This window comes from Nymphalis io, chromosome 4 (assembly GCF_905147045.1).
Source record: "Nymphalis io chromosome 4, ilAglIoxx1.1, whole genome shotgun sequence".
Lineage (NCBI taxonomy): Eukaryota > Metazoa > Arthropoda > Insecta > Lepidoptera > Nymphalidae > Nymphalis > Nymphalis io.
Window position 1 is genome coordinate 10,469,239 of NC_065891.1, and position 72,089 is coordinate 10,541,327.

General features: G+C 31.0%; 1 protein-coding gene across 2 annotated transcripts; it reads left to right on the forward strand.

Moving 5' to 3' along the window:
* The first annotated feature begins 10,181 nt into the window (after window positions 1–10,181).
* Window positions 10,182–52,867, forward strand: LOC126781829 (venom dipeptidyl peptidase 4). 2 transcript variants are annotated; one of them, XM_050506905.1, is made up of 18 exons: window positions 10,182–10,448; window positions 37,255–37,327; window positions 38,447–38,768; window positions 39,305–39,399; window positions 40,198–40,275; window positions 42,271–42,532; window positions 42,896–43,065; window positions 45,557–45,648; window positions 46,368–46,488; window positions 46,837–46,929; window positions 47,317–47,450; window positions 48,348–48,555; window positions 49,306–49,490; window positions 49,832–50,026; window positions 50,609–50,766; window positions 51,157–51,242; window positions 51,523–51,648; window positions 51,932–52,867. In XM_050506905.1, the coding sequence occupies exons 2-18, from the start codon at window positions 37,277–37,279 to the stop codon at window positions 52,019–52,021; spliced, it is 2,466 nt and encodes an 821-aa protein (XP_050362862.1). In that variant the 5' UTR covers window positions 10,182–10,448; window positions 37,255–37,276; the 3' UTR covers window positions 52,022–52,867. The 2 variants fall into 2 exon arrangements, with proteins under 2 accessions (XP_050362862.1, XP_050362863.1); XM_050506906.1 differs by lacking the exons at window positions 10,182–10,448; window positions 37,255–37,327 and adding an exon at window positions 37,973–38,233.
* The last annotated feature ends 19,222 nt before the right edge of the window (window positions 52,868–72,089 follow it).

Genomic DNA, 72,089 nt, shown 5'->3' on the forward strand with positions numbered 1-72,089 from the left:
TAATGAATACCATAGATTATATATTATAGATTGATTGATCAATGATTTTATGTCGCAATTCTCTTCAGTCTTTACATCTCCTGCTATTGGATTAGGCCAAACAAGCCCTCTTCTACCTTAACATAATTGAAAAATGGCAATAATATGTACTTCTGTATCCATCAGAATTTATTATTATTAATAATTAAATTTGCACACTATGCTCTCTAATGAGTTTGTTTTTAATTGTCTTAGCATTTAACCTATTTTATTACTGTGAAATATAAATTTATAATAAAAGAAAAAGTTATATATTGTACAATTTTTATTAATTACACATATGACAATTATATAGTCTACAACAATATAATCTACAATATTTACAGATACTATTATTTTAATTGATTTTAAATATCTCTCAATTTTTTGACGCAATATTGTACCAGGTCATGTAAACCCAAAATCAAGTAGGTATATTAAAATTAAGTTTATTTAGTAAAGGTCTTTTTTACAAACTTTGCTTAGTGACTGTTTTGTTAAACACTGTTTTCTCTCTTTCTATCATTATTGGTTTAATAGAAAGACAAAGACAGTTAAGCAATGCAAAGTAGCAATGCTAACTTGCATTAAGCACCCGTATCAGGCTATACGTTAGTAAGTGCTTACATATTATAGGTATGTTGAATGCCTCATTTGGACGAGTGGTTTGTTATAAGGCTGCAGACCCAGAGATCTTGGGTTCAATTCCCAGGTCCGGCCAATATAAAATTATAATTCTTCAAATGTATCTCAGAATAATACAGTGACCCAGTTGACCAGGTTTATAATATTATTTTTGTTATTGTAAATTGTTAAAATAAACATCAATATAAATATTTGCATAAACTATGTAACTTCACAATTTTGCAGAATCTTCGTAAAGACTATGATGTTTCTAGGACTCATTAAATCTTAAATTTATTAAATTGCTACATATATTGCAGTTGACACTCCTTAGGTCTGTTTTCATGACTTTTGAACATGCTTATTGAAAGGGTATTGCTGCTTGTACCTTTGTACTCCAAGGGTTACAAACGCTGAAACAAAACATATCAATGAAATTGCTATAATCATGTAATTAATAAATATAATGAAAGTATCTTTAGCCTCAAATATCCTGGAATAATGTTTATAGAAAGGTATTTAACTTAAATCATGTTTTAAGTAGAGAAGATGTGGATAATAGGTTAATAATAAAGGTGACTATTAGCCTAAAGATTACACAATATTTTTTTTGTTCCAACGATAACATATAATCACTTCGATATAATAAAAGGAATATTAAAGTAGAATTTACCAAACGAAATTGTTGATATAACCATTTTTCCAGGAAGCGTCTTATTCTTCCAAGCAGCGTTAGCAAGGTACGCACCAATTCCAACGAGACCTATTGAACTAACTATCCTGCACGCATCACAGTCTTGAGGACGTTTTTCAACGGCAGTGGTCATATTTAACTATAAGTGTATTTGTTATTTCCATGAAAAAGAAAATTATCCAGTAGTCAGTACCCGGCTATTTTTGCCTTCGGTTGACAACCTGACAAGTATTTTGTATGACGTATGTCATTCGCTTTTGACAGTTGACAAAGTAAACATGTTATATTTACAGGTGCTGTGTCTGTTATCCGAGTTGATTTATAATTCAAATTATTTAGACGAAAGGATTTAATAAATTCATTTATTCACATACAATGTATTAAAATAAATGAAAAAAAAGTTTAGCCATATATTAGATATTAACATTAAAAATTTCGACATGATCAAATCAGTGCTTAACTAAACACCCTTAAATAACCTTTATAAGACGTAAGGCCATAAATTGGTAAAAAGTTCTTTAGTAAAATAGTATTGTTCCGATTTGACTGCCTCGTTGTGGCTGTCGTGTCTTGTGGCTTGACGTAAGGCCGCAGATCCGGAGGTCCTGGGTTCAATCCCAAGTCGGGCCAATAAAAAAAGTTATTGGGTTTTTCTCTCAGAAAATTCTCCCGGAAAAGCCCGGAGTCTGGAAGTTGGAAGTGTGTACACTCCCGTGCCTCGAAAAGCACGTAAAGCCGTTGGTTCTGCGCCTGAACTCTTTCCGGTCATATCGGATTGCCGTCCCATCGGATTATGAGAGTTAGGGAATAGAGAGTGCACCTGTGTTTGCGCACACACTTGTGCACTATAATATCTCCTACGTACTTGGCTAATCACTTTTGAGATTGGCCGCCGTGGCTGAAGTCGGTTTGGAGGACATTATTATTATTATTGTTCTAATTTATATAATTGTGTTATAAGATATAATTTTATAATAAAGTGCCTAAGGGAGTTACCGGAAGTTAAATTAATAATTATTTTATTGAAATCATAAAAAAAGATAAAGCAAGTATATTACATACGTTGTACCTGTGCAGACGTAGCTTTCTTGTTTTATTTATTATAAACATTACTGTACTAGTTGATTTTGAACTTCGCCGGTTTTTTTTTATTTAAAAGTAAGAGCTCTTTGCAGATGGAGCTCTAGATAAATAACTACCAAGACTGTACCCTCCACGTTATTGTTTTCTGGTTGAGTCTTGACCTAGTTAACTAAGTCATTCGGCGTGAAGTACTCGTGAGTCTAGACAATAAACAGAACGTCTCATTTGATCTTGTTCACTAACTAACATCTGTACTTACAATTAAATTTTAAAGATCGGGGGACGATTTCCGAAGATATAATAGATTAAGTAATATAGGAGAGCTATTCATGTGACCTATAGTTTTTTTCGGAATTTATGTTCACAGTTATTTAATGGTGATAACTCAAAAATATATAACCTACTTAAATTAAACATTAAAAAAAAGTTTGATGCGATATCAATGTTGATATTATTAACCGTTATTTTGTATATTTGTATCGTCACTCATATTCCTTGTAGAGTAAGTAAATAAATTATAATAATAAAATAATCATAGACTGCCTCGTTTTTCTGTCAGAAAATTTTCAATAGCAGCCCAGTCTCTGGGAGTGGGAAGTATGTACACTCCCGTGCCTCGAAAAACACGTAAAGCTGTTTGTTTTGCAACTGAGAACTCTTTTTGCTCGTGTCGGATGGCCGTCCCATCTAGTCCGGTAGATAGCGTTGCAAATACAAAAGTCATAGTTGATCTTATATGGCTAATAAGCAAATCGACCGTCAGTTGCCCAAGTAGCAGTTGGTTTGGCTGTGGGAGGTTGCGAAAGTGGTAAAAACTCCCAGACTATCGAAATAGAGAGTGCACCTGTTTTTGCGCACTATTATATGTCCTGCGCAGTTGGTTAATATCTCTTGAGAATGGCCGCCGTGGGTAAATCTCCCTAGAGGACATTATTATAAATCATAGTAAAACAGTAAATCGTATGCAACATTCATACTTTATCCTACTATTATTATATAACTAAATATAATAAATATAATTAAAGCATTTAAAGTTTACGTTCATAATATTGCCATTGTCAATAGACATGTCTCTCAAAAGTTATAAATCGTTTTTAGTTTTTAGTCATTGTTTATTTTTTTAATAATGACAAAGCTTCGTTCAGCTGTTAATTACACTATAATATGTATATACATAACATCTCCGCGTTTAATTGTTATCTAATTAACCTCTGTAGTGATTATTGTTCTTAGCATTTGTTGTGCCCTTCGATCACTAATAATAGTAATAATATTCATAATTAATAGTTCTTATTAGCGATCGAAGGTTGTGCTTGTCTTTTTCTTATTTAATCTTAATCCACATTAATTTTTCTCGTGTAATTTTTCTAATCTTTGAAACTATAGGTATATGCATCATAATTACTATATAATTTTATACTAAGTCTTATGACATTTATTAAATGTTTTTTTCTCTGTAACGTCCAATTAAGTGTTTTGTTTTAAATCTAAATAGCTTGTGTCCAATAATGTAATACTTCTCTCTGTATTAACAATTGTATGTTTTATAATTTTTTCATATTATTGATAGTCATTCAAAGTACGTACGTACGTAATTATTTTTATAATCTAAAGCGCATCTTGAGAGGTATCCCATTAACCCAACCGATAATCGATTTGACTATAAGACGGATAAATTTGCATAATATTTAATGATTAATATCATGTTGCTTAAAAAAATATCGTTTAATACAAATTGTCACCCATTGCTTGTGTCTATGTTGTTGATGGTATACCAAAATTAGTAAATATTTCCAAAAGTTTGTGTATACAATATCAGTTTGTAATTTTGTTTTCGGTACAATAATAATATAAACCTGTATAATCTATACTCCTTATCCGCTTTGAATAAGTGTCAACAAGAATAAATAAAATGTACTTATTTTATTAAACCTTCTGTGTGAATATTTTTCCGGACAATGTCGATGATTCCCATGGTCTGTGGTTACTTTCGCCGTTTCATTTTATTTCAAGTGCCATGTATTTCACACATTTATACTAAACAATAGATGTTTGTCTATGTTTTTCCAGAATAAATAGCTCCGTTTTTATAATTTTACTTTTGTTATTCATTGATATGTTGTCTGTTATTTGTCTAAAATATACTTGTAAATTTATACTTTGAACATATTATGTCGATTAATTTAAAAAAAAATCTTTAACGTTTAGTCAGACACCGGCTGCGACGCTGTCTGACCGAACCATTAATGCGTGCAGACGTTAGTCTATAATGTTGATTTTTTATCAACCATAACCATATTTAAGCAGGCTTGACTTTTCAGCGACAATATTATAATTATAGGCACTGGGTTTTTTTCCTTTTATAATTTTATTAAATATAGCTATGCTTAGTTTCATAACAGTACAGTTACTGGGATACTGTTGGTTAAATATAAGAGTGCCAGTTAATCATGAACTTTGACAAATTAAATTCTATTCAAAAACTTTTAAAGTATTGTTTACTGGTAGGTATGTTGTCACGTTGTTGAGAAATAAAATAAAATCCGTAGAAGCACACATTGGTAAGATTAGAATTTTATACCTCAATATGAACGTTAAAAGCATAAACATCGAACATAATGTAAAATAAACCGATTTCTCAGTCAGTTATATAGGAAATTCCCGATGCTCTTTGTAGAAATGTTTTATCTATGAGTCACAAAACCGCAAACATTGATAGAATATCACCACATAACAAACGCGAACGTGTACCTTAACGGTCGCTGGGGAATTACCAAACATAGCTCTCAATTTCACAGTTACTTTTTTAGTCAACTACAACTTTACCACTGACGATAGCAATTATTTACATTTTATGAAGCAATCTAATTTGAATAAATACATGTATGTATCTGCGAATTATATCTGTCTACTATTTACTATTAATCTATGAACAGTTTTTATTTTCTCAAAATCGGTTGAGCTAGTACGCTGTTCATTCAATTATATTTAGATAATGATTTATTCTATCTCAGAGATAGAATACATCATTATCTGAAGACTGAAGTCGATTTAAGAGCACTAGGTATATTTATAGGATAGGTATGTGATAATAAAAATACTAAAGCGTGATAAAATATACACATGACGGAAGTGAATCATTTTCGCGTTGAGTTGCGTTGCGTTAAAATGTAGGACTTGAACAGATCTTTAATGTTTAGTCTCTTAAACAACAACAACAATTTCAAGTCGAACTAGTAAGCATAACGAGCGAATTGTTTATATTGGGAATACGATCTTGACATGAAAGTTCATCACTACAGCATAGCAATTTGAACTGCTTATATAGCAAATCGTATAAAAATTTATAAGTGTTTTTGTAACGAAGATCTTTATGGAATTAAACTCCATACAATTGGCTAAGGAGAGAAGCTAGGCTGAAATATTTACAGTACAGTATAATAACAGGCCTCTTATACCTTTTTTTTTTGACGATAAGGTTTGAAGCTTATTCCACCACGCTGCTCCAATGCGGGTTGGTGGAATACACATTTCAGAAAGGCAGAATTTCAGTGAAATTTGACGTATGCAGGTTATCAATCGATGTTTTCTGTGGCTTGAACCCACGATCATCGGTTAAGATTTACGCGCTCTCACCACTAGGCCATCTCGGCTGTATTTGTTTGTAAACGTTAAATATGTTGACATTATTTTCACGTTATTATTTTAAGTAATTACAATTTTATTACCATACATTCATTTTCATTTGTTTTATTTTCATTAAATTATTCTTAAACGTTATTAATATATTTCATTTTGATTATTTTTAATACATTATATGGAAAATGATTAATATGAAAATGTATAAATAATGTATACATTACATAAATACAAATAATTTTATTATTAGCCTGAACCACTTTGTCATAAGCCGGTTTTAAAAATATCGTACATCATTTATAAATGTAAGTTATGTCAACTTTTTAAATTATCATTTAAACTTAGGTGTGAGGGTACAGAAAAAAATGTTTTGATCGTTGTATCGAACATAAAAACAAAGACATAATCGCGTATATATAGTTTCATTATGTATATAGTGAGCAGCACTGTGCCTTTTCATTGTGAGTTATAGTTATATAAGTAAGTTATTTTCGTGTTAAGCAAGTGGGTTCGCCTTGTAAGAACGAGGTTATCATCAGACAAGCAGCGGTTTTATACTTTAAGAGGCTATGAATATTCTATGGGTCGAGCTCCATTCATACAGTTGACAGGTTGGTTATTGTAAAGGACCGTGTATGACGTATTTGACCAAGATTATCACTGAAAAAAGAGTTTAGTTTTTATATACAATCTACTTTATCGAGATGTTTGAAAGAAATATTGTTATCTATGTATAAATAGGCAATGTTAATTTTTTTGTTCAGGAGCGATTGAAGAGTTTTTGTGTTATCAATAAAAACAATTGGAAATAATTAGTAATAAAAAAATCGAAATATGCATGTTCATATATGATTTCCTCAAATTTTCAATAATTATTGTGGTTGAATTTCGGTCACTGGAAGAACAGTATTTGTGTTAATTGTTTTAATTCGACTTTTTAAATTGATATTTTTTAACTCTATCGTTACTTAAAGCGCTTTATTATTTAATCAGTTCTGCATATACTAAGATTTTTAAGATAGTGTATATTATAAAAATACTATTCAAATTTCAACATTGTGGGTTATTAATAAGTAACGGTGCTTCTTCTTTCATTCAAGATATCAATGATGGCGGAAAGAGAAATCAGTGTTTAATAAAACACCGTTAATTAACGTTTTTAAGTAAGGCCGTATGTATCTTGTTTGTAAAATTCCCATAATTATCATTTCTCCTTACTTAAAATAAGTTTGTTGTTACAGTAAAACATTTTGTGCTTTTTTTTAACCCGAGATGTCTAAAATAAATTAAAATCTTAAATGTAAAAAAAAAAGGATTTTTGTTATTTAATAGCGACTGAATGTTAGAAATTGCTATTTATATTAGAAAAAACCTTGTATTCAAGTAAATTCTTTAAAAAAATGCTATTAAAAATGGTTATATTGAATAAATAGGCTGTTATTTCCATACCAGTATAAAATAATTGTGATGTAAAGGGTCTCTTAGACCGTTAGATAAATTAAACTTTAACATAGAGTATGTATATTATATACGTAATGAATTATTTTGATTATATGACTAAGTTGTAACGCCACGCTAATGCCACGCTACATATCGCCACGCCACATGTCACATGCGAGCCAAGCCAAGCCAAGCCAAGCCAAGCCATGCCAAGCCATGCTATGCCATGCCATGACAGTTAAAGCCAGGACTGTCCACCAAGCCCGCCTGTAACCATTACTGGCGTCACATTCGAGTGACAACAGAACTTAATACCCGAACGGCTCATTTCGGAACGTCATTCGTTTTTGTACAAAAATGTTGCTATGGCAACCGAAATAACGGATGAGATGATGTGGCCATGACAACGGAAAATAACAGTTGTGAATTGGAAAAAGTATTAAGATATAAATATACATTTGATTATTGATATATTGTTATCATTATTACCTTCCCGTTTCAAAGTATATATAAATAAGTGCTATGTATAAAAATAAATACATTCATTTTGTAATTGGCCCCTGTTATGAATTTATGAATATGATTTGTAAAACGTAATTGAGAAATCAAGCTGTACGTCAATACCGTCACTGAATTTATTGATGTTTTTCAAAACCTCTTATAGCAAGATTTGAAAACCTAACGTGTTTCTGTTCAGAGGTGGACTGTGTTAATGGTAGTGGATAATTTTTTTTTATTTTAGCAGTTTGCGTTCTTTAAGGAAGGATTAGTTGGATTGTGATAGAAGTGGGGACGACAAAAGCCCAAGAGGTCATGATCGAACCTGCGATTTACATCGCTTGGCGACGCGTAAACCATAAACGCCACTGACGCTTATTGTTAAGATCGTTTTACGGGTGTAAATGCACAATACATAGCCACAGGGAGAAAGCTAGTGAAAGTAATATATGTAGATATCATACAATTAAAGTAGGCACTATGTAGCTTCTACTGATTATGAAATGCTCGGTTTATGGTCACCGGATAAACAAATTATATTTCCTTTTTTTAAACTGGTCTCGAATAGTGTTCGAGACTCAGTTAGTTGAGCTCATATAATGAATCTTAATATGCAAGATGATTGTTTGATTTACTTATTTAAATTTGGAAGTATTATATATTTTTTTATTTACTTTATTAGTTTATCTATGTCGTAATAAGTAATTGAATTACGAATGTTTTTTTATTCGGTATTGTTTTGGTTAATTTCTTGTTTAATGAGCTTGTGAATAAAATACCTTGTTATTGCTTTTTATTCTTATCGAAAAATTAAATTATGAATAAATCTATATAAATAAAAATGAAATGTCAGTATGCTCGTTCTGTATGTTTATCTGAACGCGTTTTCTATACTATATCTAATACATATAAAATTTATTAGTATGTTAGTCCGTCTATATAAACGTTTTACACCGACCAATTCAATCCGTGAAAAAACCGAGTTGCTTGGCTAGTATATGATAATAACGAATGTTGAATCATAATTAGTTATACTTCAAAAACTTTTAATTGATTTTGATTGATTACACTTCTATTAATTGTTAAGCCTACGTCTAGATTTTCTTATAATGGATTTAACTTATTTATACAGCTTATACATTTGGGCTTATTATTCGTGGTCGGCGGTAAAAGAAAACTTGAAGAAAATTGCATGTTTCGGATCAAAGTCTGTCGAATGTGTATCCACCAACCCGCATTGGAGCAGTATGGTGGAATAAGCTAGAATAAAATCTCTTTGAAAATTAAAGAAGGCTGTTACTCATACATAAATGTTATTTATTAAGAAATAATGAGAAATAATTAGTATTAATGAAACGACACATAAAACACAAATATTTATTGCATCAATTCCACTAACTTTTGAAATATGTACGGAATATTTCAAGCAATGAAAACACTTTACATCACAAATATAAGAAGATAATTAGTTTTAGTTCTTTATATATCAATTTTAATATGTCGTAATGTTTTTAATTTAACTTTTAATATTTATAATATTTGCTGTTACTTAGTTATTTTAGGTGGGTACTGTGGTTTCTTAATCGAGGAAGTACATAGACATATAACTAGTTAATGTGTAATGGGTAATGTAAGCTTGTGATGTGTTATTCTTTATATATATATAAATACACACACACATATATATGTAAACTAATACGTGAAGCATAGAACCTATCATAATCCTAATTAATATTATAAATGCAAAAGTGAGTTTGATTATTTGTTTGTTACGCTTTACACACATAAATGAAATAAAAATCATTTATTTCAAGTATCAATTATTCAATTCAAATAATATTGGCGGTCATAAAATATAAATTAAAATAAACAATAAATATATATAATTAATATAATTTGAAATTAAAACAAAATAAATAATTTCAATTATACTAGATTAAAAAATGAAGTAAAATAAAACAGGGTACCTCACACTTGCCTTACAAACGCGGGCGAAGCCGTGAGCGGAAACAAGTATTGAATATTTCAAGTTACGTGTAAATATCTTACCCATAACAAATACCTTGTATTCGGATTAATAAACATTTCTGTAAGAAACAAGAGGCTGTTACGTCAAGTACGCTAATCATTCGGTTTATTCGGTTACGAGTCCGCGGACCGCAGTGTACCAGTGACTGTCGTACGCACAAGTACTATGTAGGACTGATTACAATGTTTATTTACAAACGTACGAACTATGACTCGTGTGAAGTGGTCAAATGTTAATACACTGTGGCTGTGTGTAGAATAGATCGATTTAAACTATCGCCATATTAAGTGCTTGACTTTATATTATTAATAAGTAAAAAATATGTATACAAACTAGTACACATTTTATCATTTTTAAGTGATGTGAAATGTTTTATTTGGATTTGTAGAGTTGTGAATTCGACGCTGACTTTTTATTATAAAGGTAAGTTATTTTATATATGACGAGCCTGTTGGCGTGGTTGGTGGATGCTTGCCTTTCACGCCGAAGGTTGTGGGTTCGATTCCCACCCAGGACAGATATTTGTGTGCATGAACATGTCAGTTTGTCCTGAGTCTGGGTGTAATTATCTATAGCTCTGTACAAGCTCTGTACAAGCTCAATTTGGGATCAGATGGCCGTGTGTGCAAAATGTCCCTGGATCTTATTATTATATATTTTTTAAATATATTGCCTCAAATAAATTACTGTCTCTGCTATGTTTTTAATTAGTAAACCAATAAGTTGATATAATATTATGAATGGAAATAATTTGTTTTGCAAGTTGTTACTATGTCAATTAAATTTATAACATAATTTGGTATCAACATTATGAATTGTTATAACAGATACAAAGGAATAAAAGTATATAAGATGTAGTTACAACTATTTATTTGTACATATATATCATCGTGGGTCATTTGTATACGATGAAAAATTAAACTTGACCCAGGGTAAATAAGCCCAATCATTTTCCGAAGAATAAACTATTATTTAAATATGTCAAGCATTTTTTTTCTTATATAAAGTAATATATAATAGGTTTTGTTTAGCTGTTATTTTGATTTTGAGTCTAAATGCATTTTATTTTAATTATATATGAATGTATTTAATTATTGTCTATATATAATAACTTCAATATATTTCACATATTTCTATGTAAAAAATAAACAAATACATATCGCGATAGGAAATCCAACACTCAACAACAGATACAAAAGATGTAAAATATCGATATCAAATGAATTTACGACTTCGGATTTAATAAAGACGTACATATTTTATTGTTTGTCGTACAAAAAAATTAATTTTTGTTTACGATATCTACCAAAGTACCTGTCACTTTATATAATTATTAACAAATCAATAGTGGGCTATACGTCTTAAATATGAAAGAAATAGTAACTATTGAAATAAATAATATTAAATAAAGAATAATAGATAAATATGAATAAGAAGAATATATAGATTTAACTTATGTACTTTTAATTAAATTTCAGCGAATATTTTTAACATAACTCTTTTTTCAAATATTTATGATAATCCACGGTATTTTTAGATGCACTATAAATTGAAAAAACCCGACGTAACATAATTTCTGTAAAGATTTAAAATATAAAAAAAAAACACCTGTCAATTATTTATTATAATAATGTATTATATTAATGTAATTGAAATAATATCAATTGATATAAAACCTTTTTTACAAAGATTAGTGTAGTACACTCAGTGCTTATATAAAAACTTATTACATTTCCCATTATTTATACTAATTAATGGTATGTTTAAAATAACTTGTTATCTAACGCAACATTATAAACAACTTACGTTGCGGAAGTTAAGTAATGCGTCTACTCTTAAAACGGTTGCTTTTCTCGTCCCTATGCTTCTGACTGGCTGAAATAAATTAAATTTGCATTGAATGCAATCGCTTGCTTATCAGTACAATCCGTACCTAGAAATAGTCGCTCTTTAAGAGTTTAAGTTATAAAATACGAATGTGTCAAGCTCAAGTTGTAATTGAGTAATCGTGTACACAAAGACCGGAATAGGTTTTAAATTTACGTTCTATTACAATAATATAGTAATATAGTTCTATTATATTTTTTAAATATTTATTTTGAACAATTAATACATATCATAAACACAATATACGGTAGTAACTACAACAGTATTAAACTGTGTCGTACCCTCCAATTCGACAGCACATTTATTTATCATTTATTCAATGTAAACATAAAATAAAATTTAATTTAAAAAAAAATATAAAACGACAAACACATTTATTTAAATTATTTACGATAATAATTCTTATAGTCTAACATAATTTATATAAAAATAAATTTTAATAATTTAAATTAGAGTTAAGTATACACACATTTAATATAAATGTGTTTAGGAATTTTCTTAGAAAACCTAAAACTGCAATGACTAGTTGATTTCGAAAAAATAATTAAATTCAAATAAACGCTTATATGCACTTTTAAATTACAGTATTGAATTAAATTTTAAGGTTCAACTGGTTCGAAATGGATTCTATCGATCAGAACCGGCAGTAAGCTCGGTAGTTACTCCAGTAATTTACATAGGGTATGTAAATTAAGCATAATTTAATTTATTATTTATCTTGCATGAAAATCAAAGAGCCAGTGCGTTGCTTAATACAGTACCGTTATTTTTAAAAATGTTTCATAGTATTGTTCGATTATATTAATTTTAACTCCATCCAAGAATTAAAAAAAAAAAAAATTTGAAAAGTATCATCTGATAATTTATAATCGTATAAGTAATACGTATGAAACGTGTAAAAAAGACTACAAATAAAATTCATTCAGTCATAAAAAAACGATCATCTCTTTTTTCACCCTTAGTCGTATTTTTTCTTCAAATTTAAATGGGACCAAATAAGAAGCCTTTACCTATACCTTACCTTACCTTATACCTAGCCGAAAAAAAATCCAAATAGATGCTTCAATAGAGTTCTGAGATAACAAACTTAAAAAACAACTGAATTGAAAAAGTCCTCAATTATTTCAAAGTCGGTCAAAAAAGGGAAAAGGAATATTATCTCAATAAAGGAATTTTCTTATTTTCTCTAAAGTTGTTGAACGTACGTGGGAAATAAAAGCGTGTGAACAATGTAGCACCCAATATTGAATGCTGTTTGCGTAAAAGGTATTCTCGAAGATACGTTTACATGGAACGACACGAATTGGTTACAAAAATCGTTTTTCCGCTGTATTCATTCGACAAGCAAAACTTTGTATATCTTATTTATGTAATTCACTACCTTTATCCAGAATATATTATTTCAATTTTCGAAATGCTGTCTATTAATTACAGTTTTAGGGTGACGTTTATATATCTGAAACATCTATTGGCGTGCCTTATCAGATTGATTCGTATACTGTGACGAGAAACGGCTTGACACCCTCTTAAGTACGTACACTCTTTTTTCGCCACCGTTATCTCCCTTCTGTGCGTGGTGGATATACTATATGTTGATATATATATTTTTAATAAGCACAGTATATTTATTTTAGTAGCGAATCTGTTTTCATTTATTTTATTTACTAGAAGCCTTAAATAACTATCATTTACTTGCATGTAGCCATATTGCTTATCCATCCTGGGGGCTGGTATTTTGCTATCCTTAACACAGGTTATCTAAATATATATATAAAGGGTAGTGAGTTCCAGTCTCCGGAAAAAAAATATATTTAAGTCTAAAATGTTAATATACTCGTGTTCTATCATTAAATATAAGCTTATAAGAATAAGAAGATCTATAATAAGATTTGCATGTCATATATGTGACTTAACATGTGTATGTTAAAATGTTTATCGTGTTGTATGCAAATAAACTATTATTATTATTATTTCATATTTATTTATTGATTTTGTTCAATTATTAATCATAATTTTCGATGTTTTGTTTTTGTCCGGGAGTTTTGCATCTTTAAACAGTTAAGCGTTCGTAAAACGTAATTTTAGGTGTGCACCATGATTTACGATGTGAGTAAATTCGTTTCACTTAAACTTTACCGGATTTATCGTTTTGTCCTTAAAGATTTCAATAAAGATTACCATTGTTATTATAAAAGTAGCCATTGTTAACCTGAATGAATGGTCTATTTACACATATTTTTATAAGCATTTGTCCGCATCACACACGCCTGTGTTGTTGATTATTACGAACATAACACGAACTCAACTTTATTTAAGCTCAAATTTAAATATTTTTCCAGGTTTAAAAAATTAAAATAAAGGTAATATTATCATAATAAAATTATATTGTTTTCTAAAAGTTTTCGTCGTATAAAGTTTTATTTTGAAGAGAGAACAAATGCAAAATGCATTTGTTCTCTCTTGTCAATTTGTCAAATCAATTTGTCATATACCTAAAGAATTATTAAAGTATATATTTTAAGTTTACATCTCATAAGACGTGAAATGGGAATAAACGTTAATAAACCACTGTATAAATTTAGTGCTATCGTTTTAAGGAACATAATTTAAACGAGTTACACCTCGATCGCTATAAGGTATATAAATATATAAGGAATCCCCGATATTTCAAAACGTACTCATACTATTTATGTGTAAAATAACTTTCTTGTAAATGCAATGCATATAAATTGAAGCTGTTCTCCTTGACACACCACTAAGACTGGCCATTTTAAATGAACTGTCACCGACAAGTGACATACGTGTAAACGCGTGTTATGTTGAAATTTAAGTAAAATATATATTTTTTTAAAAGAGTACCTTTCATTTTTTTAAGGAATTACCAATTAAGCGTGCTTATGTTAGAAGTAGGGAAAACAAGAGCCCAAGGATCGAACCTGCAACTTTTACATCGCTAGGTGGCCAGTAATCAATTGAGTCATTTACGCTTATAAATATAAATATTTTGTTTGGGAGTGGTTAAACTTATATGCGTTTCTATATATCATACTTATCATAATAAAATTCCCCTTTGTCACATAAAATATTTTAATTGTAAGTACTAATAAAATCATTTAAAATACTAAAAATATGTCTTTACCAATACCGACTAAGAGATAAAAAAATAATAAACGAGTCAGTTCTCTTTATTTACCTTAAGTGCCTTATAGTAAACTATGCTTATAATTTATTTATTATATAAATTTAAAAACATGTGGTTGTGTTTAAACGATTTTGCTTATCAAATCAATCATATTTTGTGATTCAGAATACTTAAAAAATCTCTTAGAATTTAAGAAATAGGGGGTTAAGTAAGTGGTCACGTTTGAAATTATAATTAAGTTAATAATAAAGGTGTTATATATACTATAATATTATAAATGCGAAAGTAACTCTGTCTGTTATGCTTTTACGGCTACACCACTTATTTTGATGAAATTTGGTAGGAACAAGCTTGAACCTAATTTTTTTATACCTAACCCCTGCCCAAAAAACAAACGCGTTTAAAGCCTCGGGCGACAAATAGTTAGAAATGTAATGAATGACAGATAAAATCGCACTGGTGCTCGCTCGGATTCGATCCATGTTCTTTCGATTAAGGTCCACGTATTGCATCCACTGCACCATTGGTTATCTTTTAACGTGTTTCTATTCAATAATTACAGTTTCATAGCTATTAATATCTGACAGCTTAACGGTAGAATTACTGATGATTAAATAGGTAATCCGAAAAATATCTTTCTTCATTTCATTCGCTTGCCTTTATTTATTCATCTCGGGGCGCAGTACGTATGTGATTTTAGTTTCACTCATCTATTTCCCTATTCATATCCTCAGGTAACTATTTCCTTGCACGTGTCACCTCTTACATAACAATATTTTCCCCATTCTTTCTCAACTCTTCAAGCGTCTACATATATATTTATTCTTCTAATCGACTTCACAAAGAATTATCAAATTTGACATTATTAAATATCTAGTTCTATCAGACCGATCGAGTTGAAATTATGCACATATTTCGTCCGATGACAACGTAACATTTAAATAACATACCTATTTAATTTAATTAGTGATCTAGATTCTTTATGGCGATAACTACAAATTTATGACTATGATGCCTGGATGACTATTAGATTTAATTAATATTTTTTTTTTTATTAGTGTCTTTAAACGATTACTGGCTGTACTATTACACGACGTATGACATTTCATTACAATACAATAGGAGCTTTGTGTGCTAGTTGAAGTGTTCGGCGTGTATGGAATAAAGGCAAGTATAATAACTCGTCGACCCGTGTTCTACATTATGATATTCACTTTCATCTCACTTAGAATTTAATGTATTTAACAAACTGACATTGTGTTTATTATTTTATGGTAGAAAAAATAATAAAAATACTTTATTTTATACGAATAAAAATGTATAAATAATTATTCGTTTGTACAGCAGGACGGTAACAATATTGTCATTAAGAGACCATATCAGTAAGTTAATAGTAAGTTTTAAGTTTAGTAATTTACTAGCATATTGATTATACAACAATTCACATTGGATTTTTGTTTAATTTATTTAAAAAAACAATTAAATTTAAAAATGTCAATAAAATTATAGATTTTAAGCACGCTTGGGCCCCAATATAATCTGTTTCCTTTACCCCTGTATCTGTGCATCCCCCTATGAGCTGATTGTGGTTTTCATTACTTTTTGTATATTATAAATTAGTTGTAAATTCAATTATAACTTTATAAAAGTGACTGACGTGTATTTCACAATATCTAAAACAGCGTATTGTCATAGTAATAAAATTATTATTTAAACAAATATTAAACAACATTTTGAACGGTATAAAATTACTTTTTGAAATTTTTATTTACATATTTTACCCTTCCTTAAAATCAGAACCACTATAAATATTGAAATAATGATGCTTATGTAGACGATAAGGTATAAAACAGTTTCAAGACTTCATTTATAAGATATTCTTCATTTATTCATCAATTATCTTGGCTATGCAATCATTACAATTGTAGAATGTAACTAATTCGAGGGATGGCGTACGACTTTCAATCTATATTAAAATCTTTTAAATTTTCAAATTAAATCCAAACTGATTGCTAGTAAAAGTAATTGTTTTAAGTTATTGAACTATTAATTAACCTCCTTTATAGTTACATTTTTTACATAATATTACTTGGTAATAAATCTTGGCATAAATGGTCTAAAATGATTTCGTAGCTTACATCGCTGGCTCCCGGAATATACATCTTATATTTTTGCAATATTCTCTCAATGTTTGCTTTAATCTTAGGCAATAATCAAAGGATATGTTATTACTAAGATGACTTAATAAATCCTAACAAATAAAGTTACGACTTCACTAACATCAATCAATGTTTGTTTGAATTTAATGGTGCGCTAAGAGTTTAGGTCGGATTCATTTTATTCGAAGAATTTATATAACACTATCTATCCTTTGCGATTTGGTTCGTGTATAATGATGGTTCTATCCAGTTTTTTTTAACCAATGAGTAAAAATCAAATTAACTTTAGGCATGTTGAGTACAATTATAAATGCACACAAGCACACACACAAACACACACACACACGCAAACATACACACACCCCCACACACACACATATGTATATACAAAAACACGCATAAGAACATATTTTTATTAATAGTTTTATTTTTATTTTTTAATTTTCATTTGTTTTTTTATATATTTTTTTTACTACGGTTTTTAAAGAATCTAACCTAGTGTGCAATAAATTGTCGAGGAATCGCTGCCTCTGATAGTACAATTTATATTATTTTCGGAGTCAGAGGTCCACCACCATTGTTGCTAATGTAAAAACCTAGATTTAGATAATACTGCAAACAAATTGTGTACATAATTTTATTGGGTGTAAATAAAAATTAAATTATTATTATTATACATATTTACCATCGATCGTAACAGTATGACAGAGGAACCTATAACAACAAGTATGTATAAGTTGGTTACATACACACGTGGAAACAAGGTTAAATGGGTTAACCTCATCAGTTTAGCTACGGTCGAACAATAAGTGTTTACAGAAGCACTTCGGTAATTGAATTAGCGTGAAAGTTGTATCAATTACGTAACACATCGTCACATCAAGAGACAGGAGGTTTGTTTGTATATCTTAACTAATATTATAAACTTCACGTTTATATGGGTTAGTTAATTTATTTGTTTGTTACGTTGTCACGTCTTAACTATTCAACCGATTATCATCGAATTTTATATATACGTTGTCAGCGGTACAGAAAAAGGAGATAGGGTGCTTGCCCTCCCCTCACAAGAGTGCTAAGCCGCGGGCGAAAACTATTCCACTATAATCGAAATTACAATTTATTACCGATATGCCCTTAAGCATTCTAGCCACAATTCCACGTAAACCAATTTTGTAATAATTATTTGACGTGATATTTTAAAACTATTATAAACCTTATTTATGGTGTGTTTCATATTATTTTATTTAATATTGTTAATGTGTCAAGTATTACACTATACTGGCGTATTTTCCTTAATGCATGTCTCTTAAATAATATGCTGATCGCACTTCAATAGCATTAACTAGATTCGTATTAAAATAAGTTTGTAATAGGATTTTAAAATATAATATTTGATTTATTCATATATAATCATTATTGTGTAAATTGGTAAATAATTTATAAATATTAGAAGTAAAATAATTTAACTTAATGTTTCATCATTAAATACAAATACAAGCAGAACCCGGCAAACTAGATCCTGCCTGTTTATAATACATTTAAAAACATTTACGACGATATCGCATATTTGTTATATTGACCAAGATGCGTCAATAGCGCAGTATTTAACGGGCCGCCTAGTGATGTAAAAGCCTAGTCATGTTTGATTCTGACCCCTTGGGCTATTGTCGTTCCCATTGTTACACATTATTTAGACTTAATTGGAGGGGTAAATATGAAGATTAATAATTCGTTTGAAAAAATGAATATCGCTAATATTCTTAAAAAAAGTCAAGTAACTGTTGAGTGCTGTATGACCGTGTTATAAATATATGTATATTAATAACTAAGGCTTATTATAGTGTACAGGATTATATAAATGATAGAAGAGCTTGGACTTAGTTTTCCTTGATGTTCATACAGGATATATAAATATAATTGTATATCATTATTGTTATATTTGGTTGAAAAAAATAGTAAGAAAAACTGTTTCCTCTCTGTAGAATCTACATTCCGAACCGGTAGTAGCTTTATATTAAAATTAAAATTGTAAAATGACGGAAGATTTGAATTTTCTGTATACATAGAGTATTATAAAATTGGTTCACATCATTAATATTTTTATTACAAGTATCGGATATCCTTTAACATAGAAATGTGAACAAGTGAACTAGATTACGTTGAAGTACATGATGTGACGAATATGTAAAATAAGACCGAACAGGTTTTACAATATCACCATTTTATCTTGTTTTTATTTATCTTAGATCTTGGAATCTAATCACTTTTATTAAATGTGTGTTGTTATAATTATTCTGAGATTGACATACTGATTATCATTAATATACCTTGTTTAATATTAACTTATAAGTCTGAATATGGATCTGGGTTCAAAACCCAGGTCAGGCTGAAAAAGAGTTCCTGCCAAGTGTTTGTCAGTACAAGTCCGTTAAAATTAGAAAATTACTCTTCATTCCATGATATATTTTAAAATAATAATGTAAACAAATATTTATAATTATAATTGTTTTCCTGTTTATTTCGTTGTTAAATAAATATATTAAATTTTGATTTGATTAAGTTAAAAAGAGTCTCATCTAATTCAAAAAGGGCCTTGTAAATAAGATAAGTGGCTTAATTCAAGTTCACTCCGAGATGTCTGAAGTAATCAGGCTTGCTCTGATGAAGTAAGCTAATTGCGAATTCTAGTCCAATTACTTTTATAGCTACTTTTAAGGAATGGGAACATTGTATGGATATAAGCTAGAGATTCTTGAAAAAAACTGATATAAGTTAAGACTTTTTACATGTTCCAATAAAATTGGTGTAGTATGGTTGGTTGATACATGTGTGGCAGATTTTCACTCGACACATGCAGTTTTCCAAATCAAGCGCATGACAAACCATTGGTGCATGTGCTTTGTTGGTTGGTATTGTTTATGTTGTTGTTGAAAAAGTGGTAAAAACCCATAAAATTATCGTGACAAGCTACTAATTTTTATACCAATTGACGTCTGATCCGATGAGTTACGAAGGTCAAATCAGTTAATATCAGCTTAATCATTTTTGTCGACGGTACACTGCAGGTCAATTATCGGCCAATCATTTTGTTGGGCTACTACGACACCTATGATGATTTATTACGAATATTTTCAAATTAGAATAATTTTTTTCGTGGTCGACCTTCCATGTACAAAAACTAAATGTTTAGCTTTATATATATAGTTTTAGCTCTCGGCTTCAGCCGCGTGTTGGAGGAAGGACAAGAGTTAGGTAGAAGCCAGTGTCATCTATGTTAGCCATACAATGGTCCATTGACCATCGAGGTGGACACATTCTTAACAGATAAATACATGTCATGGCGTATGTATTATTTAATCACACCTGAATGCCCTTCGTCTCACCAGACAGATCCGTATAATAATTATAATACGTATCTTTTAAAGTGTATTGTGATATTTGTAATTGTAGTATTATACGTACTGTGCTTTGTCTGGTATAAATTGTCTGTAAGCAGTAAGGCCGGGTATTTGTACAGCTCTTTAAATTGTTTTTCTTTCATTTAGTATAGAATAGATTATTTTATTATTAATAATATATTGTTATTACTACTAACACTTCAGCTGAGCCAATAAAAAAGAACAAACTCTACTCACTGCAGGACACCATCGAGAAATAACAGAATGTGATGTGCGATTGTCAAGCACTGGAATTGAGTTGTGGAATAAGCTTTCAAAACCTGTTTAAGACAAAGATCTATATGTCTTATAGAGACTGTTAATATTTACTATATATGATACTAGTTCTCGCCCGTCCGCGTGTTGGGTATAATTTATACCAAATTTCATCAAAATAGGTTCAGTGACCTAGCCGTGAAAGCATTACAGACAAACAGACTTACTTTCGTATTTATAATATTAGTATAGATAAAATAATATGATTATGTAAGAGCTGAGATAGCCTAGTGGTAGTATACGTCAATCTAAGCTGAAGATTGTGGCTTCAGTTTTGATGTGCTTATTTTAAGTTTATAATCTCGCGCTCGGCGGTGAAGGAAAACATCGTGAGAAAAATTTGCATATGTCGAATGAAAACCTACCAACCCGCATTGGAGTAGCGATGGAATACGCTTCGAACTTTTACCTAAAAAAAGAGGCCTTAAACCAGCAGTATGAAATTAACAGGATATAACTTTAACTTACTTTATGTTGATATAATTAAGCGTCAAAGACGTATTTCAAAAGATAGGAATGTACATTTCAATAATCCTGTTAACGAAAGGAAATAGGCTCCTAATCCAGTTTCTACTATTTCGTATTGACCCCCTTCCAATATACGAGTAATACATAAGTGCTTAGTTCCTTAGTTCCGCTTCAAACACGAGGGACTTACTCGGTAAGTAATGTAGCAGAATAAAGTATTATTTCTTTGGATCTTTTGTTTTTTGTGAAACAGACCCTTATGGCAAGGGCCTTTGTTCTGTGAACTTGGTAATAACTAAGGCGAGGTTTTTGTAAGTAAAAAGCTTTATCTTGTCAGTATTAGATGAAATGTAGTGTGACTATTAGCCTTTGGAAATACTTATCATAGGTTTATATTTGTTGAAATATATTTGATTTAAATGTAAAGTCATTGTAATTCATGATTGAATTTTCAATTAATAATATTTTATATTTAATACTGATACAAATAATAAATATACAGCTATCTAACAAGTAAAACAGGATGACTGAAAATAAAAACAGAACTTTTAAAATTAATAACGGTTATCTGTGTTTTAACTTGTTTTCGTTACGTAACTATTGATGTAGGTAAATGAGTTTATGCCTTAGAAAGTATTTATTAGTATGTTATTTATAATATAAGTACAAAGCGTTTTAAAAAATGGAGATTTGTGTTTTCTGCCATAATAGAGTACTTGTATTCTAGCATATACATGAACATCGACAAAAATTAATTTTAAGGAGATTTGTTAATTTAAAAAAAAAACAAACTCGAGGTTTAAAATATTATGTGTCATACTTAGTTTTAAATATCTAGTGAGAATAAAAACTACTTCAAACAATTCTCAGACAATAATTGTTATCTGTACGTATTACGTGTCTGACCTAACTGTGTATAATCTGTAACAGAGTTGTGTTCCCGACAAAATACAAAACATTTAACAATGCATAATTATGTTTTTTTCTTGAACTTGCTGTTACTTGGATACTATTAAAAGCCTATATGTTGATAATGCTTTATGATATGAGCCCGCCTTTAGTACTATAAAACTTTTTGAGGATATTAAATCTAAATAAATAATATAAATGGATTCCCATACAATTTAACCATCACACAAAGATCAATAACACTCATTGGCGCACAACGATAATAATTAAGTCACCAAAAAGATAACCACAAAAGGAAATTAACATTATTATCCTGAAAATAAAAACACGCAAGTACATAAAACTAATAAAGTCAATCAAAATAATAGAAAGACATACCAAGTAACTGACAACACATATGTTTTATTCACTTATTGTTGGATTTGGTCGATTAAATAAAAACACAAACCATTCTTTTTTATTTATTACAATTAATTGTGGATTGTTTTCAAAATAATAAGTATATTAAATTCGGTTTTCTACTTATAAACAGTATTATTAAATTTCTTGTTGATCGGCATTGAATGTCGTATTCTGAATCGACATTCATGGACACGGTAAAGTACAAAATGGGTATGTCACACGTCTTTGTGTAATGATGGACGGTATTATGATGAAGGTAAATACATCGGTATCAAAAGTATTTATTAAAACCTAGACCAACAGGTTTTGGTCTCTCTGAGCCACGAGAGTGTTACAATCAAATTTCTAAGTTCCTACGGGACTATTACTGAGAATTTCTTGACAGAAAGTTTTGACGGATTTGAATCTAGTACCTTGAAGTCTGTAGACTTTGTCTCTAGACCAATGACGCACAATAAGTGGTGACAAATACACTGACAATGCCAGCGTTCATGTCAATGAAGTGGTCAGTAACGCCATAATAATAACAGATGACGTAACCCCTAGCTTTGAAAGTAATTTAGCGATATCAGTATATGTAGTAACTGTTCATAATATTTAATAAAATAAGTTGCCAATTAACTAAATTTAAAGTCTAAAACATATATGACAAAAAAAGTATATTAAAAATAAGTTTCTATTTGGCGGCAATCTTGAATAAATACCAATATTCAGTATATTAGATTGCATTGTCTTTTTATGATCGTTTTGTGTATGCATTCAAGAGAACATCTTAGTATAATCAAATGATAATCGCGTATAAGAGATAATCCTTTTATGAGAGATTGCGATCCAATTTTAAATAGGCAAAGTCAAAACAGTTCCGTTCCTTATTTCTCTTTTATTTGTCGGCTGATTTTATTTTTTTGTTTGCTTAGAGGCTATCGATGAGTTATATGAAAAATAAGAGAAGAAAATGTATGTTCCAATGCAGTCATAAATAATTTCCTCAAATGTTCAATAATGACTGTAGTTGAAATTTGATTACTTCGAACAATAGTATAGAGAAATCTCAAAACATTGCTAAAGAGTCAACTTCTTACGTAAGTATCCTTAGACGTAAGACACTTGTTATTATGTTACATTACGTGCTTTAATTAATTATTCAGGTCACTCGCCTTGACTCGTGAGGAAAGTAATCGTGAGCAAACGATAAATAGTTCCATTAAGTATGAGCTGACTAAGAAACGGCAAGCAATCCGTAATACGACAAGATATTTCAAAGTGACATTGTTTCATAATTGGAAAAATTATACATTTTCTTGGAGGCAGGGCATTGTGTAAGCCCGTGTGGGTAGATACCACCACATATTCAACCGCCAAACACCAATACTTAGTATCGTTGTGTTTCAGTTTGAACGGCCACTGAACTACGAGTATAGGCATAAGGAACCTTAGATCTTAGTTGTCAAGGTTAGTGGCACATTGACAATTTAAGGAATGCTTAATATTTCTTACAGCGCCGATGTCCATGAGCGATGGTGACCATCAAGTGGCTCAACTATCCGTCCATCTTCTTATTTTATTAAGAAAATGTGTATTTTTAAGGCCATTCCTTTAAATACCTATCCTACTGGAGGCCTTGGACCGGTTGCAGCGACGTGCAGTACGCATTGTTGGCGACGTAAAGGTCACAAACACCCTTGAACCTTTACAATTGCGTCGCGAGATAGCAGCACTGAGCGCTTTCTATCGACTGTATCACGGCGAGTGCTCTGAGGAATTATTCTCTCTAATTCCTGCTTCCCCCTTCCTTCTTAAGTCCACGCGAGCTGGTTCTCGATGTCACCGCCTAACTGTGACATCAATTCCATCGCGCACAAAGAAATTTGGCAACTCCTTTCTTTGTCGCATTACCAAAAAATGGAATTCCTTACCAGCTCACGTATTCCCCTCCTCTTACAACCCGGTTCCTTCAAACGAGGCGTGAAGAGGCATCTTGCGGGCCGGCAAGGCGGAGACGGCTAGTACACAACATTCTACCCGACTGTACTGGCCGTCGTCGCGTTTGGACTCTACTACCACTTACCATCAGGTGGACTAGAGTCATTTGTCATCCCGGAGCATATATAAAAAAAAAACCTATTCCGGACCATTGAGTGTAGTATAAGCAAGGATAAATTGTTAGTAAGTATTTAATATTTTATTTTATTTATTTATTAAGGCTTACCAACCGTTGTTTACACTGAATATAACATATAATATATTAAAAAAAATTCTATATATATATACATATATACATAGAATAGCGTAACAACTAATTATAGGTAAACACCTCTTGTAATTATATATAAAAAGTACCTACAGAAAATTCATTTAACACAAAATATAGATAAACTATAACTTAATTACAACAATAGACACGAAAAAAAAATGGTATTTTACTAATCAAGGTAAGGTAAGCCAGTACAAGTTGATTTAAACTTAGTGAGGGAATCATAATGGAGATCGATTTGATCACTGCAAGCATTTATCACTTTACATAATCTCGAACAGGGAGAGTTGGCACCTATTACAGTCTTTCTAAGAGGTGAACAGAGTGGTGTGATCCAGCTGCGAGGGAGCCTAGAGGTTACAGTAACAGCCTGTGAATGTCCCACTGCTGGGCTAAGGCCTCGTCTCCCTTTTGAGGAGAAGCTATGGCGCTTATTCCCCCACGCTGCTCCAATGCGGGTTGGTGGAATACACATGTCACAGAATTTCAGTGAAATTAGACATATGCAGGTTTCTTCACGATGGTTTCCTTCACCGAGCACGAGATGAATTATAATCACAAATTTAGCACATGAAAATTCAGTAGTGCTTGCCCGGGTTTGAACCCACGATCACCGGTTACGATTCACGCGTTCTTACGCGTTCTCACGCAACTTGAATAGGCCAAGGAGCTGGGAGCAGTCAATTTTGTGGTAAAAAAAATTTACCCGCAAACATTGCATCCAGTTTATGCCTGCGAGTAGCTAGTGACTTTAAGATAAAGTGTTTAAGGCGACATTTGTATGAGCGTATTTTTTTAGCTATGCCATAAACGCAAAGTGCCATACAAATCGTTTTTGAATACGCCCAAGTCGCAGTGAGTGTGTAGCATAATGTGGCCTCCAGACCACACTACAATATTCCAAGACACTACGAATCAAGCTGTTATAAATTAATATTTTAGTTTTGTTTGTCGCGAAATACCTTATAATTTCTTAGGACAAACCCTAATGCAAGAACCTTTTTTATTATTGTGTCCACATGAGGTATAAAAGTTAATTTTTTATCGTATACCACACCGAGGTCGCGAATTTGATCTACTTCCTTTATTTCATCATTATTAATGTAGTAATCAAAAGCATTCAATTTTTTTCCGCGAGAATTTTATATGATGACACTTTTTAGAGTTTAAGTGCATTCCATTGTATTTGAACAATAGTATGAGCCTATTGTCGCTTTGTCTTTGCTATATGTCACTTTGTAAACGTATAGAATCTTCATTTGCCTTAATTACACTAACAAACTTTAAATCATCAGCAAACATAAAGACGTCAGAGAAAAGAAAACAGTTTGAAAGATCATTAATGAAGTAATTGAACAACACTGGTCCCAAATGGGAACCTTGAGGAACACCTGAAGATATTTTTTGTATATTCGACTTATAATCATTCACTACCACAAAGAATTGTTTGTCTTGTAGATATGATCTCAACCACTTTAGGACAGAACCAGAAATACCGAGAGAAATATTAATATGAAATAAACTCCATTAAAGTTATTTCAATATACAGTAAATGTAATATTATATATGTATATATTGTATTTTATAATTAAAAAACTACGTATGACTCTGACGATAACGTTAAAAATGTAGTTGCTACTACTTTTTTTTAAAATATTTTTATATTTGCAATGTAAGAAATGTTACCCCAACCAACCTTAGGAACTAAGATGTTATGTTGATGTTATGTTGATGTACCTTGTACTTGCAATTACACTTTTCACTTACCCTTAAAATCGAAACACAACAATACTAAGTACTGCTATTTTGCGGTAGAATTTTTGATGAGTTACTGGTACCCAGACGTGCTTACAAAAGCCCTTCAGCGAGTAAATATAATTTTATTCATTTTTAAATATTTTAATTTAATAAATTATTAATAAAAAATATTTTTGACTATTGTTACTGATTTGTTTAGTAATATATAACTCTCAACAGACTAAGCTTTGGAACTTAGCGCTATAGTAACTTTTGTTCAGCTTAAAAATAATTATCCAACGATGTAACACGTCGCTGTTGGAGGTGGGACCAGAGTTCATTCAAATCCTGTCATCATCTTATTTACATGTTTTTCAATACATAAGACACTATTGGAAATAATTCTCAATTAAATTAAGAAAAGAGAAGAAAACAATCGTTTATTCGGAAAATAAAATTACTTTATTTACTTCGTAATTAAAATGGAGTAAAACAACAGATTATTTCCAATTTTACTATAATATCATTATAACCATTGGCCGGGTGATTATAACTCGTAAATATTAAACAAAGAACGCAGGCTTGAAACCCGGAAAATCGCTACCGAGTTATCATGTGCCTCACTTCTTGTCATTATTTATCACGTGCGTGGCGGTGAAGCTTAAAGCATACATGTCATTTGAAATTCCGCTATGTGTGTTTCCAGTAAAGCGAACTTGAGAAACGCGGTGGAGTTGGTGGAATGGAGACGTTTTAACCTTATTTCTATTACGTCTTAAATAATGACATTTAATCGCTTTAATAGATTTTTCACTTCCATCAAGTTTTATTACTTATCGATGGCGCCTACTAAGATTTGGATGCAATTTAATTAAGATACAAGTTTGCTTATACATATATAATACTAAAAATATTTTAAAAGATCTTCGATTACTTCTTTATGGTGTAGTTAGTATAGTCATAAAAATATCATTATTATATAACAACTCTTCTCAAGAGCCAAGATGGTCCAGTGGTTAATTCACGCGAATCTTTTACCGAAGATTACTCAAATCCGGACAAGCACTACTGAATTTTCACCTAAGTTTATAAACAAAAATTTCATCTCGTGCTCGTCGGTGAAGTAACACATGCGTTGGATTAGTTGTATGACAACAGAATCTCGGGACCTGCGATCTTATATCTAGCCTCTATTCTAAGTTTTTCTAGATCAATAAGGCAATCAGGCTAATAAAAAAATATTCGGTTTTTCTGTAGAAAATTCTCAGTAGCAGCTTGGTCCTGCGTCTGAACTCTCCTAGAATAGAGAGTTCTGTATTTGCTCACAGGTTTTTGGCCGTCATCGTCATCATCATTATCAACATTTAAATTAAATGAATAATTAATGTGATTTTTTGTGTTCTTTATTCTTATATATAATAATTGTTAGTTCCTATATTTTTACGGAAAATCTGTGTGTTGGATATGTAATTCATTGTATTTTAAAGAAAAATGTTTTATATACCACATGATTAGTTTATTTCTTTATTATATACATTTAGAAAAATACATGATTATACTTTAAGGATATGGAGGAAAATAATGTTATGCACATTCAACGGAAGTCGAGCGACAATTTGAAAACGGAAGCTCTACAATTCCGTTTTGAAATAGCTTTTATAATATGTTACTACTATAACTACGCAATATTAAATGTATACATGTACGTTGTTTTAAAATAAATTCAGAAAATTTTAAAGTCCATGTCTTAATAGTACTTTTTTCGTTTTATTATGAAGATCAGAAGCAAGCAAAAAATTCAATGTATAAAAAATAAATCAGTAATAAAAATGAAGACTTAAAAGTATTTTTCATTTCTTTTTTCGATCAAAAGTTATTGAAGTACAGCGCTACGTAGAAATTACATTTGTATCCATGATTAAAGAGAAATAAATCTCGCTTTAAAAACATTGCGAGGGCAGGAAATGAAAACGGCGGAAATTGAGAGACCGCCTTTATGAGATTTTTCCGGACATGATTTTTTTTTAAAGATTTAATGAGACGTGTATGATTTTGATTACTAATCAGTAAAAATACATTGATATACTAATTTCACAAAATGTACTTAAAAATATAAAAATACTCTTTTATGTAATTTATTTTAAACGAGATAAAAACGTCTGCATGTTTTTACTTAAATACCTCAATAACTGTATTGTTATTTTGTAAGAACAAACTCGAAACTCACCTCAGAAATCGGTCGTGAAATGTCAGCAAGTGAAATGCAACATTGACAATAATAATTATAACATTTCAAAATTTTACGGGTGAGTACCTTCACTGTAGTACTTAAGTCTTGACGTTAGGTTCATATTATTAAAAGAATTATTCTCGAGAGATTTATATGAGTCAGTCGTAAATTCTTGTTTTTATGTAAAAACAATACAAACCACATTTCTAATATCCACGCATACCGAAGCTAACATTTGTTTTTTTTTTAATGTGTGTTTACACATTTAAAAAAAAACAAATCTTAGCGTTTGATACACGGTAAGAGCTATCTGGTCTCTGTCGAGCGTCGACATGTAAGCGTAAGATTTCGAGCGTCAGATGACATCAGCGTAACATTTGTTATTACACATAAATTCTCGTGAGTACATTGGCAGTCACACCATATATCAAAGTATTAGTGGTGTTTTGTAGATGTGTGTAATATTACTAGCCTTTTCTTCGATTTTAGGATCCTTTTCTTATTTTTGTTCTAAACCTAGAATATCACATTCATAAGACCGAAGTTTCCTTTGAACCGTTAATAGAAAACTTAAGGTTGTTAGTTAGCGTCTCACAAAGAAAAAGTTCTTGGATAGAAGAGATGTATTAATCAATGTTATTAGGTACAATAATATTAAGTATATAATATACGGATGACGTATCTTATCATTAATTATTAAGTGAATTATTATATAATATTGAAATATATTTAAAATAATAATTATTATTTTTATGATTTCATGGTGAGCATTCTTATTCATTACGCCGTATAACCAACCTCATAATAATGTACAGGTCATAATTAATAAATTATCCCGCTTCGGAAAAAAATATTGGGATTTATATTTTTTCTGTTTCTGTTTCTCAGTAGCAGCCTGCTGTTGCCAGTGCTTACGCTTCCGTGCCTCGGAAATTACCGTGAAGCTGTTGGTCCTTCGCGTGAACATTTTCCGGTCGAGTCGGATTTGCCGTTCCGAATGATGAGAGCATTGAGAGTGCATATTGAGCACAAACTTGTGCACAATATATCTTAAGTATATAAGCAGTGGCCGCAATCGATCACGAAGATAACAATAAATACAGATTTTTTTTTTAAATTTACTGTTAAAAAAAATTGGTTTTTGCAATCACTTTTTTTTTAAACATACAACAAGTTTCTTTAATTCTCTCTACATAAATCTAACTACTTTACTAAGAGTTTTGTGACAGTGAATCGTTTTAGCTCTGTTTGCTGGGCTGTATTTTTATTTGGTCGCTCTTTTTGAATTAAGAATGCCTTTTGTATATGCCTCTAATAGGATCTAAAATTCATTGAATCTGTGTCTAATAAATAAGCAAAATCGTATCCTTTTTCCCTTTACTGGAAAATCAATCTCTGCCGCCTGTTTTTATTCACAGACGTAAAGGCTTATCATAAAGACAAATAATTTTTTTAACCGATTTCCAAAAACGATGATGTTCTTTTTTCGTTTGAATATATTTATATTTTTTATTTATCGGGCTACTTTTTTCGTAGTTTTTACAATTGTTGTGTTTATTTGAAAAGGCATAACATCAAATATTACCTATAGTACAAAAGCTCGTATCTATTTTGAAACTCTCAGACTAAGCTACAGTAACAGGGTAGGTGTAGTACACATGTCGCAGAATTTCAGTGAAATTAGACACATGCAGGTTTCGTCACGATGTTTTTCACCGTCAAGCACGAGATGAATTATAATCACAAATTAAGCACATGAAAATTCAGTAGTGCTTGCCCGGGTTTGAACCCACGATCATCCGTTAAGATTCAGGCGTTGTTTCCACTAGTCCATCGCAGCTTAAACCGAACTAAACCACTTAGTTATCAAATCGAAGATTTACTGGGTTTGTTACATAATGTATTATTAAAGTATTAATAATGTTTTCCAAAGATCAAAAAAAATGTCTATTATGTATACATTGGAAATAAGGATTGTATACATTCGCAAAAGGAAACCAAAAGAGCTATTAAATTAATTGTAAGAGTAACAATGGTGCGAATAACAGAAACATGAAAAAACATTTTTTTATTTTAAAAATTAAAAAACGTGACTCCCCTCAATGGGTTAATTAATTTATAGCCAGTGGCAATCATATTATATAAGGATTCTAATGATACCCCCTACATACATTCCATACATGTTTACAGACACTTAAAAGTTACGGCGGAATAAAGAAACTCACATATATACATGAACTCAAAAACGTTACACTCCTTTTTTGGGCAGTCGTGTAAATAAACGCTTACGCATTAACTATTTCAATGGAGATGTTATATATATTTTTTTAATTTATTTGCATTTTATCATTCGCCTTCTATTATATCTGATTAGTGATTATTTAATTTCGTTGTTATCTTTACAAAAGATACGGATATCTTAATCTTGTTTAACCCTGTTAAATATCAATATTTAGTAAGCCGGAAAGTCGGCCACGGGCCGGTGTTGAATATTTAATTACTGCGGTAAGCGATCTCAAATATATTTCTTGTGTATTTCTTATCAACTTATTTTCGTTTTTTGCTTACTGCGAGCTTTAAATGTGACGTATTTTTTTATTATTTAGTGCTGATAATATGTTTATGTGCGTATAATGCTTTTTGGTATTTTATCTATGTAGAACAATATCCAGTTAGATGTTTAGTATAATATTCCTTTTTATCCAACTATGTATTTAGTTACACTTGATTTTAAACGGTCTGTATTTGTATAGCACACTTCGAACTATAAATACGTCTACATATAAGAGCGTCCAATTAACAAATATTCTAATTCAAATATAAGCGTTTCGATAACAAAACGAAACGATCATGAACAAAAAATTGATCGCCGATTTTTTTTTTTCGTTATTCGTAATTATCTTGTGGTCAATAATTTTATCATTGTAAATAAAATCAAAAGCAACACAAACAAAATATTCTCAACTTTGACTAATGGTATATATGAATGTTACTTGATGTGTTCGTACAAAAGTAACAGTAAACTACAGTAACCTGTGAATTTTCCACTGCTGGGCTAAGGCCTCCTCTCCCTTTTTGAGGAGAAGGTTTGGACCTTATTCCACCACGCTGCTCCAATGCGGGTTGGTGGAATACACATATTGCAGAATTTCATTGAAATTAGACACATGCAGGTTTCCTCACGATGTTTTTCTTCACCGTCAAGCACGAGATGAATTATATCAAATTAAGCAGATGAAAATTCAGTCGTCCCTGCCTGGGTTTGAACCCACGATCATCGGTTAAGATTCAGGCGCTCGTATCACTGTGCCTCGGCTTTTTACAATACTAAAATATAAATAAGTACGTATAAGTACAATATTAAAATATAAATAAGTACATTGCTCGTACAAATATAATTTATTCTTGAAGGCAATACCGAACTTTTGGCCATATGATTTAATTATTATTATTTTTTTCGTTATAACTTATATAAATTTGTTATGTTTACCAGTTTCATTACTTTATGTTTTTTTAATGCGATCTATAGAATTATGTTTTTTTAATTATGTAGTTAGGTGGACTGACAAAATTGGTCCACCTGATGGTAAGTGATCACATCAATGTCTATAGACATTGGCCCTGTAAGAAATATTAACAACTCACATCGCCAATGCACCCTCAACCTAAACTAAGATGTTATAAGGGATATAACATCTGACATCCTAAGGTTGGTTCAGATGAGTCAATTTTCAAAGTCAAATTCGATTGCAACGTTTCTGTACTATATAATATCTATTTCTTATGAAATAAAGTATACTGTCTGTTTGTTTTATCCGGTATCCTGATTTGAACGACATTTATATATAAATAAAATATATAAATATACAATCGAACTCGTTTTCTTACTTTCAACGTTCATAATTTTGATGTAAAATTGTGATATCATATCTACTTGTATCAATTCTTAATAATTTACATCTATGGTTAAAGAATTTGTAATCAAAAAACTCTCAAAACGTTTTAAAGTATTTACAATGTAATTTTAATTATTATCTTACTATGTGATAAGATAACGCCATTAAGATGTTATTACATTATTTTTAATCTTACTACCGTGTATCTGCATAATGGCAATGTTACGCGTAGGGTAGCAAAATGTAATCAATTTGTATTAATGAGTCTAGTTTGTTACAATTGAAGTACGATTAAATTTTATAGCGCGAAAACTTTTTGAAACTGTTAAGAGAGTAAGTTTATTTCAGACATTGTTAATGCTTGAAAATCCGAAACAGACCATATTTAAAATATTTGATAGTAAATTACGCTCTTAGATTTTTACATTTGTTTATAAAGCATAAAAACAAGTTATATTGGGCGAGTCACGGCCACTCACATTCAGGCTGACGCAGGTACTTACCCTGGCGGCCTTAGTCGGTGAAGACCTCTCCCTGCCGAGTGTGATAAATGCCATGCTTGGTAGCGAGAGGTGCTGGTTGGAGACGGTCTCCTTCTGCGAAAATGTCATGTAGCAGAAGGAGGCAGCGGAGCGGGAGCGTGAGGAGAGGGCCTCCGCTGACTCGCTTCGCCGAAGAAGACCGGGGAGAAGGCGTCGGCGCTATGCGCATCTTCTCCTCCCACCCTAAGTGTTGCCGGGGTAGGGGGTCTTTGTACCTTGAGAACCCCCTAGGATTTGGAGGCCTGCAGAGGCGGGGCAACCGTCGGGGCGTCACGGTAGTATGCGCAAGCGATCCCGTGACGCCCCTCGAAAAGGCGGTGTGGGTACCGCTGGTTTTTTAGTGGGTATTCCGGCGCATACTCAGCGCCGGCGAGTCCCACGTACCCCCCACTTCAAGTGGGGGAAACGCGTAAAGGAGTTTTTCCAGCGAAAGAAAAAAAAAAGTAATCATGCCTATTTTTCTGATAAGGCGAAAGCTTCGAACTTATTTTAGCTGTTTTTGTACGGGTTGGTATAGATGAACAAGTTACAGATTTTCGTCTGACACATGCTGGTTTCATCACGATTTTTATCTTCATCTCTTCTTAAATATTTATAGGATATAGCAATATATTAATTAAAATACAAAATTAAAACTTGATTGAATATTAAATTATGATATTAAAACTTGATTAAATCAGCTCAATTATTAAAAAGCAGAGAAACTATTCACCGTTGGTAAATGAAATAAGTGAACACCTATAACACTCATGCAAATATATTTCACACGTAAAAACATTTATACTCACACATATATAAAAAGCGTGAATCTTAACCGATGATCGTGGGTTCAAACCCGGGCAAGCACCACTGAATTTTCATGTGCTTAATTTGTGATTATAATTCATCTCGTGCTTTACGGTGAAGGAAAACATCGTGAGGAAACCTGCATGTGTCTAATTTCACTGAAATTCTGCCACATGTGAATTCTACCAACCCGCATTGGAGCAGCGTGGTGGAATAAGCTCCAAACCTTCTCCTCAAAAAGAGGAGAGGAGGCCTTTAGCCCAGCAGTGGGACATTCACAGGCTGTTACGGTTACGGTACGGTACGGTATATATAAAAAGACAAGCTCTCAATGTTTGGATTAATTTAGATTGGATGTAATAGTTTAGATATATTTTTTAATACTTTAATTTACATTTTTTTATATTGTCATACAATATTCCCATATTGTAGGGTCTGACTTTTGGCGCACGGTTTATAATAATAATAATAATAATAAATAACTTTATTCACCAAAAAGAAACAAAGACAAAAAAATTAAGGTACATAACCATAAAAAAATAGTTAACAATATCATAATTTGGTGAAAAGGTCGTAGTCTCAGCTAGGCTGCTTTTCAGTCTACGCCTTGTACATATACTGCCAACACAATCGCTACATTCAGTGCAGTAAAAGGTAAAAGGAGATAAAATTTTATAACTTAAATAATAAAAGTTAATACAATTTATAACACGCACAATAGGCTATTAAAAGAAAACATGCAAGCATTACTAAAACAGTGAAGTCTTTTTTTTTTAATTCTAGAAAAAGGAAAATGTTTCTTATTGAATAAAAAATGAAAATACAACATAGTTCGGAAAGTCAGGGCTGCATTATTAGCACATTTTCACATATTCCTAAATAAAAAATAAAAACCCTACGTAATAATTACGGAAAGTCTTCGGTGATCTCTCTCGCTCATTTGTATCTTGCGCCTCGGGCTGTCATCTGACCTCTGTTCTTAATGGAAAATGGGGTCAAAATAACAACGCTAATGAACTAATCTAACCGGAGAATTTATGTATATATAAAGAAAATCCTTGTGTGTCTTATAAAATATTTGAAAAGATGGCATTACGTTTTTTGCAGGATAATTTTTATGTATATTAATTACTGAGTGTTTTGTGTCTTTGTCTTTATTTGTGTGTTATTGTTATTAATAAAAACACAAACAACAGTTGACTTTTTTTTTAATTTACAACGCTTAAATTGAACAATTTAACTTTTTTAGTAATTCGGATTGTAAGCATTTTTGAATACAGCCAATTAAAATTATTGCAATTTTTTTTTTTATGAAAAAAATAATAAGCTTGGTATCTTTATTGTTTTTTTTCTTAATCAGTATAATAAATAGAAAATAGTTAGATTGCTATATATTATTTGTCAACTTAGAACCGATGATTAATTACTTAAAGTAAAACTGAAATAAATGAAATTATGTAAAATAACTTTCCAATTAATAAATTGCCCGACGAAATTGTTTGGAATTTTTAGTTTTACTATTTGTTAGCTGTTATCATAAAAATGCTAAAGAGACGAAGCTACGTTTGAAAATGTTATCTTTATATATACATTTATGGTAACATTAACTGATACCGATATACACAATAAAAAATCGATTTGTAATTTACGTTACGGATTAAAGATATATGTAACTTGCTCTTATCTATTTTTGACAATCAAATGCAATTATCCATTTAACTCTTACGTTTCTGGGAACGAGATGTGAATGGCTTAAAATATTGGTTCGTTCTACTTATTTGGGTGGACTGTTGTTGACTGATCGGGTCGGATGTCGCCTTGAAGTTTTCGTATGCCATTCCATTTTGTGTTTTTAATGTATAGTTATATTAAAACAGTATTTAAATAGTAACAGTATTTAAAGTTTTTATTGTTTACATCGACCTCTTTTAGGCAACCAACATCAATTAATATATACAATAGATGTGGTATTAAATACATATAAATAAATTTGTTCATAAATAAAAAACATACAAATGACTTTTATTAAAATGCATGCTTGGCGAGTTTTATGAGGAAAGGAATTTTAGAATTTGAAAAGTGGTTTGTTTACAACAAAAATAATAATATGATTGTTCTAAGAATCTTATTACTTTTTTGTATATAATGTATGAGAATTACCAAAATCCACATAAGTAAATCTTGAGGTGCACTGGTATGTTCTGAAGGGTACAATAATCCACCTTCTGGTTCCATCATTAGATTAGTTATTATTTGTATATTTTTATATTTTCATCTTTCGTCCAGCAGTGGACAGCAAAAGGCTAAAATAAACATTAGAATTAATAACAAAATCTTTAACTTTTAATTAGGATAAATCGATTTCCTAGTTTTGTTAACATATAAATACTGACTTGTTAGTATGTAGTTCCGTTTTTAGTACTTTCGGTCGAATCTAGAGAATTTCAAATAGAAAATATATATTATTAACCTATTTATAAAAACTATAATTGTTTATTTTATAAAAATAGAACGTACATAACTCTGAAATGCATTCAAGGTTTTATAATGTAGTGCAAAATTATAGCAATAAGAAAGGTAAACGATAGAAATTTCATTTCAAACTTGTTATTCAGATATCCTTTAGGAGGCAAACGTTTTACTTCATATATTATGTTTCCATATACACTTTATGTTTTCATCAAACAGTCTTATCCTTTGCAAAAATGTGTTGTATGCAACGAAAACGATTTTATGGGTGCGACATTTATATCGTTGCTGTAACTGAACACCTCCTAAACATTTAATGTTTATTTTCGATATAAAATATATATATATAATTCCTATTTAAACGTAACAGATAGATATATATTATTTTAAGTATAAATTTAGTTCATTTCATTTCTAAATATTTGCATATTAAAATACGCGCAATTAGATGTATTAAAAATTAAAAATAAAATAATTAAAGTCAATATTCTTTTTATATTATCAAGCTGTGTTCTTGTCGATGACTTTATTGAATTTTATTTACAAAGCGTGTAAACATATAGACTTAAGAAAATTTTATTTCCTTTTGCTATTTTACAATGTATTATGTTTTACACACAGCTATTTCTTTACAGGTGATCTTTTATCCGCTTCACTATGGCACAAGATAACGGCAACTCGACCATGGAGATGGGCACCAGCGATCAGGTAGTGATATTGCAATTGCTTTTAATAATTTTCAAAGACAAAGTCATAGTTGTAAAACAACATGTAATCAAGAACGTTACATAGAGTTATATTTTTAATAGTAGCAATATATAAATTCGATTTATTAAATCAATATTTTTATATAATATTGTATATATTTTACATTTACATCGTTTGGAATGTAAAATATCACATGCATTCGTTCATGAGAAACATATAATGAATTCTTATAGGTAAATTCCAATGCAATTAATATAACTTTATAGTTAAATTTAAATTAATGGTATAGTAATAGTATTGTAGCTATATGCCAATAATCACTAAAATCTTTTGTTGGATGGAATAGAAAACACGTTGCCTCGAGAACATCACTGTACCGGACGTCCCGTTTCTCAGGAAATTACGTCTATGTGGTCAGTAATAAAGATTAGGCCGCCCTTACATATACTGAAAATTATAATATCGAGTAATGTGATAATATTGCAATTTAAGTTAAATTCATTATTCCGGATAATTGATGCGTAAAAAGACTATGTCATAGTAATTACAACTACTATATAATAGTGTTTATAAGTCAAGTTGATAACCCTCCTGATAACGGTGAATCATTGACCACTAGAAAATAAAATCAAAGAAGTGAAACTGATCGTTCAGTATTATAAATCAGAGGCGAACATGCCTTAGTTATCGTGATTAAAATAAGACAATTTTAATACCTTAAAGGAAGTTAGAATTATTTAAATCGTGAATTTTTAATGTTTAATATTAATTCATGCTTTTTATATCAGAAGTTGAAGTGGTGATATCGCGACTTTTAATAAGTTGTTCACCTTGCTGAACAATTAGGATGATATAAGACCTGATCTGTTTTTATAATTGTCAGTTTATACAAAGTTTTCCTGTGAGGTTGGTATTCGTTGTTTATATTGAATTGGTTTGTGCAAGATTAGGATCAATCTAAGAATCTAAGATGAAGAACGATGTTATCTGTTATCTCAGCAACAGTGTTATATCTTTAAAAAAGAATGGTGTTATCTAAAAGATCCATTTGAGTGTTTTTATCTATTTGGAAAAAAGTGATATTGTATTGTTTCAGTATAAACGATTGTATTTTCGCAGGTCCTGGTTGCAAGTAAAAAGTCGAAAAGAGTGACATATGCTATCGGTTTTGTCGCAATGTTGGTTGCGATTGGTGTTGTTATCACCCTTGTAGTGTTGCTAACCGGAAACGATGCAGGTCCGGCTGAACCTATTATATCAACGACGGAAGGTCCGACATTCCCAACAACAATAACTATACCATCAACGCAATCGACGACAACAACAACAACGACTACAACTGAGGCACCACCATCGACGCCGGGGCTGGGTGAGATTAATTTGGAAGATGTCATAAATGGGGAGTTTGCTTCGCCTATATTTAATGGGACTTGGGCATCAAGTAAGTTTTTTTTAAACTTTTTTAGTCACCTTCAGAAATATAGTTATATATATTTTTACTATGCACTAAATTTATTAGTGTCATATTCAAATAAAGTGATAAAACATGGTATGAAATATTTCTTATAATCACTTAGGTTGATGCAGAATGTACAGAAACTACTGGCGGTAGGGCATTGTGCAAGCCCGTCTGGGTAGGTACAACTCACTCATCAGATATTCAACCACCAAACAGCAGTACTTGTTATTGTTATGTTCCGGTTTGAAGGGTGAGTGAGCCAGTGTAATTACAGGCACAAGGGACATAACATCTTAGTTCCCAAGGTTGGTGGCGCATTGGTGACGTAAGCAATGGTCAACATTTCTTACAATGCCAATGTCTATGGGCGTTGGTGACCATTTACCATCAGGTGGCCCATATGCTCGACCGCCAACCTATACTATATAAAAGAATCTAAGTTTGTCACAAACGTTTTACGTAACTTATTTTACGCAAGGACGTGATAACAGATTTGATATTTCAATTAATTATTTCAGATGGCGAAATATTATTCAGAAATGCCAATGGTGATCTGGTGCTGTATGACGTTGATTCAAAGAGTCCAACAATCATTGTTGCAAATACATCACAGGTTTATATTTTTATTATAATTAATGCGCCTTTTTTCATAAGATTTACTAATAAAATAATCACTCAAAATAAACAATACAGCTAAGTTAAAGTTAAAAAACTAATAATAAAGCTACCATACTTCGATCATATTCAAAATATAACAACTCTTGTTATTACCTCTACTGTAATCAGCCGAGGCAAAAATGTGTTATATTTTTAATAAAAGGAACAAAGATATAACTTGGAAAAAGAGACGAATATTTTTAATATTTTTTTTTGTATGGAGTTAATTTCATTTACATAACTATAATTTGGGTTGAGCTAGGAAAATGCTAACTAGTTATACTTTTAAGCGTTTTTTTTTAAATTTAAATTGCTCTGTTCTTCGATGAGAATAAAAGCTTAAAGCAATTTTATTAGCTTTCCAACAGAATAAACTTTACTTGCAAAAAAATAAAATGTTGTATATAAGAAAGGAATACACGTTGTTCCGTTGATAGTTGTATTTGTATATTCCAGTGTAGGTGTAATCATTCAATTGATATATTATGAAATAAAATATAATTATAAAACTTAATGTGTGTAATTACTTATAATGTGTTACTTACTTTGTATATAATCTAAACCTTACTTAATCTTGTCAAACACCTTAAGCGAAACTTTGTTAATTCAGGCGTTTTACACGAGTTCTAGTTGAACTTAAATTGTTAAAGTTAGTATATACTTGGAAACAGTGTAGCCAGTCGAGTGCAGCTCAATTATATATTAAATGTATATAATGATGTGACATGAATTTTCATTAAAAATATTGTTTTAGATCTTACAACAATCCTTCCGAGTGACGGAGTTGTCGCCTGATGGGAGATATGTTGTGCTTTCTTACAACGAAGAATCGGTAAGTATTTTTTAATTGATGCATTTATTGATCGTGAAGCTTGTTTGTTGGCGCTACACACTCATTATTTCTCCCACCATCAAATACTTTGCATTGCTATGTTCCAGTTTAAAGGTTGACAGCTAGTCGTTTTGCATGCCTCGGAGACATAACATATTGAGTCCCATTCCTTGGCGTCGCATTATCACAATTGTTGTTTAATGTTTTTTTCAAGCCAATATTTATGGTAGGGGTCTGTTCTCTTATTAAGAACATAAAAAATGGGAAATACAGATTAAAAAGTGGGTTTGATCGTTGGTTGCATTTTCAGTAAGCGCAACTAACGTAACAGTTTTCTGATACAAAATTATGGTTTAGGTTGTTAATAGTTCGCAATTCATTGGCAAAAAACGCTATATCAGATGCCTCGTACAATTTTTAAAGAAAATGAAAAATACGAATTGTGTCTTAGCTGGCAGCTGCTCTAAGCGCTTTTAAGAAAAAAAAAGTAATATCACTTATATTCAGCTTATTCTATTGAATCACGAGTAATTCTCAACAATTTTTTGTGCTTTTTGTATATAATATCGTTGGAATATAAAAGTACTGATGTTATATTAAGAAAATAAAACAGACCCTTTTAAACTTAATCACGATAGCGTAATTTAATAAACAAATGGCGTAAAGTAAACGAAATTAATTCAAGACTCGTGTCTCTAAAAGCTTTATAGCAACAGACGTGATCTTAAATAATGTTACGCTTACAGAAGGATCGAGGAACCTAATGGTATAAAATTTATATTTACAAACATTGACTAGAGTGAATGAACGTTGAGAGTACACAGATAATATTATATAGAATTATTATTAAAAATATCAAATATAACTACTGACTGATGACTGGCATTTTTTCGGTATCTCTAAACTCTTAAATCGTGCACCAATATCTCGTTTAGTTTTTGTTTTTAAACTTAATTATGATCAGCAAGACCAGTTTTTAATTAAAATTTTATGGAGGTAAGTTGATACAATAAAGGCTAAGCGAATACAATATTAATTATTGCCTCGTAAGTATAGTGGCCAGATAGCAGGCGCAGATCCTAAGGTCAAAGGTTCAAACCCCAGGTCGGTCCAATAAAAACTTATTGGATTTTTCTGACAAAAATTCTAGTAGCAGCCTGAAAGTTTGTACACTCCCGTGCCTCGGAAAGTATGTGAAACGGTGGGGTACTGCGCCTAAAATCTTTCAGGTCGTGATTGGTTGCAAGCTATTAAAAATCCTCGTATTATCGATTCTAGCTATTCTATCTTTAGATTTTTAATAAAGATATTTTTTGCTTGTATCATACAAGCGTTAAACTTTTTGCACTTAAATAGACCATAAAACCGAAACAAATCGAACCTTGACATAACAATTAGTCACAGTATTATGAATTTATTTTGTATTGTTAACACAAATGTTTGGCACTTTTACTAATTGCTTTTTGAACATAAAATAATATTTAGTTCAAACTCTGGTGTGAATGTTATTTAGAGTTACTTAAGTTTATTATTAAATTATTTTTATTAGTTTTTTTTGGCATATTCGGCGTCTAGGAAAAACTCATCGAGAGGTAATAATGGTTTGAAATTCATCCCAACTACTGGTGTTCCTCAAAGATCACATTTAGGACCTTTATTATTATTGTGTCACGTTCATAGATGTATGATCTACGTAGTTCTAACTAAATATCATTATATATTTACTTTAGATTATTAAAGTTGCCAAACTAACAACTTAGTTATGTAAAATTCATGAATTCGATAATGATTCCTACTAAATGTGTTCACGAGAAATTTTATTTCAGCCAAAGAGATTGATTTTATAATTATTATTTATTTTCTTTCAAAATATTGCGTACACCTTGACTTGAGATTAAAATAAGTAGATAATTAAAAAAAAATTGAATTTTATATCATATATATATGTAATGACTACCTTTAAATTAATAAATAAATGAAGTCATATAATTGTAGGTATACAGGCACAGCTTCGAGGCTCGATATTCAGCGATTGATATCATAACTGGTGAGGTCATACACATTACTCCTCCCGGAGTTGATCTTGAGGATGCAATTCTCCAGAACTTCGTTTGGGGTCCTTCGGGTACAGCACTGGCTTTCGTTTACTTGAACAATATTTACTACCAATCGAATTTGACGAATGCACCTCAGCAAGTAACGACTAATGGACAAAAGAATATTATCTATAACGGTGTTCCTGATTGGGTATATGAAGGTATGTTTTTGTTATATAAATTTTTGTTACATTTGAAATTAAATTAGTAGTTTTTTATTCGTACTATTATTAAACTTCTTTAGTGTTTAGACATAAAATATTTAAATCGTGGCGGAGATACGATATACAAATGCATTATGTAGCACTCGCTTCAAGAGCCTTTAAAAAGCATTGAGTATAAGTGTATGTAATGTATCAGGCAGTGAATACCGTTTCTCGGTATTTTTTAAATCATAAAACGCAGGCGATTTAAAATAACATCAATAACAACATATCTGAAAAATAAAAAATAAATCAAGAAAAAAACTTTGCGTTCACTAATTTTATCAAAATTTACTAATGATTCGTTTTGATCTTGTGCAGAGGAGGTGTTTAGTTCTAACAACGCGCTCTGGTTTTCGCGTGATGGCTCCAGGATGGCGTATGCGACATTTGACGATACAAATGTTAGGGTAATGAAGATACCGCACTTCGGCATACCAGGCTCCGTGGACTCTCAATATACAACTCACCGCGATATAAGATACCCGAAGGTAAGTCAAATTTAATTTGGAATCAACGTAGCCTGGTGTGGTATATAATAATTCGATCACATTTAGATCAAATAGATCTAAGGTTAGCGTTAAAAAATAATGAAGTAATGATTTTTCTTAACAACAAGAATTAATTAATTTAATATATTTTGGTGTAAATAACACAGATAACTAATTGTTATAGAAAATTAGTTTGCAATTATAACATATTTACGATATTAGAGCAAATCTAGTGAAATTAAAATAAAATAACATATTTTATTCTAGAAACTTTATTATATTATTTGAAATATGTTATACAAAAAAAAAAAAGATTAAATTGAGAATTTAAATATACAAAATATAATTTAGTATTAAAAAAAAAACTACTGGATAAAACATGCCTGCGTGGATTTCCTCGTTGAGCCGTGATTCCGATTTTCTGGACGAAACGTCATGACTAGACTGGAAGGCTGGCTTCAATCCAGTAATCAAAAAGATGTTATACCTATTGTAGAAATGTTTTTGAACTAATACTCCAAAGTAAACTAAATATTAGTCAATACCTGTGAATTTTATGTCAAAGATACAATACAATGTTGTAGACTTTTGTCCAACACAACCAACACACCAACAGACCAACGTAGTCTTATTTAATACATTCTTTTGTTCGATTGAATCGATGTTTAAGTTTAAATAGCACCTGTGCGCTAACGAGACTAAAGGACTCTAAAAACTCAATACTGTATGTGTTTCATCCAACCCAACCAATTAACAATTAAAGAAGAGATAATCGAGAGGCAGACCAATATAAAAACGCTTCTCCAAATCGAAGGTTACACCCACCTCAATGATTTCGCTACAGCAAACTATATTTTCATATCTTTATAGAGATTTCGTAATAAAACTTACCTAATGCGTCTAAAAAGTTTTTATACACTAAATAGTTTTGTAAGTCATTTTTTGGATTGTTTGAAAAAAAAATGTTTAGTTACTTTAATGACGGCGAACTGTTTCGAAAAAGTTTGCTAATTTGAAACATTTATGCCAGCACAACTTCATACTCGTGTTTACGCTTGGATTAACGTTACTAGCGGTGTTTTAAAAAAGAAAAACCTAACTTAATTTAGCATTTTAGTTTTACCTTTATGAACAAAACATATTTAAAATGATATTTTACCTTTTTTAATATATTTAAAGACAAAAAATGTATTTAAATTAAATAAATAAAAAACCCTACCATCTTTTAAAAGACATTTTATAACAAGTTTTCTGATCTAACATTTTCTTAATGTGATCATAATTCATTGCATTGATTGAGTGTTTTTGTTCGATAGGACATTGTGTTTATCTTACATTTTCTCGTATGTCTGTCTCAGATACTCACTAGTCTACTTAAAGATTTCTTATATTGTAATTTAAACTTTGTCATTGTGCATTTTCATTTAGTGTACAATTTGTAAAAGTATATGGTTTTTCCTTTTGCGAAGAAGGTTTGGAGCTCATTATGCTATTGCGACGCGGGTTGGTGGATACAAATTCAGAATTCTGTTCACGATGTTTTATTTCACCTTGTAGAATGACATGACATAACCATAAATTAAGCACATGATAACTCAAAGTTGCTGTCCGGGTTTCATCTTCGATATCATATTAGCTCTTCCAATACACAACACTACATTATATCCTTAAATAAAATTAATTAATTCGTTAGCAGTGGCTTTATATCTCGGGCTTATCCATTAAGAAAATTTTAATAGCATCTAAGAATTTGCCGGGCGTTAGGAATTCACCAGGGTTACACTCGTAGTCACGAAAAATGTCGGATAATAAATATAAACCGAAATAAAACCGAAATATCTAATGATACCAGCTTTGAATAATATATGATGTCATTATGCTATGTAAACCAATGGTTTTTGGTTTCAATATATATACGACCCTTGAAATTGAAATGTATCCGAACATCACGGATCGTGAGTTTTAATCATTTATACTAGAGCGCATTTTATTTATTGTGAAAGGTTTATTTGTATATTTTTATGTACAAGGACTGATACTTATGATTGAAGATATAATGTGGAGATATTCAAAATAATTTCATTTTTTTTTCATAATAAGAACCGAGTGGTAGGTTTTCTGTATTCGTTTTGTCAGCCATTAATTATTCGTCTAATCAATTCACTGAATTGCTGTTCCTGTTTGAAGAGTAAGGTGTGATGGGAAATTGAGTTTTAAGATACCTAAGCTTACTTAAGATAAGAGATTTAAGTTTCAATCCCATTGTTTATCTATGGGTGAAATCTTAACATAAGACAGCCCAGTAACTCGCTTGCCTCCCTTTAATAAATGTATAGTTTTAGATATTTTATACAATTCATTATTGTTTTAGGAAAAAAAATCTTCTCGTGTAGAATACATATGTATACTTCACCTATTAAAATAAATTTCGTGTAAACGATCTTAGTATATTATCAGCCAAGTATGTATAATGATATTGTCTTATTTACAGTCTGGTACAACGAATCCAACTGTTAGAGTCAGCATTCGAAACATCGCTTCCAACGTTGACACAGTTTTCACTGCACCCACGGATCTTAATGAGTAAGTAAATTCATACTATTCAATCCTGCTAAACCTAATAGACCTTTAAAATTTACTGATGGTAGGGCTTTGTGCAAGGTCGTCTGGGTAGGTACCATCCACTTATCAGATATTCTACCACAAAACAGCAGTACTTGGTATTGTTGTTTTCTGGTTTGAAGGGTGAGTGAGTGAGTGTAATTACAGGCACAAGGCACATAACATCTTAGTTCCTTAGGGTGGGAGCGCATTGGCGATGTAAGCGATGTATAACATTTCTTACAATACTAATGTCTATGGGTATTGGTGAACATTTACCATCAGGCGGCCCATTTGCTCGTAAGCCTACTTATATTATAAAAAAAAAATAACACAAATTTTGAATCAAAATATGTATTAGATTCCTTAAAAAGTAACTCACTGACTGAGTTACATTGACTACGACTGTGACTTCTGCTTTTTGAAATTCCTCAAACGGTAGCGTAACTATCTCAATACAAAACAACGGCTTACTGTTTAAGGCTTAGAGTTTATTTCACCACGCTGCTCCAATGCTGTTTAAATTATGCACATTTAAATTTTGTGTTGCTTTCGGTTAGAATTCACGTGTTTGAACAACTAGGCCATCTGGCGTTGTAATTGGTTTGTACCATGATTAATTATCTCCAATGATACAAATACTTTAATATAATGCACACAATTGGCATGCATTCTATTCAGTTTTGACTTTCTCATTTCAGGCCAATCTTAAAAACCGTTGCGTTCGTTGGCAACGACAGGATTGCTATAATGTGGACGAACCGCGTTCAAACGACACTACGAGTGGTGATCTGCACTGAGGCATCTCCCACATGCACTCAGGTAATTACTGTAATATTAATTAATAGTAACAGCGGTGTTGTAAGAACTTATCTCGAATCTTCCCCGTGAAATGTTCACAACTGACTTAGCGTGTAAGAGTTTACGATGCGTGTATCATTTTTAAAATATCATAATTACTATAGTCAATATTGCATATCCCGATCGTATTGTTTGTTAAGTTACAACTAAGTAGTTTAACTATACAAAAATAAATGAATAATTTATAAATACATATATTTAGTTATTTATTTAATAATATTATTTGCTTTATACACCAAATGTCAGACTTGTAGGACATCAAATTAAAGTGATGATGATAATTTATTTGTAAAAACAATATTCTTTCAGATTTACACTTACTCGGAAGCTAATGGTTGGATTGATAACATACCGATGATATTTAACGAGCAAGGAAATTCATTCATCACAATATTACCTGATGTAAGTACAGAGTTACGAAATTATTCTAAATCAAAATGAAACTGTAATCAAATAAACTCTTATAAGTTCACTTTGTAATTTTAAAAGATAAATAAATTGAAATTTACCGCCGTTTAGGATTCTACCGAGTTGAACTTGCAATAATAAAGAATAAGGGATAATAACACATTTACTAATTATCAACCGTTATCTGACGCTCGAAGACTGTTAGTCCGTACCTTGTACTGAGCGCTAATCGTAAGATGTTTACAAAATGAATAAGTAATCATTTTATCAACACTAATATTATGATTATTTTATAAATTGGCATAATATATAAAAAATATATTCCTAGGGTTCTATCAATATTGTTATGTTGTTACTGACATGTTTCGTTTTAATTTTCAGACAGTAAACGGTGTTCGTTACAAGCAAATAATTCAAGTTACAAGCGGTACTGCAAACAACTGGACTTTTAGACGTCGTACTAACACACCTCATACTGTTGGGGATATCCTACTGTGGACCGCTGATAATACCATGTGAGTAAGCAAATGGTCTTATGTAAAGATTTGCTGTCCTATTCCTATTCCTTTATTTTTATTTATTTTTTTATTTTATTTATTTTATTTTATTTTATAGGAAGCCATCACAATTGTCAATGTTTTTCATGTCTGTCCCAGAAAATAACAATTCCAAATAATGACACTTATTATCACTATACATCGCAATTATAGGCTAACTCATCATGCAATTTCACATTTTCAGCTTCGTTCACTCCAACGTGAGACTTCCTTTTTGAGAGTGAAGGGCTAGAAAGTGTAGTTGTGTTTGCATGTAGTGTAAATCACTATAATATTATTAATAATGTCCTCCAGATCGATCTCGGCCACGACGGCCAATCTCAAGAGAGATTAGCCAACTGCGCAGTTAGACAGTATCTTTTCCGAATGGTCACTGTGGCTGTAATCATGCATAAAAATGAAATCAGTAGGAAATATTATTAAAAAAAACATAATTAAAAAAAGATACTTTTATTTAATCCATATTATACTAAACTAATAAAGTTGAGTTTAAAAAAAATGCAAAATTTCGGCTCAATCAGTTGGGTCAAACTCGTTTATAGTTACTCTTATAAGATTTGACCAAACCATATTAAAGGTGAAATTAAATAAAAAGTTATAATAAAAAAAAACAAATAGAAACCCTTAATAATTTTAAAAATAAAATGCCAAATAAATTTGAGTAAAAATATTATAAGTATTCGTTTTAATTATGATATTTTTACCGACAGTTCTATTAAAACCGTCATATGTTCGAGAAACGTATAGTTTAACATTACGAAAAACTTCACATTAAACATTAAACAGTGTTGTTTATATTTTAATACAGCCGGCCTTAATGTTAATACTTAGTTGAATGATATTTTTCCGTTTCAGTTGGTATAAAGCCAATAGTGAAAACGACACATCAGAACAGCACATTTACACATTAAACAACAATGACGTCGTGTCTTGCTTCACGTGCAACATCGTGCGACCTGATGGCGGTCAGTGTCTGTACAACGAAGCTGTGATTGGCTCTGGATCTCGTATTAGTATAAACTGTGCTGGACCCGACATACCTCAAATTTACATTCATGATATTGTAAGTATAGTTAATTACTGATGTTCCATTTTCAAACAGTGTTTTTACGACATTTTCATGTTACCACAAGATTTTTTATTCTTTTAAGTGTGTTAAAGTTCATAAACAAATAAACATTATGAAAAACTCAATGGTGGGCCTTGACTCCATATCAAAAGACTAATCCTGGCAATCTTTTAAAAGGGCGTTCAACCAAATTTTATCGGTTAAGCCGATTCTTTGTTATTATTTAAAACTCATGCAAAACATTTTTAATTATTTTTTGCAAATCATTATTATCCCATACGATACGCGCCTACCATACGAACCACTAACGCTATTTTTTATTTAAATGACATAAATAACGCTAGGATAATCAAAGCGTTTGTGTTTTATGTGTGTTAATTACATATTTTGCAAAAAAAAGATGATTAAGACGGCTCAGCGGCTTGAACACATGAAATCTTAATCAAATATTGTGGTTTCAAGCCCGAGTGAGCACAACAGTATCATCATGCGCGTAATTTGTATATATAACTCATTTTGTGCTCAATGATGAAGAAAAACAGCGTTCTTTTTCGACTTGCGTGTTTCGGATGAAATTCTGAAAAATGTGTATCATACCAATCCACATTAGAGCAGCGTGGTGGAATAAGATCCAAACCTTCTCCTCAAAAGGACCTCTTTTTTAAGTTTTAGCCCAACGGTGGTTCATTAACAGCCTATTAGGATGATATAATAATATTTAATTATTTTTGTAATATTTTCTAGAACGGTACTCTGGTGTCTGTATGGGATGACAATTCAAGAGTTGCTGAAATTGCGTCCGCATACACCGTGCCACTTACCTTACGCAGGACCGTACCTTTGGGATTAGGTCTTCCTGATGCGGATGTTCTCCTCCAAGTGCCATCTGATTACTTCTCACGTTCAAACGTACCACTATTGGTTTATGTGTAAGTATTATTTTTATAATTTTTATTATATTATATGCTATTAATATTGATTTGGCTAAAAAAATATATTATTTTATTAAAAGATTTAAAGGATTTAAAACCGTTTTGAGATGAAAAAAGTAAACAAAAAGTATTATTTTAATTACTATTATTATATAATATTTTACTTTATGTAGCATAGAGATTTTATTCGTCTTCGTATGTATTTATAAGGGGTTTATATAAAGCTGAAAATGTTGCTTGCTTAAGAGCGCGAAATCGCTACCAGGCAGATTTAAAAAGAAATAGTTTTGCACTAGATTGCTCATTTATTGAGAATGTGTTAATTTTTTTTTTCTTAGTTATGGAGGTCCCGATACAGCTCTAGTCACAAAGCAATGGAACATTGATTGGGGTTCATCGCTCGTCAGCCGTTATGGCATCGCAGTGGCTCGTATTGATGGAAGAGGTTCTGGTCTTCGTGGAGTTGAAAATATGTTTGCGCTGAACAGAAAACTAGGAACCGTTGAAATCGAGGATCAAATTACTGTTGCCAGGTGAGTTATATTTCAGGAATGATTAGTCATTTATAATTATTTTATTTATTTACTTATAATCAACAGCATTTCATAAATGGTTGTACTATTCAATATTTTCTATTGTAATATTCAGTCGATTTTATTTTGCCTGTGCCTGAAGTTAATAGTGGAGATAGTAAGACATGATTAAATTATAAAAATCATCTAACTCAACAAATATTAGCAAGTTAAAATCAAGTGTTGCGGTAACTTTGTAATTATTACAAGCCGTCTAGTTTTTTAAAATAAAATAGCTAGGTGGACGGGTATATGGACTACCTGATGGTAATTGCTTATCACCGCCTATAGACATCGGCACTGCAAGAACCATCTATGATTACCTTATCAATGCGCCACCAACCTTGGGAACTAAGATGTTATGCCCTTGTGCCTGTAGTTACACTGGCTCACTTACCCTTCACACCGAAATCCAACAATACTGAGTATTGCTTTTTCGGGGTAAGATAATCTCATGAGTAGATGCTATCTACTCAGACGTTCACGACCATGTTCGTGGTAGTAGTATTTTTTTTATATATATAATTAAAAATTTGTCATTAGATTTCTCCAACAACAAACTCATTGGATAGACCGTAATCGTACGTGTATATGGGGCTGGTCCTACGGCGGTTACGCGGCGTCGCTGGCGCTGGCGCGTGGGGGAGACGTCTTCCGATGTGCTATTGCTGTTGCCCCGGTCGTTGATTGGCGGTTTTACGGTAAACTACATTTTTGATAGAAACTGTTCCTGCTAATTGCTTGCAGCATTTCCCCTTTGAATCGTAATCTCGATCCTCTGGGCGAAAAATAAATCAGCACCAGTCACCAGTAGAGGCAATAAGACGAATATGTTATCAATTATATTGGAATATTATTATGAGATTTTGTTTATTAAATGGAATCAGAACCAAAAAATCAATACATTATATGTAAATATAAAACACATTGTATGATATAAAAATGTTGCTATCACATCTGTATTTTTATGATAAACTGTTAAAATTAGCTTTAATTTCTATGTTTATTATTATTCTAAAAAAGTAATATTGTATGTAATAATATCTTATATAAAAAAATATTGAATATAAAATCTGAGAAAATTATTATAGACACCATCTATACGGAGAGATACATGGATACTCCGCAAAACAACGTTGACGGATACGCGAACTCATCTCTTCTAACCGAGGATGTGGTAAGTGTGAAGTTGTTCTGTTTAACGCTAGATGGCGCTATTTATATATAATTTCTATTAGTATTTTTTGTCATATAAACGATTTATGTACATCATTTATAATTATCGTGTATTACTAATATAATTTACACACTATTACAGTGTGTTATTTGAATTTGGAATTCAGTTAAAAAAGTATTTTTTTAATCATTTATAATAGCATATATTTTTTTAATTTTTAAGTAGAAAAGAGGTTTAATAAGTCTTCATATACATACGGGGTTTCACAATTATATTACAGGTGGAGGCTTATAGAAGCAAACGGTACTTCCTTGTCCACGGCACGGAAGACGATAACGTACACTACCAGCACGCCATGTTGATATCCAGGCTGCTGCAAAGACGAGATGTCTATTTCACTCAGATGGTTAGTGTATTAAATTTAAATGTTTTTATTTAAATGGCATTAATCAACTTCAACTTTAATAGCGACAAGTATTATAAAAGAACCGATAATTCTAACTATTATTGGAATTATTTAACTAACATGCATATTTTTCAAATTATTAACAAATTATTTATTAAAACTATAAAATTATTAAAAACAATAACGTAAAGTTAAAGTAAAATTTCACTGCTCCCAATTAAACACGACAGTTCTAAGTATAGTCTGTGTTTGCCACTATTTTAAAATATCAAAACTATTACAGAGTTACACCGACGAGGACCACGGTCTTGGAGGAGTGAGGCCACATCTTTACCATGCATTAGAGAAGTTCCTAAAAGAAAACATGTTTTAATATTTTTCATTAAACTTTATAATTATATTTGTAAATCTATATGAGATTACATACATTCCAATAAAATATATAATGTAGATAGATTAAAATGAAATTTTGACAGCAATTATTGCTTTAAAAATTGCTTTTGTCGTACAAGATTGCGGTAAAAGATAGATTGCACATTAGATAAATTAATGTATTTACCACAAAGTCTTCAAAGCTTAGAACTGCGATATGAAAACAGCTGAAAACTAGATGTAATAGAAAAAAGTTATAATATATTCAATGTATGGAAAATAAAAATGTTACACCACGCATGTTAGACTTTGGCAGCGCTGGACAGCTTCAAATAATGGTAACCTAAGACATGTATTAAATAGCCCTTATCTGCCCACGGGGTCGTTTATGACCCACTGAATTAATTACAATTTAAATAAAAAAAATTTATAAAAAAGGTGTCAAATATTGTTATGGCCATATATGGAATTAATACGTTCACTGCATTACGTAGTCAATTGTATTTCATTAGCTTATCACAATGATAAGCATTTTTATTAAAGTATTTTTTGTACTTAACAGTTTTAATAAAATTTAATTATATTGAATTTAAATAAATTATTGCTTTATTTATACGTACAACAAGATAATAGTTATTGTAAATATATAGTATTATATATTAATTTTAACGTTGCCAAATACAGTCAGTATGACAGGGTCATCTGCATATGTATGTTGAATTTCTTTAAATTATAATTTCATAGATATGTCTTCATCGATAATATAGCAGATAAATAATAGTTTGATTGTAAATATCTATATTACCTTTATTTTAAGTATCAATTCTAATAAAAGTGTTTTCTATTATTTTCTTTAATTATTTTTCCTATTTAGCAAATATGCCATTTCTATATATAAATATGATTTTGATTTTTTTTTCAATTTTTGATGTTAATTAAAACATGGAAAAATAAGTTATAAAATTGATAAATGAAAGCTTGAGGAATAATTCTTATTAATTATGATCGAATTTCGACCACTGACAAACACTTCTAGAAATAACGACGAGAAGATACACTGGGTGATTTTCGGTCTGTGTAAACTATAATAGGCGTCATGCAAATTATCATGACAATATCTTTATCTTAATGAATACCAAGGTCACGATTAAATCGAATGATTAACTTCCCATAGACACAGCAGAGATAGAATACTCGAGACAATAACGTTGATTCATGAAGAAGGAAATGAAGACGACGACTCTCTTGCTTACTCCTCCATCATCCATAATTTTAAACAAATGAGTTCGTAGATAGTTTGTCAATATATCATTAATATTTACTCGAGTTTCGGTTTGTTTATTTGGAATTTTTATTATGCCGAAGATTTAGGAAATAGCTAGCAGGTATAATTAACCACATATATTTTATTTGCTTAAAAAAGTTCTGTGTACATTCAGGAATGTTTTATTGTTATCTGCTTACAAGGCTGCTGTACAACATTTAGCGGTCATAGTCTAACGTTTTTTATCGATTATATCCATCCCTAGTAAGTGATCAAGCTATAAGGGTTAGGTCTAAAGGTCAATGTCATATCGCTGTTTGCGTCTCGCCTCCTATAGCTAAAAGCTCCTGCAGTCCATTAGCCAAGATAGGATTTTTATTTAGAATTCATTACAGTAACGGTATTGTCTGCCCTTTGCCATGAATTGTGTTTTATTGAGACCTTCGGACCAGAATTTTATGCATTAAACTTTATAGCTTGTAGCTTTACATTTAACTTAATACTATAACATGACGACTTAAAAGCGCCTTAATGAGCTTAATTGAATAAATAATATTATTTTTATAAACATTTATATGTATAAATTAACATATATAACAGTAACAGTAACATCCTGTTAATGTCCCACTGCTGGGCTAAGGCTTCCTCTCCCTTTTGAGGAGTATATTAATATATACCCCGTAATCCTGTACAAATGTATGTAGTAATAAACGTATCTATTTTTATTTGTGTGTGTAAAGTCATGAATGTAACTTTATGATATGAGATTTGTTTTTTTTTCATACGATCAGTTATATGTTATGACACAATTATAACTTGCCTGTTGCAATCCTTTCATTTTGTTTAATATGCAAATTAATCCATTAAAATGTTCTATTTTCCTCAACTAGATCGTAAATTGCGTTCCGGAGTTTTAATTTAAGTGTCTGTTACTTAGACACAGTTTTATGTCATATATGAAAATGAATTTTGGTATACTTGGTTGAGATATATATAGAAATATGAAAATAAAAATAAATAGATGACGCATAAACAATTAAGAAACATTATTCATAAAAATACTTTCTCGCTGATCATGTTTGAACTTCGATGAAGCCTGTCAGTAGACATCTACAGAAAGTTTATTCCAAAGATTTACTGTCATATGTAATAGTAGTTTTATTATATTGCAATTGGTATAAGATGATTGAATTTCTTTCCGGTAATATATGATAACTTTATTACCGATCAATATGATTAAATTAATTCGTATTATGATTCAGTACTTGGTTAAGTTTCTTTCATTTTGAGTACAAACATAAGTAATTATTTCATTTAATATCGCAATTGTTTATAAGAATTAAATGTTGTTATGCAAAAAATATTACATCATGTATTTTCATATCTGACAATGTCACCATGTTATAATATAGCATAGCATGTTGAAGTCGGGTTTTATTATAGGCTTCTTACTTTAATTTTGTACAGTTTAAAAATATTAATTATTATTAAAGTGGCAACATTTTCCAGCTTCCTACACAAGCGTAGCCTTCGTGTTTTAGTTGATGGCTGCGCTTCACAATTCTATGTAGTGAATGCTGGGGTCCCCCAGGGATCTGTGCTATCTCTCACACTCTTTCTTTTGCATATCAATGATATGCTCTCTCTTGGGAACATACATTGCTATGCAGACGATAGTACAGTGCATGGTAGATACCACGGACGTGCAGTGGCTGGGCGAGTGGAAACTGAGGAGAGGCGGGAGAATCTTGTCATTGAACTCGATAGGACATTAGAGCTCATCGCCAAATGGGGTTCTGATAATCTTGTTGAGTTTAATGCCAAGAAAACACAGGTATGCGCTCTCACAGCAAAAAAGTCACAATTTTTCCCTCTTCCCTCCCTCTGTGGCACACCGCTGGTGATACAAAGCAAAATCGCCATGCTGCGGATGGACGTTCGCTGCGACCTTAGTCCAAGGGATTACATCGAGGCTGTTATAAAAACAGCTTCAAGGAAACTCGGAGTTCTGAACAACGTGCGGCGTTTTTTCACGCCACAACAACTGTGCCTGTTATACAAAGCACAGGTACGGTCTTGCTTTGAATATTGCTCACACCTTTGGGATGGCTCCGCTAAGTACCTACTGGAGGCCTTGGCCCGGTTGCAGCGACGTGCAGTCCGCATTATTGGCGATGTGAAGGTCACAAACACCCTTGAGCCTTTACAATTGCGTCGAGAGATAGCAGCGCTGAGCGTTTTCTATCGACTGTATCACGGCGAGTGCTCTGAGGAATTATTCTCTCGTATTCCTGCTTCCCCCTTCCATCATAAGTCTACGCGTGCTGGCTCTCGATGTCACCGCCTAACTGTGACATCAATTCCATCGCGCACAAAGAAATTTGGCAACTCATTTCTTTGCTGCACTTCCAAAAAATGGAATTCCTTACCAGCTCACGTGTTCCCCTCCTCTTACAACCTGGGTTCCTTCAAACGAGGCGTGAAGAGGCATCTTGCGGGCCGGCAAGGCGGGGACGGCTAGTACAGAACATTCTTCCCGACTGTACTGGCCGTCGTCGCGTTTGGGTTCTACTACCACTTACCATCAGGTGGAGTAGAGTCACTTGCCATCCCGGAACATATAAAAAAAAAAATTGATACATCTGTTTTCACATTTGGCGTATAATTGTAATAGTTAGATACTCGTACGTTTATAATATTGTCTAACAATATCTATGAATATTGGATATTTTGACGAGACGGTTGGCGTGGTTGGTAGATACTTGCCTTTCACGCTGAAGGTTTTGGGTTCGATTTCCACCCAGGACAGACATTTGTGTGCATGAACATGTCTGTTTGTCCTAAGTTTGGGTGTAATTATCTATATAAGTATGTATTTACCAAAGAAAAGTTGTATATAGTATATCAGTTGTCTGGTTTCCATAGCACAAGCTATGCTTAATTTGGGATCAGATTGCCGTGTGTGAATAATGTCCACGGACACGCTATCAGACAATTTAGTAGACTCGTTAAAAGAATGCAGAGTCATTTGACTCACCTTCTTAATTTTATAACTTTTAAACGAATTGCTGGAATAATAGCAGTCTAAAAAGTTGAAAAAGCTTTGTTTCTTTATAAATGAGTGTTTTTAAAGAAATACAGAACCTTGAAAGAAAGTTTTCAAGGTTCTGTAGTACATATTTTCGTCGCTACATAGGCTTGTCTATTTCAAATATTTAGTTCCAAAAAATCAAGACAATTTTGATCAGATTTCTAAACTCTGAATGCATTTAAACCATCAGAATTAATATTTTTTTTTATTAATTTAGCATGTAACAATGAGGCCCACATATAGGCTGGCTGGCTATAAAGGCCTTAAAAATACCAGATAAAAAAAAGAACTAATAAGACATGAAGCAATTTATTACAGAAGTATGTGCTTGCATTAAAATAATCACGTAAATATTTTTTATAATCGCGGAACCCTAAAACTTTTGCTTAAATTGAATTTGTTCATTCATTTAACTTTTCTCGTTAATATAAGAAGATGCGCATAGAAAAATCAACTAAATACATTATCTTACTTTGTTAATCCTACGTTTATAGCGTTATCTCATTATTTAAATATTAACAAGCCTTAATTATTAACAATATGATTTATTAATGATAGCTTAAAACTTAACAAAGGTCAATCCAACCAAAAAGAAAAAAGTTTTAACTACAGAAGAGGAGTTGTGTAATAATTATACAAATGTTAGCTTTAACCATTTTTTTAAAAATATTACAATAAATTTTATAAGTTATAGTAATTTAAAACTGTTGTCTCATTTCATTATAGGTATTAACCATAATGAAATGAGACAAAGCTGTCAAAAGCATACGACAACGAATGTTGAGCGGATTATGGTTAAAACGTAATATTAAAATAATAGTTGGTATTCATTCACAAAGGTATGACAGTCTTGTTCTGGAACTGAAAGATGACAGTTCTAAGTAAGTTTTCCATGTTATATACAAATAAAATCAATAATATAAAAATAGGTGTAAATAATGAGCAAAAAAAAAATTCTCGTCTCCAAGTCACGTCTTTATAACCCTCATGACGCTGTTAGGTAAAGAAATAACGAAATAAATTAATTTATAGAACTCCGTTTTTCTGATTACCTGGCTGACGAGAAACGAATACTAATCGTATCGTTTTCTCAAAAATAAAATAAATAAGGATATGTTTTTACTTTTTTATCCTTAACAGCCTACACAATAAATAGAAAAAAAGTTCCGAAGAAGTAATAAACATATACATATTTTAAGAATCAATCCTTGAAGAAAAATAACATATGTCTTGCATAATATTGATGATATTCTGTAAGTTTAACTTATCTAAGATCAGCTAGGAACTTTTTCGACGCTGAACTTACATGGTTAATGAGATAAAAAGAATTATATCCGTTCAATATTGTAAGAACGTTTGAGTCGTAAAAATTATGTTCTATAAATATACAGTGGACTTCACAAACAACCCTCGGTTGATTTCGTCTTTGCCGCGCGAGTTCTTGTGTATTCACATAAATCCTCCCATATTGACACTTCACCGCACCCTTACACGAATACACTTGTATCTTTTGTTGAACGTTCCCAAATATTACGAAAATACTAAAATGCTCAGCTAAGATTTAATATCAGGGTCTGGAGTGCGGTCCGGGTCACTTTGGGGCTAAGAATAATGAATGACTGATTTATGAGTCAATTTTTATCCACTATGTTGGATAATATGGGGTTTTTTATAACGTTTCAAAGTAAACGGTTGCCATTTGTTTTCTTTGTTTCTGAATAATCTGCCACACGCACACTGTCTTTCGCTAACCTGCTTTGGAGCAGTGTAGTGGAATAAATTCCAAAAAACCTTCTCAGAAGGAGAGAATACTTTAGCGCAGCAGTGGAACACAGCTATTTATTGTATAAGAAATTTAATAGGACTGAAGTCAATGTAAATTAATTTATAGAATTGAAGTGAAAATTTTATGATAATTTTGTTTTGGCAACAATTTGCGATATTAGTTTAATTAAAGTTTACTTTAATCCCAAGTTCTAAATATACCTGTGTGATAGAACTGTGTGCAATTGAACAATTAATTTTGTTATGCACGATAACTGTATCCTTTACTATTATTGTATTGTATTGTAAGATGACTTCGTGTCGATGAACTGAGAATAAAAGATCGAGGACGTTTGAGGTCACACACACACATCATTTTTTTTACATAATAGGAAGGCGGGTGAGCATATGGGCCAACTGATGGTAAGTGGTCACTAAAGCCCATAGACATTGGCATTGTAAGAAATGTTAACCATCGCTTACATCACCAATGCGTCACCAACCTTGTTTTGCTGTAATAACAGGCTAACTGGCTCACTCACCCTTCAAGCCAGAACACAACAATACCAAGTAGCAGACGAGCTTGCACAAAGCTCTACAACCAGTAATTAAATTCGAAGTTTCGTCTAGCACAATGTCGATAATTCTTGCGTTATTGTGCTAGAAAAGGAAAAATCGATGCAATTAAAAAGGCCATAGTTTTAATTACTATACAATAAGATACAATAAGATGAGAGATTATTATACAAATAGTAATAGTGACTTTTCGTTTCTATTTAATTTGTTACAAATACCATAAAATCAATTTAGTGTGCGTTGTCCAATCAAATGAGAAAATTTAATGAATCTCTGAATGTTGGATTATCGAGTGATTGAAATAATTTTCAACGTTTAATATTATTATAGGTTTCAATTTTAATTTTATATATTAATAAAATATACAAAATCAAGTAAATTCTTGTTTCTTCTGATAATATTATAGTGTTTTTTATTTGACACTAGGTAGGTATAATATTTTTTTTGAATTAGATGTTTAATTAAAAGTGGGTTAAGCTGGCGGCAACCTATCGGCAGGGACACCACTTTTAAATTAGTTACATATTCATTTAGGAATTATTTACGATCAAACAATTTTGTTTGAAAACAAGAAATATAATCACACTAATCACTATCACTACACATCATAAGTATTATTATATTTATTTAAACTATTATATATATTTAGAAAGCAATATACATTCCCTTTAACAACTTACATTCATTTTAATTGTACTTCCAAAAACAACACCTTTGATGACATAAAAAACTTTTTCTTTGTCACGAATACATAATGAATTAAAAACTAAATATAGTTTTTGATTTTGATTTGGTTTTGCTTCTTGTGTGATATCGCATACTTATGCAAGTCGCATTAAAATCTAAACCGCTACTTAGGCTGATTCGTTCACAAAATTTGTTTAATTGTCGGCGTGTTGATATATTTTTTTAATGTTGCGCACTAGCGGAAACGTGTTGGTTTTATTATTTAAATTGTAAATATTGGATCCACCACAAAGCCTCTTTCTTTCATAAATCCCTGTTGAATACGAAAGTAGATCTAATCTTACTTCAATTGAAAGCTTTATCTGTCACTCATGCGGGATTTCTTTTAAATGCGTAAATTAAAAAAAATATACAAATGTTTTAACAAAAAACGTAACAAGCACTTTCTGAGAGTTAATTCTTGTGGAATCACGACTGCGAATTCAAGTCGAGAATTAGAACGTATTTTAAGTAAATTAAAAAAATGTCCTCACAGTTGACCTTGAATTCATTTCATCTTTACCTTTATTATAACCATTAATACGTAAAAACATTTTTTTTTATAAATCTGTTATCAAAATATGATTATGTGTTACTTTTTGGATGACATACGAACGAGTAAACCATCTGGTTGTGAGTAGTAGATCAAATGTGGTCACTTTCCACAGCATTGCAAGAAATAAGTATGAACAACTAATGATGATGATTAATGCACTCAATCAATCAACAGCGAAACATAAAATCCACCGCTGGATATAGGCCTCTCCCAAAATTTGCCAAGTTTCTCCGCTTTCCGTAACCAGTTGGGTTCGCTACTTTCCTCTCAACTCTTGTGGACTAGTGAAGCTGTTAGTTTCCACGTTGCCATGGCAGGTAAGACGCATTGGTTACTGGTTACTTTCGTCTTTAAGCATTGTGGTATACGTGGCGTAACGGATTTGACGAAGTTTACCAAATGCTGCTCATCATAATTGCGTAATATTTCCATTAAATTTTAATTAATTTTCCAATATGAAAATGAGTGGATAGCAACTTTTGTTTTCTGATTAAAATGAAGCACTACCACTTGAACGTTTGAGGGAGCAATAATAGTTTTAATTAAATCACAAATAAGTTGTTAAGACTTTTAGTTTCTTAAATTTAATTATTATAAAAATTTAATTATTATAAAATACACGTGTATTTAGTTTAACTAAATTATTTACAATTTAAATAATTTGAATCTTTAAAACTTTCAAATATAATGAAATAACTTTTATTTATAGCCTGGGATAGTGTAACATGCTATTTTAATATTTTGATTATATAAAAATCTTTAAGGTTTTGATTAAAGTAATTTAATCAAACTAATAGAAAACTCTATACATGCGTGTTGAATTCACAATGCGAAGTAACAAAGTATTGAAAGAGCAAGTTGCACGGGCCACTAATCTCAAGAAGTTCCCGAACAACAGTCATTAACCACACGTACAGGTGTTACTTCAGATAAACCTGACGATAAATTGCTGGATGTTGGCGAAAGAGCGAAAAGTTTTGCCTTGTTACTAACTTACTTCGCGATGAATGTATGTACATACGGTCACGCTATTGCTTGAATATTTTCATGTTTAAACTTTGAATGAGTTTCTCTAAAAGTAGAACGTGAATCCTATACATATTTTGGCTCTGATTTCAAGCTAGACAGTTACTGTAATTGCAGAATTTCCGCGGTGTATATTTACATAAAAAAATTGGTTATATAACTCGTAATAGTTGGTCAAAAATACTAATACTCTTATGAATATATAAATATAAGATATGAATTGTAAAAACACATTTTTTTATCAATTATTATTAAATACTCGATTAATTGTACCTAAATAATATTATTACCTTTTATTGCTACAATTTGGTTCTATACACAAGAGCGAACACACACACATACAGGCATCCTTTTAAAGATTATAAATTTTTGGTTGTTACGATTTCAACTTTGGCCAGGCCTCACTTACAATATTTGCGAAAACGCACACTTATATAGTATACGCACACTTATATTATATACTTAAACTTATTTACTTAATTTTGCACGAATAAAGCCGTAACTGGTATTCCTACGCTAAAGCATAAAAAACAAGCTTGCTTCTATTCGTTCGTTCACGCATCGCTCATCCGATTAAGATGAAACTTTGTACAGTTGTTGTTGGCAGTTGCGTTAAAGTTTCTGACATAGTACGTTGGTAATAGGTAGCGCAAGTCACATCGGATAACTACCTAAAAATAAATTAAAGGAGGCATGCTTTCCTGGTATTGTTAGTCCATCATAATAATTATCTCATTTCATTATTTAATAATTGTCTTTGAAATGTATGTGGTTTTCAAACAACTTTTGAAGCAGTGTTTCTCATTCTACTTTTACTTTGAAGAGCTTTGTTTTCTTTTAAGGACAAAAAAAGTGTTTTTAAAAGTGACAATTTATCGATATTTAGAAATTTATGCGGGAAAGTTTCTACATGAGGAAAGAAAGTACAAAATTACGAAAATATTATGAACGAATAATATAAAAAGAAATGTTGTTAGTATTCATTTATAAAAAAGTTTCACGAAAAAAAAAGGTTTTTTTTTGTGAAATTATGTCTGATTAAAATCCATCTAGCAATTTCTGTGTAATTACATAAATTTGTTGTATTTATTTCATTGTCTATACTAATATTATAAAAAGATAAGATTCGATTTTTGTATGTTTATTTGTAATGCAAAAATTCAAAAACAACTATAAAATATCTACTAAGATAGCGGGCACTAGTAATTTAATAAAATTATAAGAAAGTAAATATTTGTCCGATTCAAATGAATGTTGAACAAGTTGCTCGTGAATTTTACATGGAAAGGAATTCGGTGATGGCCCTCAATATCGTCGAAATTTCGAAGGAAAAATTTCTTTCATCTGTCAATTGGAATCTTAGCATTCCATAATTTAATTTGCCATCCACGAGATTATTTGCATTTTTTCAATTCGATATAGATCTGTCATAGCCATGTACTGATATGGCATACTTGATGATAATTATTACATTTCGTAGATGTGGCGAAAAGTTTAAGCCATTCCTTACATCTTTGTTACCGATAATATATTATATTTTTATGTCCATTACACTATGTTTATGCTATGTTTCAATAGCACTAAAACATATTATAGTTTTGAGGCAGAATATCTAATGAGTGCTACCTACGTAGATGAACTTGACCAAACTCTAAGAACCAGTGTATGTTTGCAAGTAACGGAACTCATTAGAATGATAATAAAAGCTTTGTTATCACCATTGTAGTTTCAGACACATTCGAGTGTTTTTATGCTAAATCTATATATACATCAAATTTGTCAAATATCGTAACTGAAGTGTCACCCAGTTTCCGGAATGAATTTCGAAATAGAAATTTGTAACATTTTATCTTGCAGTTGAAGAGTGAGAAAATTTCTTATATATTTGCTTACGTCATTATCATTAATCATTCGCTAGCTTTTATCTTATGTGTTTGGGGTCGGCAAAATTTGATTTATAGAAAACTGCAAGAAAAGATTTGGCTGATTTGTACAACCAGCCATCGGCATAATGCCAACCATATCTCCACCGATTTTGTAGTTAAGAAAACAGTGCCAATTCTTTTCGCTGTTTTATATTATAAAGTGAGTAAGTCTGTGAAGAATGTGCCCCACTTCTCGGTAAAAAGCTTATCTCTTCTTGAGTTAGGTTGGAGATTTTTACTCTTTCCTCCTCTTATGCATAATGGTATTCTTGATAGTTTTTTACAACAATTGTTATTTAGCTATCAACGATTTCTGATAGTAGAGAAATTTTTGACAAAATTAAAATAAAAAGTTTCAATTTCAATTCAATTAAATAGTTCCTGATTCTATATAAATATTTCTGGCAATCTGATGATATATAAATATTTCTGGTAATATCATGTAAAATGGTAAACATTATTAAAAAAAAAATGTGATGTCGAAAACAATAACTGCTGAAAAATATCGATAAAATATTTTTAATAACTCCAGGAAGCTAGAACAACTCATTATTGTTAGATTGATTTCCTGGTATAAAATGAGTAATTATATACTATCTCACTGGCTCGTTAACACTCAAATATGTACATGTCCGGCCTTGTACCCGGTAAGTGCTTTCATATGCTCTTTTACCAGACACCCTACTACTTTTGTGCAGGAGACAGTTCAGTAGTAACATAATACAAGTGCTTTTTAGGCGTTTATTGCTTATGTTTAAGCAAAGTTTTATTTTGCCGGACACCACATGTCAATAAAAGTTCCAGTCCAGAGTTTCAGCCCGAATTTTCTTACCAGAAAATGTTTCTCCTCATAAATATTATATCGAATGGTACGTTCTTCTTTCCTACAATATTTTGCTGTTTATACCAAGTAGTACCGAACTTTATAGTATTTACTTATAACTGTGTGGATGTATTTTATTTTCATTCATTGTATTGCTATCAACGAGAATTAATATACTAACAACGTTCAAGGTTGTTTAGAAATACATCAAAATGTACTGTATTTTTTTATAATCTGCCCTACAACATTTTCCCAATACCTTTTAGTCTTCAAAAAAACCCTACATGACACTTTGGACAACTCTATATGAGTACATGTCAATTATATGATTATTTATTTCCTATCGCTTATTTTATTTTAATATATATTGTAAAAGAATATATATTTAATATATATTTCCTTTCAGCTTAAAATTATATTAAAAGTGAAGCACTAATATTAATTTCGTTCTAATCCACAATGTCGTCGTATATAATCCTGTCTAAAGCATTCTTTGTTCTGCAGCGGACAATAGAAATTAATAATATTTCAGCTGTTTATTATTGTGTTTGAAACAATATCCCATTTCGTTTTGTTTTATATTATTTGAGGTGTTGTCGTTTTTACACACTTTAATTTAACGTGCAATATTTGTTAGTTTATTTCGATCAAATTTTTTTTTATGTAATAAGAACAACGTCCTCTTATCCTACGGAGTTTTTTATTTTACATGCTATTTTTAATTTTAAGGATTACCACACAAAGTTTGATCAAAAGAATTTATTATACTTGTGACATTGTTTCTCCGTAAAAAGGTGGTGATTATAATTTATGATAAGAAAGAATTTCGAAGACATGAATTAAGCGTCGAAAAATTTTACACGGCAAACGTTTTATCTCATTTACAATTGCTTACTTGAAAATTGGAAAACTCTGTTTTGCTTATAAAGTCCCGCTGTCGGCTTGAATACCTAAATTAAATAAAGTAATTTGTCTTATACAAGCATATATTCAAATAAATAAATTATTTTCATGCAAGGATTTGTTTAAAGTCTAATTTGAACAATCTCGATTATGAGCGCAGAACACTGCAATAAAATGTTATTTAGTTGTATGCGACATTGACTATTATAATTATAATATTAAAAGGATAAAAGTGCCAAAATAGCCTTTATTACCTTTTATAGTTTTATACAAAAACCTGAATCAAGAGATTAAGCGGTACAAAAGAAAGAGTAAAATATATGTGGGAAACAAGAATGTCAAAGAGAGCAAAAAGACAAATATCAAGGATATAGAAGAACAGTAAAAAATATATTGTATTGAAATACAGTACTCTAAAAATCAAAGACATGCTTATGCTTGAAAAACAAAAAAAGAACAATCAGTTTATATTTCTTAATATTCAAAGAAAGATAATACAAGGTGTATTATCGAGTAACAGCATTTCTTTTAAAATAGGATGATTCACTTCACAATGATAGTTATTATATGTTAATTTCAGATGAAAAGTTAGTGTTTTAAAGACACTCATGTGATTAGTCTCAACTTTAGTGTCTATATAATAGTTTTTTTATGCGTAAAAAGCAGTACATGCTTCGCTAACCTACAATTGTTACTTAATTGAAATATCTTTACTGTTTTAAAAAGACAAATGCAAATACTAAGCGGTTTGTGGATTGTATAGGAATACAGTAACTGAATCGCAATGAATCACATTAAACGGAAGAAAACACTCATAATGTTTTTACACTTGTGGCTTGGGAAGCACGTAAAACCGTCCTGCGCCTGAACTTTTTTCGGTCGTGTCGGATATATCGTCCCGTTGGATTATGAAAGTGAGGGAATAGTGAGAGCACTTGTGTTTGCGCACAGTTGTACACTAATGTGTCCCGCGCAGGTGGCTGGTTTCGCTCGAGAGTAGCCACCGTTGCCGAAATTGTTCAGGAGCAGATCAATCATCACTTTTACAACTTTCAAATAAGGAACCATTAAAATAGGCTATATAAATTATATAAGATACCAACAATAAATTTATTTATAATTAACATAAACTTTTAATATGAGGCTTTATAGTACGAACCACATTTATTCGTGATTTTCCGAGTCTACTGTAATTTAATTCAAACCTAACACGCACATTGTTGATTTGTTATTACTGGATTGTCGAAAATATAAAAATATACAAATTCCATAAATAAGAAGTATTAATGTAACACAAATTTAAATCATTTATAGAATAGGAAGGCGGACGAGCATATGATGATAAGTGGTCACCAAAGCTCATAAACATTGGCATTGTAAAGAATGTTAACCATCGCTCACATCACCAATGTGCCACCAGCCTTAGGAACTAAGATGTTATATCCCTTGTGCCTGTAATTACACTGGCTCACTCACCCTTCAAATCGGAACACAACAATACTAAGTACTGCTGTTTTGCGGTAGAATATCTGATGAGTGGATGGTACCTACCCAGACGAGCTTGCACAAAGCACCAGTAAAAAAAACTAGAAGACCAGGACACACCCAAAGGGAGATACGTAATTTCCACATACAACAATATATACGTTGTTACAATGGATTATAACAACGTATATATTGTATAAACGTATATATTTTATTAAAAAATATTGTTGTAATACCAAATTCTGTAGAATAAATATAAAAATCAGATATTTTTAATTTTAGGCGACATTCTGAGGAAGATTATAAAGTTTGGCTACACTACTTTGTAACTAATCTATTGAAAAATATTGTTTTTGGATGACCTTTTATTTATTTTGCTTTGAAATATAAGCTGACTATAGTGGAGATCATTCCCAATGTGACATTGTTCAGTTGCTAAGTATAAAATGCCTATAAAAAGCCTATGTCCTTTCGTTGGGTTTGAGTTTGTTGTATACCAAAATTCATCAAAAACGGTTTAGTAGTTTAGCCGTTAAAGTGTAACAAACTACTACAGAGTACTTTCACATTTATAACATTAGTATATATACCTTTTTTTTAATATTATTAACAATTATTTAGTTTTCGAAGTATTAGCAGTAAAATCTTGAATGTGTACCCAATGTGACATGAGGTCCAAAGGCCGCACTAATACTCTCGTGAATGATGCAAATTTGAAAAGTAGATTACGGGCTTAATTCCGTGTTCGTGGCGTAGCGTGTCCATTTGAATGATTCGCTTCGTTAGCTCATAAATTGAGAGACTCAGTCTAGAAAAAACTTAATTCGTACATTTTTTTTAAATAGTAAATGTTTAGTTATTTTATTTAGAATTACAGGTATTATAATAGGAAAGATATAGAAAATATATTATATTTATATATTACTCCTCTGTAAACGAGAAATAATAAATATATAAATTTGTAAATAATACTATAAGATAACGAAAGAAAGAAATTAAGTACTTTTTCTGTTGTTTGCCAAACAATCGTCATTTAATTTAATGTATTATGTTTTTAAAATTTGATAATCTACATATTAACTCATATCACTCAAATAGTTTTTTTCCTTTGATAGCTTATTACAAATTTCAATGAGAAGTAAATTTAAGGTAATAAAGAAACAAACAGTTAATAACTGTTGCTCATATATATATATATATTCTTAAAATCATAGATAGATTTTCAAGAAATATTGTCTATTACTCTACTATACAGGGATAGTCTACTAGTTATGTTGTAGGACATATACTATGTTGAGGTTGGTTTGAATGTTAAGTAGGTAATCATTATAGTTTTTTTAACAAATGCTTATAACTAATAATGTTAGTGAGACTGCATAACGACAAAGCACGCTTACTTCAATGAAGTCTGTTGATTGTTGAAATACGTTTACCCACAACATAAAATTTATATTGATGCAGTAGACAAAATTCAAAATAAATTTATTAAATATCTTAACTTTAAATGTCTCACACTTAATCAAAGTCCACCTAAAATTACTAATTTTTAATAATAAATAATTTTAATTAATTAATTTATTCATTGGATCGTCGAACACCATAAGATCAAAGTTTTTTTATTTAAGCTGATACATAATTTAAATGTGAGTCCATTTCTCTTATGTTAAATTCACTTTAGATGTCCAGGTGCTATTCCATTTACTCGAACAAAATATGCTCATTATGTATTTATTAATAAGAAGAAATTTAATCTCACATAGACATTTTTTCTTGTTCGCTCATTACATTCAGAAAGAAATTGCATGAGCATTTGTCAATTTAGTCGTTGTTTTATATTATTTTCTGTTTACTTAACTTTTTGAATATTTATAATTATTATTTATAATTTACTGAATTTCATGTTTACTGCTATATATGAATAAGTTTTAAGTGGAAACTTAATTGGTTTTTGAACAGGTTAATTGATGTATAATGTATTTTATGTTTACTTAATAAAAATAAAAATAAAAATAAAAGAGTGTGGCAAATAAAACAGTCAGCTAATCAATTAAGCTATTCGAAAATATAAGGCTTTGGCTTTGAGACTAATCAGCTCTGATGCAATCCGTTGGGAAAACGTAAAGCAACGGTTGCTAATTGCATTTCACGAAGCACTAAGCTATTTCTCTTAATCAAGGAATTTTCAATAGTATTTAAGTTAATACGATTACGTTTTTGTATAATGTAAACACTACTGTGCATTACTAAATCTAGTACCCGAAACCCTCATAATACATGAGGCCCAGAGATTAAATTGCGAGACGGCCATTTTCATCAAATATGCGATGAAATAGCTACAATTGCATAATACCATGAAGTGATTGCAACATCGCGTCACACGAAAAATGTAGTTTTTTATACTGACGACAGCGAAAACGCGATGGAAATTCTGATGAAGAGGACTCAAATGAGATTTTGGACTACAAACTAATAATGACGATCCATAATAGAGATGACTCGATCACCGTAAGACTGGCCAATGAGAAGTAAAGAAAAACTTGTAACACTAGGTTTTCGTCTCCTCAAAGTTAATTCGTCCTTCCTTTTATAACACAATTTCTTAAAAAAATGCTTCGCCTATGAATAAATTGAAATCTTATGTGAAGAAAACATTTATTAATAAGGCGTATTACTCAATAAAGGATTATACAGATGATAAAACAGTATGAAGTTAATATTCGTTGATTTCCATGCATGCATCAATAATAATTCAATTGTATTTAATTTTATCTATGTAACTTGATTGGAGTTGAAGAGTAACTACTTCATTTCAGAGGCGATTTAATCGTCTTATATTCTACTCAAATAGGTCGTTGTTGATTGGTTTGCACACAAAACACTTTGTTCTACAAGCAATATGTTTGGATATTTATCGATCGCCATGCATTTTCAAATTTGTTGTATAATAGCATTAACAATTTGAGTCAAAATTAATAGTTTCGCTCTAGCTTTATTTTCATTTAATTCAAAGTTCGTTTGTATTTATGCCAGAAATAATTTACATACTGGCTTGAATTTCACTGACTGCTTGCAGCTGCCTACTGTTTTCATTCATTAATTCAATTAACAATACGATGAGTTAATTTGTACAATTATGGGACACTTGACGCCCTCATTGTACTGAAATTTAAAATTAAATAATGTCATAAGACTTTTATAATTATGTAATTATTATAAGCTTCGCCTGTAATCAAACTATTATAAAGGTTAATTATTATAAGTATATACATGTGATAAGAATCACTTTATTTTTTATTTATTAGCTTGAAGATAATATCCTTTCCGATTTCATCCACTGTCAAGGGAAACTAGCTTACTGTGACAAATTGGACGCCATTAGAAAGACTTCATGAGCCGGACAAACGGGCTTACGTGCTTTCCGAGACACGGAATTGGAAACACTTTGCGTTAGGCGTAATAAATCATGATAATATGATGCTTATTTAAATGTTTGCGGACTAAATCTCCCCTACACTAATAATACTTATAGGAAAATAAATTTGATAAGATTTTTTTTGAATAAAATAATTATGTGGTTTTACTTAATTCATGTTATATTTCTTTAGAATAGATGCATTTTCTGACGTACGCTTTAAATAAATAGTTTTCTATTTATAAAAACCAATAATGAGACGGCAATCACAAACAGTGCCGTAGAGGTTTGTATATTAAATTAGAACCTTGTTCTCGAGTAAGCCTTTTAACCTCAAATCTTAGCGATTTAACTTACGAGTATATTCGAAATTTGAAAAGTTATAAATACTTTAATAATTATTATTACTATACATAAATATACAACAAAGATATGGCAATGTATTTAGTCTTGTTAACTAATAAATAAAAAATCGGAAAAATTGTGTAAAATGATTAAAATCATTATATTAATGATTTTATATTTAAAAGTTAGTGCGCATGTTTTTACATCGTAGTGTAATCAAATTCGTAGAACAGGTTCGCACTCTGCAGAATAAATAATGTGACCGTTACGGGACGTCCGGCAGATTTGAAATATCGAAATAGATTTTTATTAAAATGTTTTATTATTGAAGAAAACCCATAAATACAGATAGAAAGCAAAGAGTTTTGTTAATAAAATATGTATATTGTTATTATTATTACAATTATATTAACCAACCAACTATAGATGAAGGCATGACGGCATAAGAGAGCGTCATAAGGTTTGCCGTCACGGTATCAGATCGATTCACGATCTTACACCCATTGGGGACCAGTAGATATTTTATATCAATAATGTAATAAAAAAAACTTCGTGAATTTTCATTATCATAACAAACAAACCATATGTATTATACCTGAGTAACGTATTCTGATGTAATTTTCTAATTTATATCATTTGGATTCGTCGGCGCCCAATCGATTTAATTTACTATTTGGCAAATAGAAACTGAAGCCGTTCGCATAATCGAGCAATTAATCAGCTAGCCCTATATATAAAGCGAGAATATAAAATGAAAATGAATATTTTACGCTTGCATCAAAGTAAACATAATTTAATGTAATCTACATTTGTTTAATTATAATTTGTAAATCAAGATTTTGAACAAATAACAGTTTAAGAAGAGTTGTTTTTGTAAAAGTTGTTGAAAAAGAATAATATAAGAATTTACTTGAGAAAATTGCAATGCCACAAATGCGAAACATTGAAATTGCTGGATATTTATGCATTAATGTTGAAAAGAAACGAAAAAAAAATAGAATAATAAATATGGTGAACAATAAATAAGCACATTTTATTGTAATAGTAAAGCGGCTTGGCAAATGGGTCACCTGATGGTAACACCACCCAGACATTGGCGATGAAGAATTATTAACCATTCCTTACATCACCATAATACGCCACCAACCTTTGGAAACTAAGATGTTGACCGTTGTGTCTGTAGTTACACTGGCTCACTCACCCTTCAAACTGGAACACAACACCAGTAAATATTGTTGTTTGTCGGTATATCTGATGAGTGGTTGGTACTGATTGATTGACTTGATTAAATGTACCTTCTGTAGTTGTGGAACTCTAATAGCTACATGTATCTACTAAAACCTACGTGACCTACGTGATGCTAATCGAACATGTTTCGATCGTCTTGTATCTATCTATCTATCGTATAAGATAACGGGTTTAATATCTAGGTTAGCCAGTATAATCTTTCAAGCAACTCTCAACAAGGGGCTGCGTTGACATTGTTACAATTTTGTCCATCTCTTTCCCGTCATAACGGACTTTCATGTCATTAAACTGTCGCTTTGAGAGAAATACAGAGTACACCTCGGTTTTCTCACACATTTGTGTACTACATACTAAAAATACCAGATATATGATAATTATATTATATATGATATATAATAACACAATGGGTGCAACCATTGCATAATAGGAAATGGAATAAATTTATATAAATTAAAAGATATACAACAATAACAAAAATATTTATAAAAAACTGACCATTAATTTGAATACAGAAATATTACTGTTTTACTTTCAAAAAGTATCGTAGAGTCTAACTTCAAACCGGCCAACTTAGATTGCGTGTATTGTAACATACTTGGCGGCACATTGATGAAAGGAATGTAAGAAATATTTCATATTTACACAGCGATATCTATTTTAATCTATGGATGATTATATTATTGTCGAGCCGCTTATTCGCCTGTCTGCATTTTAATTTTTTTTTTAATATCTTGGGACTTTATTTACACACGGCCATCTGATCCCAAATTAAGCAGAGCTTGTGCCATGGAAACCAGACAACTGATATACATATTTTTTTTTTTATAGAATATGAAGGTGGACGAGCATATGGGCCACCTGATGGTAAGTGGTCACCAAACGCCCTTAGACATTGGCATTGTAAGAAATGTCAACCATCGCTTAT

Coding starts and splice junctions, on each gene's coding strand:
- LOC126781829 (XM_050506905.1), top strand. CDS start 37,277: ATGGCACAAGATAACGGCAACTCGACCATGGAGATGGGCACCAGCGAT. Junction 40,276..42,270: donor TTTCTTACAACGAAGAATCG/GTAAGTATTTTT, acceptor ATATAATTGTAG/GTATACAGGCACAGCTTCGA. Junction 47,451..48,347: donor TGGACCGCTGATAATACCAT/GTGAGTAAGCAA, acceptor TTTCCGTTTCAG/TTGGTATAAAGCCAATAGTG.